Source organism: Gopherus evgoodei, chromosome 4, assembly GCF_007399415.2.
Source record: "Gopherus evgoodei ecotype Sinaloan lineage chromosome 4, rGopEvg1_v1.p, whole genome shotgun sequence".
Lineage (NCBI taxonomy): Eukaryota > Metazoa > Chordata > Testudines > Testudinidae > Gopherus > Gopherus evgoodei.
In genome coordinates, this window is record NC_044325.1 from 136,191,760 (window position 1) to 136,263,317 (window position 71,558).

The 71,558-nt window shown below is 46.5% G+C and overlaps 1 protein-coding gene and 2 long non-coding RNA genes across 6 annotated transcripts; 2 read left to right on the forward strand and 1 right to left on the reverse strand.

The window, feature by feature from the left end:
* Positions 1-22,905: 22,905 nt before the first annotated feature.
* LOC115650803 lies at positions 22,906-29,655 on the forward strand. Its single transcript, XR_004000218.1, has 2 exons — positions 22,906-23,118; positions 29,589-29,655. It is a non-coding gene; the product is annotated as an uncharacterized LOC115650803 (long non-coding RNA).
* Positions 29,656-32,071: 2,416 nt separating this feature from the next.
* On the forward strand, positions 32,072-51,469 carry LOC115650804. 4 transcript variants are annotated; one of them, XR_004000221.1, is made up of 6 exons: positions 32,072-32,126; positions 33,608-33,697; positions 34,357-34,491; positions 43,010-43,126; positions 43,777-44,049; positions 51,398-51,469. It is a non-coding gene; the product is annotated as an uncharacterized LOC115650804 (long non-coding RNA). The 4 variants fall into 4 exon arrangements; XR_004000219.1 differs by having other exon boundaries at positions 43,875-44,049; positions 51,398-51,412; XR_004000220.1 differs by lacking the exon at positions 51,398-51,469 and adding an exon at positions 47,941-47,955 and having other exon boundaries at positions 43,875-44,049.
* Positions 48,587-55,640, reverse strand: LOC115650802 (patatin-like phospholipase domain-containing protein 1). Its single transcript, XM_030561219.1, has 4 exons — positions 55,439-55,640; positions 51,417-51,649; positions 50,010-50,075; positions 48,587-49,063 (listed from the first exon to the last, which is right to left on the reverse strand). The coding sequence occupies exons 1-4, from the start codon at positions 55,638-55,640 to the stop codon at positions 48,767-48,769; spliced, it is 798 nt and encodes a 265-aa protein (XP_030417079.1). The 3' UTR covers positions 48,587-48,766.
* Between the last annotated feature and the right edge of the window lie 15,918 nt (positions 55,641-71,558).

A 71,558-nucleotide genomic window follows, 5' to 3' on the forward strand; every position in this document is an offset into this window, starting at 1 on the left:
GAACCCCTACTTTCAGAAAAGCTCAGTCCTAAGGCCTAAAATTGGCTGGACAGAAAGCCTATTGGAGAAGTTTAATGGAAAGATTTTTTTTAGATTAGGCCTTTTAGCAGGCACTGAGAACGCACAGCACCCTTCGATTTCTCTTACTATCTATGAATCGTGACAAGCTACAAGAGTGATTACAGGAAGCTGAAATATATGTAGGATAATACCTCTTTATGGATAAATCTCCTGTAAGATTAGTTTAGTGTAGTGAGTTCCTCAGGTCTGAGGTGAGATGTTTGCAAAGGACAGAGGACCCTTTGCCAAGGCAGTCTTTATCATTGTGTGTGTTCAAATGCTTATACTTCCATCTGAAAATCTCAAGCATGTTATGGATGTAACAAATCTCCCCTCCACCCCACAAGTTTACTGAAAGGGAAACTGCAGCTAAATGACTTGCTCAGGAAGTCAGCAGCTGAGCCAGCCACAGGACCCAGGAGTCCTGACTCTCTTGTCCTGTGCTTTAAATCAATGTCCAAAGACTGACACTGCTCCCTGAGATCTCCCTGACACCGTTTAGGAAGGTAGCAAGCTGGTCTGTGGTATCAAAAGGTTGAGACACTGCTCTGAACAATGAATCCTGTGATCAGGGAGTTGTTTTTTTTTCCAAAGGATCCTGGTGATTGACTTTAATGGGGGTATCTGTGAAGACCTTCTGTAGCATTTATCATCAAGATGGTAAGTGAAAATTCTGTATCTCTTTCTATATCTGAGCGCAGATAACTGAACTTCCAACTGAAGCCAGTGGAGAATTGATGAAATCAGGAAGTTGTCTCTTGGCTTGGCAAAGTGGATGTGAACATGGCAAGCAAATCGGACATGGTACTGCCAGAGTCTTGGCTCCTGGTCTGCTCCCCAACCTCTAATCCTTGCTCCTTTTGCTACATTAAGCTACAGGGACTTCCTGCAAAGGGGTCCACTCAAGTAACTGTAGTGTACTGACCTGAGAGTCCAGCAGAGCCGCAGCTAAACCTGAAGGGCGATGACTTTGAGGGTGGCTCCAGAATGGCTGAGATCCAGAGCTTATGGACTATTCTCCTTAGGATGCTGGGGGACAAGAGACTGTGGATATTTGTTGTGATGGTTTAAATAGAAAATTTCCACATGATACATCAATTTTTCAAGTTTTGTTTTTTATTAAAAGTCCAAAAAATGTCTAATTTTGGCAAACCAAAGATTAGAAATACCAGGTAGTTGAGGAGGTAATTTTTTTTATTTGGACTAATTTCTGTTGGTGAGAGACAAGCTTTTAAGCCCCTCTCTCTCTCTCTCCTCTCCCCCCCACAGAAGTTGGTCCAATAAAACATACTACCTCACCCATCTGGTCTCTCAGCTCCTGGTACTGACACAGCTACAACAACTCTGCATAAAACAAGTTCAGGTTTTTTTATCAATCTCTTGAGGAGATGCAGGGGGGAACATTTCGTGGCCAACTGCAGTCTTGACAATTCAGATGTAACGAAGACATGGATAGAACAAGGGTAAAAGTGTTTGAAGAAATCCATATTAGTGAGTCTGGATGGTGTGTATCCTATTGAGACCACTGTTCGTGCTGATCAAGGTTTCTTTGTGCTTCACCTTGTCGATCGAATCACCTGTTGCCCACATATTGTAAGCTCCTCAGGGGAGGGACTGTCTGTTAGTACAGTGTTGTGCACAATGGCCATTATGGTGATACCTGAGATCATCATCTTCATCCTCCCTAGGGAATACTTTCTGTGCTGACAGGGCAAGAGAGGCTGGTCTCATGGTTAAGGCTCATGGAGACTTCAATTTCCAGCTCTGCTGCAGACTCCTGTGTGACCTTGGGTACGTGACATGGGGCTAGACATGAAATGTACACAACAACCACTGCTGAGGCTAGATTCTCAAAAGACATCAGCACCAATAGGTGCGGAAGCCCTGGGTTTCCCAGCTCTGCAGCTGGCGGAAGCAGCATTTCCTGTAGAATCTGTCCTTTCGCCATCTAGTTAATATCAAATTGAATTACAAAAAGGATGTTGTGCTGCAGACAGCTATGTGTAGCAGATGTTTGAAAGCATGTCAGAGGAAGAAGGTACCACTACTCATGTTAAGTCAGGAGCTGTGAAATTAAGCACGTAACAAAGCAGTTATTTATTCTACAAACACACACAGTATAGAGTGCTACACTGTGAATCTGCATGAGGATTTTGATGCTTGTCTGCTTAAGATCAGCATTAGTCCAAAAGCTGAAACCATTTAAAAAAGCACCTGCTATTTAGTGGCTTGCAAAAGGAAGGTGTGTGTGTGTGTAATATCCCCCACAAATTGCACCAATGTGACTAAATTGATTGAGAAACCAATTTAATTAAATTAGGGCAAGCCACCAGGTGGGCACAGTGTCAGGTACTTTAAACTTGATTTGAATGGTCACACAATGGGATTGCCCTGATTTACCTAAATTGATTTAGAAACAAATTTAATTTTGGGCATCTTCCATGTACAGACCAGGCCTTACTACTAGCAATGTGGTGTTCTGCTGCTAGTAGCCTTCAAGAAAATATATTTGGCAGACTGAGGAAAATCTATTGGTTTGGGAACAGGCCGAATTCACCTAGTGCAAAGTTGAAGAGATGAATTGGGCCAACTTTTCACTATCGCTTGGAAGGTCTTTTGGCTAACAGTTCCTGATAGTGGTTTACGAGGAAAACTTGCTTTGCTTTGCACAAGTGTGATGAGGCAGGGCTGAAGTTCAATGCGCTTCAACCCTGACCACACCTAGGGGATAAGGAGGGAGCTGAGATTCTGTGGTCTGCTCAAGTGAAATAATGAGGTGCCAGTGTCAAGATCCTGGAAAAGTTCTCAAGGTCTGTTCCTCAGAGGCCTCTTCGGAATGCATTAGCTGGGTCTCAGTCCAGCTGCTAGTAGAAAGGGTGTCCACACTACACACCCACCAGCGGCGCTGACACTATTGCATACTCTTGTTGATCCTCACAGCAAAGAGGCCACGGAGAATGAGCTGGTATCTTTACCCCAGCGGCAATATCCCAAATCCAGGGGGGAGATCTATGAGCAGGGCCTTGTCTTGGAAACTAGCTGCTGCTGTACCTGTCCTATGGATAAATAGGAAACATCACTTAAACTAAACCAGAGCTAGAGACTTGTGCTCAGCTTAGGGGAGGAAGGAATAAATGTGGCTTTATGCCACCTTTTTGCCTCTGGGATTCTGGGCTGCTCCTGGGGTTGACGTGGCCTCCTGAATATATTTGAGCATTGTTGGGGGTGCTCTAATTTTATGGCAAATTCCTGAGGGCTTCTTAGGGGCTAGTCTAGAGCAACCTAGAATCCTTGGAGTGGGTTGTGCTCTGGCCCTACACGCTCCCTTGCCATATTCCCTGTGCTGGGGTTTGAGGGGACCAGCTTAGAGTCAACACAATGCCTGCAAAGGTGGAATTGTCCCCTCTGCTGCCTGAGAACGGTTCATGCCCCCTGTATGCCACCACCATAGTAGTGCATGGGGCAGGCATGGGGGGCATCCCCATGATTGTTTTTGGTTGGTTGGTTTTTTTATTTGGGGGATAGGGGTGGTAAAAGACCATGGAAACAGAAGTGCAGATGCTAGTCTAATCCCCAGGGGGGTGACTCTTGCATTCCTTCCATATCCAAGGTTCCCATTTAACTGGGAGTAGGGATTGCACCTGGTTCCTTACAGGTGTATAGTTAACTTTGCTTCCTAAAAACTAGGCCCTGCAGATTTTCCCTAGCAATAATTCAATAAAACAACTAGCCCCACAAGCCCACTAATCTAGTTCCAAGAAACTAAAGATTGGCAGTGAATTATTTTAGATCTCATTATGCATAACAGCTTCTGGTTTCTTTTTTTGACTCAAATGAAGAGAGACAGAGGCAGGAGTTAGTTACTCACTTGGCAGCAGGCCAGTTGGACTTGATTAGATCACCACAACCGAGTCTAACACTGGGAAAGCTAGAGAATTGAGCCACGTGCGCATATGTGTGTGTATGCTGTCAGCTCTCTTCTCCATCCCTCCTCCCATAGTGTCCGAGCACCTCCCTGACACGAACAGCGCTCAGATGGAGTGCGAACAGGCGTGGCTGATCGTGATGGGGTGGCACTAAGAAGACCAAAATGGCAGAGAGAATGAAGAGACTGACAGGTATCGCCTCAGTGGTCTGCATGCAACACACACGTCACTGCAGAACAGTGTCTCGGATCATGTGTAGCAGAATTGTGTCACTGGAAAATTAGAAGAGGGGCTCAGAATTGATCCCACAAAGGATACTTACATGGTGGTTCTGGCCCAGGGGACAGAGTCTGGTCTAATTTACATCACTGTTTATCTGGTGTAACTCTTCTGAGCTTAGAAACTGACCCTCCTCTCATTTAATGTCCGTCGATTGATTGGCCTATCGGGTCCTAGTGACCACTTTGGGAGACAGCAGGCCCAATCCTGCTCTCATACTGATGTAAATCAGAAGTAACTCCTTTTGAGTCAAAGGGCCAGATCCTGATCTCCCTTACCCTAGTGTACATTGGAAGCATGTCCATTGCATTCATTAGAATTACTCTGGATTTACAGAGGGCAAACTGAGATCAGGATTTGATCCCTGGGACATTATACCCAGGGATGATCAAACAGGATCAGGCCAACATGATCTGTCTCATTTAGCAAGGGCCATGCACAGAAATAAGCTGTAATAGACTGAAAGGGGGAGATGAAACTAACTTGGAAAAACATTTGATTACATTTTCATATTCCTAATAATTCTTGGAGACCTACTTCCTTCTAGATTAATATGTATCCCTAGAACCCCCTCTAACGAACACTAGCTACATCCCAGGAGCTAAACTTAATACTTTCTGTCAGCATCATGCAAGGAAATGAGCGAAACAGTACTCTGCGCTATTCCAGGCCTTTGACTGATAAACCCCGCTTCTCTTCCTGAGGATGTTGCTCTGTTAGCTAGAGTGTGTGGCACTGTCTAGAGAAATTAGAATAAAGGTCAAAGGCAGAATATTGAGGAGAGAGAAGGATCCAACAAATATAGGGGGGAAATACACCTGACTGTACAGGTTTATGCTGAAGCTATGGCACTATGTGCTGCATACGATGGCCTGCTGTGCATCTTTTGAAATAGACGAACCCTAGCAATCCCTGTACCTAGACTCCTTTGAGATTTTTAAGGTGTCTAAGGGCGTTAGACACCTGAATTAGTTCCAATAGGAGTTGGGCACCTCCTCCTTTAGTCTCTTTTGAAAATTCCAGCCCTAATCCTGTCTACTTATGGCATCTCTAATATGCCCCCCCACTGTACTGTCCAGATGCCAGGTACAAAATTAGGCTTATGGATGAAAATTGCCCCAGGAAAACTCTTTACCATCCCATGTTTTTGTTACTGTTTTGCCCACTGAACAAAATATGCTCTGAGGCATGCATCTCCTTCAGCAGGTGGGAGCTGCAATGCTTTGGTGCAGCAGAGCTGACCAGAGGGTGCTGTGAGACCATCAATAGTTATAGCCCTTAGGGGAACTCTCAACGGTGCACCCAACTTCCCCTCGGCATCCCTGGAAGTTTGATGGCTGGAAATGTCAACCCAAAATGTATTTGGACCCTTCAGTGGATGGGCACATCTATATATGTCTGTGGTGAGGTTCTTGTGTGATGTAGGCACACCCAGGGCCACCCAGAGGATTCAGAGGGCCTGGGGCAAAGCAGTTTTGGGGGCCTCTTCCATTAAAAAAAAGTTGCAATACTATAGAATACTATATTATCGTGTGGGGCCCGGGGCCTGGGGCAAATTGCCCTACTTGCCCCCCCACCTCGGGCAGCCCTGGGTGCACCCACCTCTAGGAGTTAGAGTAGACCAAGGTCATGCAACTTATTTCACACAGGCCACCAAGCAGTCATCAACTGATAATGGCTTTAGAGGGCAGATCCTCAGTTGATGTAAATCAGCATAGGTACATGGGAGCTATGCACCAATTGATCATCTGTCCCTCGATCACAAGTGATCTGAACTGCCTGGTGGAGGTGAAAGGCTCTTTTTTCATTGCTGGATTCCTGAAATGTTCAGTCCCCTTTTCTCCTGCCTCCGAAGTTCCCATCATTTTTCAGTGACAAGGTAAACCCATTCAGAACGAAAAGTCTGGTGCATCAGCAGTTTCCCCATCATTCAGATACATAAAAATCTCCCTCCCTCCATTGTCTCAGCAGGTTACAGGAGGTGTCTGTCAACTTACGCAGCCGCTCACTCCACTCCCAGAAAGAATCCCGAGGCTGCGGTTTTCAGTGTCTTAGCAGCTGCCACACGTGTGCATAACTACAGCCAAGAGGCATCAAGAGAACAAATGTCAGCCAGCAACGAGCCTTTCTGAGCTTAACCTTGAATCTTTCTAACCAAAGAACAAGGGGAAACAGAGATCGTATTGAATTAATCAGTGCTGAGAGTTATGTAGGAAGGCAGTGTGGCCAAACAAACATCAACTAGTTTTAGAGTCAGTCTGTTCTTTTTTTTTTCACTCCATGGTTCATTACTTATTTTTAAGGTTATAGTCATACAATTCTGAAAGGAAACCCATTACAAGCACCACCTGCTTAGATTCATTAAGTGTTTTGATTTAAGGACAGTGGTACTATTACGTTTCTGTGAACAAGTCTCAAAAGCAAAAATAATCAGATGGGGGGTAGCAGAATTATTCTTTTTAAACAGGACCACAAAAGTGAAATCAGACCCATTCTTCTTATGTAGACTCTTATTGGTCTGTGAGAGGCAGCGTGGTAGAATGGGGAAGGCATTTGGCCTGGGAATTGGGGAAACCTGCGCTCTCTTCCCACTTGAATCTCGAATGGCTTGTAACATTGAGCAAGTCACATTGCTGTTTCCTGCCTCAGTTTCCCCACCCACACTCTTTGATGTAGGCGCTGTCTCTCACTACACAAGCGCCTAGAGAAATGTGACCCTGATCTCAGCTGGAGCCATTAGGTGCTACTACCATACTCCTTATAATACAAGATTTTAAGCCCAGAAGACATCCCCGTGGTCAACCTGCTTGATCTGATGTAAAGCCCTGCCATAGACCTTCACCCAGTGATTCCTGCATTGAGCCCAATATCTTGTAGCTGAACAAGAGCATATCCTTTAGAAGGAGATCCAGTCCAATCACAGCTGGGAACTAGCAGGGGTCAGTGGTTGAGTGAAAGGGTTGAAGGGCGCTTTATTCCTTGGGTAGAAGCTCAAAGCTACCCAGGGTGGCAGCCTGACAGAAAGTTGCTGCTGTCACGTGCATCCATCACACAGCCTCAAGTCTCCTACCTTACTGGATGTCTATATAATTATCTCAGACCTAGATAAGGACGAGGTATATTGGGAGGGCAAGTTGGCTGCTGGATAGTACAGGGAAGCAGTTGCACATTTATGCACAATAGGGCCTGATCTAAATCCCATTAAAGTCAATGCAAAGGTTCCTGTTGACTTAAATGGGACCTGGATGGGGCTCATACTGAAGAGAGAACTACACTCCCAGTGTTCTAAATCTGGTACCTTTCAGCATCACTAACACCCCCACCACACTAGTGCATTTAGCTATAGGATGCTGTGTACTGTGCCTTTAAATCTCTAAAAGGACTCTTGTTAGAAGATAAGACTGGCAGCTATTTGGTGTTCACTGCAGACTGTTAAGCAGACAAATGCTGTACAGAGAAACATATGTACATCAAGATAAAAGGAGTGAGGAGGCAAGAAAAGAAAGGAAAAAAGAGGCCTGTCTTGGGTGATAATTATCCAGTTTAGTTTCCTCTTGCTACATGCTTATTTTAGTCAGGATGAAAGTCACCCCGTGCAGAGACCCAGCAGTTAAATCCCACTGGAGCCCTCAAAATCAGGACCGCCCAGAGGATTCAGGGGGTTTGGGGCAAAGGAATTTTGGGGGCCCCTTCCATTAAAAAAAAGTTGCAATACTATAGAATGCTATATTCTCGTGGGGCCCCCTGCAGGGCCTGGAACAAATTGCCCCACTTGCCCCCCCTCTGGGCAGCCCTGCTCAAAATAAGGTTTAAGTGGGACTAAAGCAGCCTGTAGGCCTAAGTATTATTATTATTATTTTATTATTATTGGTATTGCTGTAATACTTAGGCATAGTGTGAACCAGGACATCATTGTGCTAGGAGCTGTACAAATACAGAACAAAAAGATGGTTCCTGTCCCAAAGAGCTTCCCCTAGACCCTGTGCTGGCTCTGTGCACAGGAGATCCTTGTCCTAGGAGAATGGTCAGCATCTCTGTAGCTGATTTATAAAGAGATGTGTTTTGCACAGAGGTGCTATTTCTAGTCCAGCATTAACATGTGACTCACACATTTATTTTCACTGGTATGTTTGTGGCTATTTTAAGTAGTGTCTAAAGAATCCCAGTAACCATATAATAACTGGAATGAAATATGCCAGTATTTTTATTTTGCTTTACATCTAAGCTAAAAGATTCATTTTTAATTCCTTAAAAAAACTACCAATGCTCCCATCCTCCCCTCCATCCCTTCCCCCCCACCCCCAAAAAACCCTGCAAATTATTTTAAACATTTTGGCCCCAATCCTATAAACTGATCCACGTGGGCAAACCCCTACCTCAGCTGGGCTACATCTATGTCTGGTGTAAATTGTTGGATCACTTTATACTAGCCATGGATCTAGTCCATTAACTTCAGTGAGGTCAGCATGGACGTTGGGGCCTGCCATGAAGATCATGTTGCAGGATAGGACCCTGCAGCACCAACACAATTCTAACATATCTGCATCGACTATGAAAGCTAGATGAACAGTCATCACAAACCTGAGCCAGGATTTTTACGAACATATAATGGGAAAGAAATAAAGAACCAAAAGAAATAGATTATTGTAGATTTAAAAACTGGCTTTTCTCTTTGTCAGTGGATCAATAATCATAGAAGAGCAGTATCCCCCAAGGGTGTGTAAGGGTTGGGTGAATATGAGCCCTAACAGTTTGTAAGTGGCTTTGCTAGAGGGGCTGACAATGTAATATGTACACTGTCTATGGAACTACTGATGTGCAGTCCAACAGAGTCAATTCTATTCTCCTTCTCTCCAAGTGAGAGCCAGAGCCTGTGGTTCCTCGTCAATCTTTACTCAGACAAAACTCCAAGTGGATTTTCTACTTTGGCCATTTGAAACAATATTTTTATGCAGCCTGAGTGAAATTGGCCCTGTGCAGAGGGCCAGCACAAGGCCGATGTATAAGCAATTCACAGCTGATATTTGAGTCTGTGACAGCTTCTTGTTCCTAGGTGCATCCTTTAGTTCAAGTGGTAGGTGCTCACGGGTCTAGTGTTGAGGGTTCTGGGTTTGGAACCAACTAATCGCCCGAGCCGCGTTGGCTGCATACATACCACTTAACCCTTAAAACAAGCCTTAATTGAACATGTGCTTTATACTAATCTTCTGCATTAGCGTAAATTTCCCTCTCTGAGTGGTTTTTGGTATGTGTATGTGCACCGCTGTCCTCTACTGGATAGAGTAGGTCAAACCACTCATATGTTAATTTTTTTATCAATTTCACCTACTGCAACAAGCAGGTAGAGTGCATCCTGCAGACCAGTATTTCACTGCCTTTGATGGGCTTCAGATCAGGTTGGGAGGGTGCTCAGCACTTTTCAGGATCAGACCCACACAAGGCAGTTTTTCCTACCTTCGCGAGTGTTAGGCTAGTTTGTTTACCTGGGGGCAATTCCAGTGTTGGTCATGGAAGGGTTAAAAATACATTTGCTCTCAAGCCCTATTTATTCTTTTAAAAACGAAACACAGAAGCTTGAATTGTTCCAAGGAGACAGATTACTGTGGACCCCTGCTATTTCAGCTTGACCATCTGCACTGATCCAGGGATGACTGGCACAATCTCTCATCTGCCCTATTGCAGCTCTTTGCTTTGTGCTGTTGTCCGTGGACCCGACTGACACTCCCTGAACAGGGCTTATTCCCTTGCTTGGTTTAAGAAGTTTAAGATTAATACACAGAGCTTCGGGATTCCTCTTTGCCTACTCCCCGTCGTGTCAGCTTGGGAAAATTCTTTAGCTCACGGTCTGCCCTTTGCTGCCATATGGGGTTAAGATGTAAGCGTATTTCAGTCGGCCATCTGCTCATGCAGAATGGAGAAGGGGGTGGTGCAGTGATTTCCCTACACCTCCCCTAAGGGTGTACACGCCCCTGAATTTCCCCAACACCCTCCCCCCCCCACAGCCCCCGTTTCGTGAACTAGTTACATGCCAAACCTGGTGGCTGAACTTTGTGACTTTGTCCTTACCCACAACTATTTCACATTTGGGGACAATATATACCTTCAGGTCAGCAGCACTGCTATGGGTTCCCGCATGGCCCATAGTATGTCAACATTTTTATGGCTGACTTAGAACAACACTTCCTTAGCTCTCGTCCCCTAATGCCCATAGTCTACACTGATGACATCTGCATCATCTGGACCCATGGAAAAGAAGCCCTTGAGGAATTCTACCATGATTTCAACAATTTCCATCCCATCATCAACCTCAGCCTAGGCCAATCCACACAAGAGATCCACTTCCTGGACACTACAGTGCTAATAAGTGATGTTCACATAAACACCACCCTATACTGGAAACCCACTGACCGCTATACTTACCTGCATGCCTCCAGCTTCCATCCAGGACACACTACACGATCCATTGTCTACAGCCAAGCTCTAAGATACAACCGCATTTGCTCCAGTCCCTCAGACAGAAACAAACACCTACAAGATCTCTATGAAGTGTTCTTACAACTACAATACCCACCTGCTGAAGTGAAGAAACAGATTGACAGAGCCAGAGAGTACCCACAAGTCACCTACTACAAGACAGGCCCGACATAGAAAATAACAGAATGCCACTAAACCCCCCCAACTAAAACCTCTCCAGCGCACCCTCAAAGATCTACAACCTATCCTGAAAGATGATCCCTCACTCTCACAGATCTTGGGAGACAGACCTGTCCTTGCTTACAGACAGCCCCCCAACCTGAAGCAATACTCACAGCAACCACACACCACAGAAGAAAACACCTAACCCAGGAACTTATCCTTGCAACAAAGCCCAATGCCAGCTCTGTCCACATATCTATTCAAGTGACACCATCATAGGACCTAATACATCAGCCACCATCAGGGGCTTGTTCACCTGCACATCTACCAATGTGATATTTGCCAGCAATGCCCCTCTGCCATGTACATTGGCCAAACCGGACAGTCTCTACGCAAAAGAATAAATTGTCGCAAACCTGACATCAGGAATCATAACATTCAAACACCAGTAGGAGAACACTTCAATCTCTCTGTCCATTCAGTAACAGATTTAAAGGTGGCAATTTTGCAACAGAAAAGCTTCAAAAGCAAACTCCAGTGAGAAACTGCTGAACTTTAATTAATACGCAAACTAGATACAATCAACTTAGTTTAAATAGAGACTGGGAATGGCTGAGCCATTACACACATTGAATCTATTTCCACATGTTAAATATCCTCACACCTTCTTATCAAACTGTCTTAAATGGACTACTTGATGATCACTACAAAAGTTTTTTTTTCTCCTACTGACAATAGCTCATCTTAATTAATTAGCCTCTTAGAGTTGGTTGGGCAACTCCCACCTTTTCATGTTCTCTGTATGTATATATCTCTCCTCACTATAAGTTCCATTTTATGCATCCGATGAAGTGGGCCCATGAAAGCTTATGCTCAAATACATTTGTTAGTCTCTAAGGTGCCACAAGTACACCTGTCATTTTGCAGATACAGACTAACATGGCTGCTACTCTGAAACATGCCAGTTTAGTGACTGTTTGAATTTGAATTGAAATTGAAAACATTAATGCACACATTAAAAGCAATACAGTGTATGATAAAATACGTGTATCTGAAAGTATAATAGATTTGAAAAGTATGAACATAGACTAGCTTCCTTATACAGCTGTTGTTTTTATGACAATGTCAGTGCATTCATTTCAGTGATGTTGGCCAACCTAATAATTTCAAGTGATGATTTGTAAGCAAAGTCTAAATGAGCTCTCCCTGACAGCTAATGATGAGGTGGGGAGAAAGGCTTCAGGACCAGATTGTATTTACATTCACATCTAATCTACCTTGGTATCCAGCAAACAAAGCTGTGTTGCCCAAGTGATAAATTTTGGCTGGGGTTGGGTTACAAATCACTTGAATGCCAGGTATGGGGGTGGGAGAATGAAATGTTGTTGTTCTTATTGTATGAGTTAAGGGCAGTAGAACTGTACTTAGCCTGTCTTGATTGAGGGCATCAAAAGAGAGGGTGGGGACCTGTCCCTCTCCAGGGTTTAAAGACAGAGCTGATAGATAGTCTTTTGTTCTATTAAGTGACCACTGCAGCTGAAATCACTGATAATCAGGTTCAAATTGCTTAGTCCTGCTGTGGGGACAGTGTTCCTGTGGGTACAATGTTTTTGTGTAAAAGTCAGCCCAGACTGCACTAGCAGCGAGGTTCCCCCACTGAGAGCTCAGCTGAAATCACCGAGAGTGGTGGAACCTCAAGAGACCAACTCGCAGAGGTCACAGGGGCAGGTGGCAGCAGAAGGTGACCTGCGCAGGGCCATTGGCAACAGAGTGGTGGATTGTGAACGGTGGCACAACGAACAGCCATGGCAGAGCGAACAGTGAGCAACTGGAGGAACGAGCCACGTGCCTTCTTGCCTCCCACCTGGGAGGTGTACTCACGTGAAAGCACCTCCGATGGCTTAAATAAGGGGCACATTAAATAAACATTTGTTGGACTATATTTTAGTCACTTTGCTCCAGAATGCTAGATTTGTGACTGGGAATGGAAACTTATATAAATATGTTTCCTAGTAGACCAAGATTTTTCAAATGCATTATTTGCCAAGGTTGTTATCTCACATTGTTGCTATCTTGAGAGGTCATTATGTTGAGGAGTTTCTATACTCAACATTTTTATTATAATTAATTTTTACACAAGAATGGTCATACTGGGTCAGACTAATGGTCCATATAGCCCAGTATCCTATCTTCCGACAGTGGTCAACGCCAGGTGCCCCAGAGGGAATGAACAGAACAGGTAGTCATCACATGATCCATCTCCTGTTGCCCATTGCCAGCTTCTGGCAATCAGGCTAGGGACACTCAGAGCATGGTGTTGCATCCCTCCCCGTCCTGGCTAATAGCCTCTGATAGACCTATTCTCCAGGAATTTATCTAGTTCTTTTTTCAATCCTGTTATAGTTTTGGTCTTCACAGCATCCCCTGGCAAAGAATTCCGTGGGTTGACTTTATGTTGTGTGAAGAAGTACTTCCTTTCGTTTTTTTTAAATCTGCTGCCTATTAATTTCATTGGGTGACTGCTATTTCTTGTGTTATGTGAAGGATTAAATAACATTTCCTTATTCACTTTCTTCACACCAGTCAAGATTTTATAGACATCTATCATATCCCCCTTAGTCATCTCTTTTCTAAGCTGAAAATTCCCAGTCATTTTAATTTCTCCTCCTTTTTCATACCTCTGATCATTTTAGTTGCCCATCTCTGTACTTTTTCCATTTCCAATATATCTTTTGGGGGATGGGGTTACCAGATCTGCACACAGTATTCAAAGTGTACACATACTATGGATTTATATAGAGGCAATATGATATTTTCTGTGTTATTATCTATCTATCCCTTTCTTAAAAAAGCAAAGGTTTCAGAGTAGTAGCCTAGTTAGTCTGTATCCGCAAAAAGAACAGGAGTACTTGTAGCACCTTAGAGACTAACAGGTTTATTTGAGCATAAGCTTTCATGGGCTACATCCAATGAAGTGGGCTGGAGCCCCCCAAAGCTTATGCTCAAATAAATTTGTTAGTCTCTAAGATGCCACAAGTACTCCTGTTCTTTTTAAAAAGCAATCAGAATGTTGGAATCATTGACTGACTGCCGCTGCACATTGAGTGGATATTTTCAGAGAACTATCCACAATGACTCCAAGATCTCTTTCTGGAGTGGTAACAGCTAATTCAGACTCCTCATTTGTATATGTAGTTGAGATTGTTTTCCAATGTGCATACTTTGCATTTATCAACACTTAATTCATCTGCCATTTTTGTTGCTAGTCACCAAGTTTTGTGATCCCTTTGTAACACTTCGCAGTCTGTCTGGGACTTAACTATCTTGAATAGTTTTGTATCATCTGCAAATTTTGCCACCTCACTGTTACCCATTTTTCCAGATCATTTATGAGTATGTTGAACAGTAATTGTCCAGTACCGACCCCTCAGGGATACCACTATTATCTCTCTCCATTCTGAAAACTGATAATTTATTCCTACCCTTGTTTCCCATCTTTTAACTAGTACTGATCCATGAGAAGACTTACTCTTATCCCACGATGGCTTACTTTTCAAAAGTCAATTTAAATTAAATACATTTTTAAAATATATATGTTTTTAGAATCTAGACCTGTTGTATGTTTGGTGTAACTTGCATTATCCTTATGTTAAATTTGCATTATCCTAACAAACATTTACTTTATTCATATCTTTTTTTATATATCTCATTGGTCCTGACATTACTGTCAGTTGTATGTGCATTAGTCAGTAAGAGTCTTCAAACATGTAATTAACATCCTAAACCACTAAATTTCCCCATCCCTTTCCTTCATCGGTTTGCTGCAAGGGTGGGCATTGATCCAGAGTGAAGGATGGAGAAAGGTACAACAAGAGCTCTTCCCTGCCCTTCACCATTAGGCAGAAAGTAAAAGCATGCTAGCTCAAGACATTCCTTTCCAGAGCTAGTAAGAAAGTCCCCAAACACAGGATCCTTCGTCAGTCCTACTGTTGCAAAAAAAGCAAACGTGATTCTGGGATGCATTAACAGGTGTGTTGTAAACAAGATACGAGAAGTCATTCTTTCCGCTTTCTCTGCACTGGTTAGGCCTCAACTGGAGTATTGTGTCCAGTTCTGGGCACCGCATTTCAAGAAAGATGTGGAGAATTGGAGAGGGTCCAGAGTAAGAGCAACAAGAATGATTAAAGGTCTTGAGAACATGACTATGAAGGAAGGCTGAAGGAATTGGGTTTGTTTAGTTTGGAAAAGAGAAGATTGAGAGGGGACATGATAGCAGTTTTCAGGTATCTAAAAGGGATACCTTTTAGTATCCCTCCTCCTGGTATCTAAAAGGGATACCAGGAGGAGGGCAGAAAACTTGTTCCACCTTAGCCTCCAATGATAGAACAAGAAGCAATGGGCTTAAACTGCAGGAAGGGAGATTTAGGTTGGCATTAGGAAAAGGTTCCTAACTGTCAGGGTAGTATAAACACTGGAATAGATTGCCTAGGGAAGTTGTGGAATCTCCATCTCTGGAGATATTTAAGAGTAGGTTAGATAAATGTCTATTAGGATGGTCTAGACAGTATTTGGTCCTGCCATGAGGGCAAGGGACTGGACTCGATGATCTCTCGAGGTCCCTTCCAGTCCCTAGAGTCTATGAGGTCTCCCTAATGATTCAGATCTAGAAGATTTGTTAAGGTCCTATTTCATACAAGACACTGTTTGGATCATCTCTCGCTTCATAGTGCTTGCTTTTCTGCACGCCCCTATGTAGAAGAAGTCACCTGCTGAAGATAGAAATGGGTCCAGTTATTCAGTCCTGCCCTGGTCTTGGAAAGAGGGGAGAAGGAGGGATGTTACCATGTATCGTAGTGGATAGACTAAACACATGACTGTTCCTGTATAAGTGTGTGTTTCACCTGCTGAAGATAGAAATGGGTCCAGTTATTCAGTCCTGCCCTGGTCTTGGAAAGAGGGGAGAAGGAGGGATGTTACCATGTATCATAGTGGATAGACTAAACACATGACTGTTCCTGTATAAGTGTGTTTCTGATCATATACCTGCATGGATCAATTTTTTTTAATCCTTATTGCTATTCTGTACAGTGCATGTATGCCAGTTCTCTTGGTAACTCCTGAACTACATTTCTGTGCGATAGAGAACCAAAATGTCCTTGAGAATTTTCCATCTGAAAGCCGTGTCAGAGTCAGAAAGCTGCACGTTGTGTTTCCACAGCTGTTTTCTGCCCTCTTGTGAAGATCCGCAGCAATCCACATGTCTGGGTACATCAGCGTTCACGGCAGCAATAAAAAGCCTTTCCAGCTGCTCTTCATGTTTTAAGCTAGGAGCAATTCTGTAGCAGAGTCTTTCATAGAGTCAGTTAGGAAGGAGTTGGATGAAAAATGTCTCCTAAAACATTCCAATGTGTTTACACAGGCCAAAAATTTCAAACTTGGGTCCTGACCCATCAGTCATATCAGCTAGCATGTGCCCCTATGGATTTGCAGTGAAACAAGTGGAGTGCCCCACCTAGACAAGAATCCATCCTAACAGATCCACAGGCTCAGTACTAGGGTGCCTACAGCCAGTCACCTACATCCATTTTTGGGACTTAAAGACAAGTGGATCACTCCAGCTGCCGTGTTCTGTGCACTCCCCTGAAGCTCTGATATTGGCCACTATCATACAGGATGGTAGGTTAGATGGACCATTGTCTGACCCAGTGTGGTCGTTCTTATGAAATAAAGGGCTTAATTTTTAGATGTTGAGCACCTGCAGCTCTCATCAATTCCAGGAACCCAAACCAGATGACTCGTAATGTTTTCAAGCTTAATAATTCTTACCTCACATTAAAGGCCTGATCCAAAGCCTGCTGAAATCAATGGCAGTCTGAGAGCAATTTTCATCCAAAGGTTCCTAAGGCTCTTTCTTAATTATGGTGCAGATTTTCAAAAGCACAAAAAGGCAATGAGACACTCAACTCCTGGGGAAATGTGCCTGCCGACCTGTCACCTGGAAAATCTCCCCATATGTTTTATACATCAAAGTAACAAATAAATAAAGTGCTATTCCAATTAACAGGTGCCCACCCTGCACCCGGGTGATAATGAGATGGATATTATCCAACTGTAACAAATGACAGAGCACTCACCCTATCAGAGGCACCTTGGACCCACATCCTGCAGTCTGATCTATATAGGTTTCATAGATTCTTAGGTTTTAAAGTCTAGAAGGGACCATTATGATCATCTAGTGAGACCTGCAAAACACAAGCCAGACAACCCCACCCCATAACTTGTGCATTGAGCCCAGAACTTCTGTTTTGAACTAGAACATATCTTGTTTGTGCAGGAGCATTAGGGTGACCAGATGTCCCGATTTTATAGGGACAGTCCAGATTTTGGGGTCTTTTCTTATATAGGTTCCTATTACCCCCCCCCCACCATCCCAATTTTTCACATTTGCTGTCTGGTATCCTAGGGAGCATATCTGGCCAAGCCAGGCAGAGCTCCAATGGAGCGTCCACATCCCAGACTGGGAGATGAGGGCCTGAGGAACTAAATACAGTTGGACAGGTTCAGGCCTCTAAGATCTTCTGCTGAAACACTGGTGTAGGAGCCCAGCACAGAAGTGCATATAAATGTGGTTGCAGGAGTGCAAAGCAATTGGAGACTCTCTTCTACCAGCAGACACTTACTCCACGAGTCAGTGAAATCTGCTGAACCATCCACTAGCCCTATCTCATGGTGTTTCAATTGATTACATTTTAATTGTATAGCACCCGAAGTGTCTGCAGGCCCAGGGGGTGGGGGAAGTTGCGGGAATAGGTTTGGGCCACTCCATCATAACATTTCATACCATTTTTCTAATAACCTGGGCTGTGAAACACCTGCAGTATCTTGTTTAGTGAGGGCCTGATTCTGTACCATTGACATCAGTGGAGCTTTATTCTTTTTATTTACTTATGGTAGCACCTAAAGGCCCCAGCCAAGATCAAAGCCCAGTTGTGCTAGGTGCTGTACATTCACATATGGAAAGATGGTCTCTGCCCTGAAGAGCTCATGATCTAAATAGATAAGACAGACAAAGTGTAGGACAAATGAAAAATTATTGTGCCCATTTTAAATTGAGACCCAGATACGAAGTTGCCCACCCAAGATCTCACAAGAAATCTGTGGCAGAGTTCGGAAATGAATCCAGATTTCTTGAGGCCCAGTCCAGTGCTTTAACTACTTAATCATCATTTGTTTCCTAGGGAAGGAGCTTTGCCGCTGACTTAATGGGACCTGGATCAGGGCTCAAATGCACACCAGGCTGCGCCCTCTTCAGTCTCACCAGCACGGTTTTATTCCTGGGAAATCTATTTTCAGAAGCACTGGGCTGCATGACTTTCTCACAGATGCTTCTTGACATTTGTCTGCAATAAACACAAATCGCTCTTGCACCGCTGGGCTACCAGCCTGAGCCTGCATCTCCTCAGAGCTCTAGCAGCAAGAAAAACACCCTTAAAAACTAGTAACAAGCACATCACCTAAACTAGTGTAACTCTGGGCTCTTGCATGCAAAATTGCTAGGCTCTTCAGTACAGAAGAGCCAGTGCATTGCTTGGGCTCTTTTCCCTTCTTTCATTTTTCACTGTGTTTGGTGCCACTGTTTTTAATGCGGCTGCTGATGTAAGGGAGGGATTCCAAGATCTGAGCCTGATCTACATTTAAGAATAGTCCAGACTGAGCCAACGGTTGTCCACAATCCATGCAGTTGGATTAACAATATAGAGGAAGGGGGGCTTGTAGCAAAAAGGTGGCAACTGTCTACTACTTTGTACCGTACCTAGCATAATGGGGCCCTGATCCTGGCTGGTCCCTAGGCACTACTGTAATAAAAATGATTATTAATAATAGTTGAGGTTCACTCCTTCAATGTTTGTATTACAGAAGCACCTGAAGGCTCCAATTGTGATTAGTATCCCATTGTGCTAGGCTCTGTACATACATGGTAAGAGACAGCCCCTGCTCCAAAGATCTTACAGTCTAAATATACAAGACAGAAAAGTTGGAAGGGAAATGACTTACCCAAGATAAAATACACAGGCAGGAAGAGAACTGCGTCTCCTGATTCCCAATGCATTGTGCTACCAACTAGGCAACACTGTCTCTCAGACATACTCGTGACTACACTAACCTGTCAATACTGGACAAGCTGTGCCAATGCTGAGTGGAGACAAGTCCTTGGGCTACTGGCTCCTCAAGGCAGAGAAAGGGCCGTGCGTTGGTAAACTCTCCTGTACACAGGGACATCCCTAGGGGGTACAGGGCCTGGGACAAATCAGCCTCCCCACTAGTCTCCTTGCCATCTGTCTGGCTTGCCCACACAGCTGCCACTCACCTCCTCACACAACCCATCCTCTTGCCGCTCTCCTTCTCATCGTCCGCTGCCTGCCTTCCACTCACCTCCCCACTAGTATCCTTGCCATCTGTATGGCGCTCCCCCCGTCCACCACTCTCCTCCTCACCCCCACCCACCTGCCACTTGCCTCCCGTTCATCTCCTCACCCCACTCGCCCACCCACCTCCTGCATCACCTCCCGCCCGCTGCCTCACCTGAATATCAAGACAAATGGCGTCTTGATCGTACATCAGTCGGGACGCAGGACAAAGGGCTAAATATCAAAACAGCCTCAATTTTACTGAAGCACATGGCCCCCCCAAAGCGCAGGGCCCAGGGTGGTTGCCCCAATTCACCATACCCAAGGGATGGCTCTGCCTGTACATTGACAGTGCTATGGCATATCAACAGTTTTAATTATCGTTATTTGTTAGCATCTCAGGGGAGGGGGGGGATAGTTGGATGTATCTCTGCTCTTGATATGTTTTGAAATTATTAGCCATCTATCTAGGCACTTCTATGGCCCCCCATCAGCGCAGTATCTGAGCATCTCCCGTCATTAATGTATTTACCCTCACAATGCTTCTATGATAGAAAAAAGGATTAGAATCCCCATTTTACATAAGGGGAAAATGAGGCACAGGGGGGATGGCATGTTGCAAAGCCTTGTGCAGATGTTAACCCATTAATCCACACAAATCCCATGTGTCGCATATATTATCTCCATTTTACCGATGGGGAAACTGAGGCACAGACCGGGGCTGGATCGTGCCCCAGGTCATCCAGAAAAACACTGGCAGAGTCAGAGATGAGACCTTCCAGATCCAAGCACAATCCCGGTTGCTCTCTAAGAATAATGCTTCTGTGCTGAAAACATACTGAAATCACACAGTGCACAGTATTACATTATCTTCCTACTTCGTGTTCATTTTATGATGGGTCTTGAAGCCTTTACTATTGTATCTAGTCTGCCTCAGCCATATTTCATGTTTTTATAGACCGTTACTGACTGCGTCAATTATTCAGCAAATCCCACAAGTGCTACATTAAGGCAACTTTTGTATTGCAATGTTGATGCAATATTAAGTGTTTGGTAAGTTAGCCTCGTCTGTGGTATGCTCCAAAGCACACTGGGTGATACACCTTTCACGGAGAGAGATCACAGCCATTAGGGATGCAAAAGGCCTATAAGGTCCCATCTGGTCCATCCCTCACAGCCTGAGAAGTGAAGTCCTGGAACGGCCTTCCAGAGGAGCAGTGGAAGCAAAAACCTAACTGGCTTCAAGACTGAGCTTGTGCAGGTAACAGAGCTTGATAAGTTTATGAGGGGATAGTATGATGGGACTACGCACAATGGCATGGGCCATCAGCGACTGCCAGTAGCAAAAATCCCCAGCTGCTGGAGATGGGACATTAGATGGGGCGGGTTCTGCATTACTACAGAGAATTCTTTCCCACGTATCTGCCTAGTGGGTCTTGCCCACATGCTCAGGATCTACTGACAATAGTTGGGGTTGGGAAGGAATTCTTCTCCAGATCAGATTGACTGAGACCCTGGGGGGGGTCGCCTGCCTCTGCAGCATGGGGGCCCAGTCACTAGCAGGTTTAAACTAGTGTAAACAGTGAATTCTCTGTAACTTGAAGTCTTTAAACCATGATTTGAGGACTTCAGTAACTCACCAGGGTTATAGATCTATTACAGGAGGGTGAGGTTCTATGGCCTGCAATGTGCAGGAGGTCAGAGGAGAGAACACGATGGTCCCTGCTGAACTTAAAATCTTTGAGTCTGAGTTCCTTAAATGGATTCAGTGCTTTATCCTCCCTAGGTTTTAAGTGGCCCTCAGAAAGAGACTTTGCACTGTTTACATAGTATGTAATTCAGAGTTATCTCTCCTCCCGCACCTCACACAAATAAAGGAGGGCAAAGACCATCATATCATCAATAGATACGATAACACTGGAATATTTTTCATAGTACTCTTCTCCTTCTTCACACAGCTTTCCATCTCCCCTCTTTAACTGCTGCTGCCCTTCCATGGAACTGCTACTGATTCCTAGAGCCTCTTCCAAGAGATTACAATACTGTAATTCAGCACTCAGAACCAAGCTATTCGCCAGATGGCACCATTCAGCACTGCTCAGTTATCAGACAACCAGGTCTGCTGTTTGTTGCCTGATGGAATCTTTTATCTGGCAAATAATACAGGAGGAATGTCCAAGTGTCCTCTCCCTGGGAAGATCTTAACTCATTTGACAGTGTGGCATTTAAAGGTTGGATGGCAAATCTTGCACTCTGTGATTACAATAGAATTAGATATGAGGTAAATGCACAGTGTTCTTGAGGCCATATCATCTGAGGATGTGTTCTTACTCCCTCTCCTGTGCTGCATCAGGCTGGGTTAATACTGGAAGGAAACCTTTTGATGAACACATGCAGGAAATCGTGGAGTGATTCAAGTAAGACAGTCTTCCTCTGAGTTAGTATCAACTGCCCAAACATTGTGCTAAGAAGTGCTGTGGTGGTCATGGCTGGTCCTGATTACTTGTGATCATTAATGATGGTTCTCATAGAGCTGGAAGGGACCCTGAAGGGTCATCAAAATCCAGCCCCTACCTTCACTAGCAGGACCAAGTACTGGTTTTGCCCCAGATCCCTAAGTGGTCCCATCAAGGACTGAACTTCACAATCCTGGGCTTAGCAGGACAATGCTCAAACCACTGAGCTACCTCTCCCCTCACAAGACTATTCCTGCTGGAGTCCGTTCAAATTCTGTCTTGGATGATACATTCTGAAATCCCTCAGCAGCTGCAGCTTACTCTGAAAACTACTGAGCATGTCACTGTAGCATTGTTAAGCTATGTTGTGTTTCACCCCACCAGCAGCGTACTTCAGTAAGGACTAAAAGTGAGCTGCATTTAGAGGTCACAAAGTTTTTGGGTTACTTTGGAAGGTAAGAAGCCGTCATACTTGAGCTTGGGGTAATTGCTCCTGGGAAGAAAAACGTCTTCCTTCTCTCCAAGTCGGATTCTGTAGGGTGTTTGGGGGTGCTTAGTGTCAGAGTTGTCTTGTTTTAGGGGCTCATCCCTGCAAGACTGGATCTTCTCTCAGGATAAAGCAAGAATGTTACATAGGCTGGTCTCAGTCACTTTTTAGGACGAGGCTTTCAAAGTGTTGTTTATCTGCAACACAGATAGCTCATGTTAGACAGTCTGTATAGAGGTGTAATGCCCTGTGGGTATATTATGATGGAGATTCAATTAGCCCTCAGTGAGCCCTGAACATTCAGTAGTCCTATCTACACGTCAGCCTCTAGGCAGAATGCTGTGGTGGCTGGGCTAGAGCTCTTAGATGGTCCATAGCTTGGTATAATGACAATGGGCTGATAGAGTGGAGCGTAGAGGGGTAGTTGCCAGGAATGGGCGGCCTCCACGGTCCAGAGACAGTATTCAGGTAGAATACTAGCCTCGCTGGCCCCGCCCATGTGCTAGAGAGAGGGGCGGGGCTCCTGCTCTTCTTTCCCCCTTTCCAACATGGGGGCAAGGCCCCATTGCCCGGTGCTCTGTACGCATGAGCAAGCCAGAGCCAATGGGGGGCGGGACTAATGAAATATGAATTATGTATCTTTTTTCACGTTTATTTAGATGATAGTTTGATGGAGTACGGTAGCGGCGTGTGGCGCGCAGACAAAGAAATCTCCGAGGGAGCGAAAGAGATGTGACCTTTGACCCCACGCCCTTTGACCGTCCCGCCTGTGTGCAGAGGCCGCGCGGCCCGGCGGCCAATCGTCACCTCCTTCTCGGAGCGCGGGCAGAGCGTGCACATCGTTTCGGGTCTGTGACGGACTTAAAGTGAGTGCGGGCCGCTCCGAGCCCCCCCTCCCCCCACTGAGAGCTCCGGACTCCCCCCGCCAGTGACTGCCCCCCCGAGAGCCCTGCCCAGTGACCGGCCCCTTCCCCCCACTGAGAGCCTCAGACCCCCGCCAGTGACTGCTCCCCCCGAGAGCCCTGCCCCAGTGACCGGCCCCTTCCCCCCACTGAGAGCCTCGGACCCCCCCGCAGTGACTGTCCGGCCCCCAGTGACCGGCCCCTTCCCCCCACTGAGAGCCTCAGACCCCCCGCCAGTGACTGCCCCCCCCGAGAGCCCTGCCCCAGTGACCGGCCCCTTCCCCCCACTGAGAGCCTCGGACCCCCCCGCCAGTGACTGCTCCCCCGAGAGCCCTGCCCCAGTGACCGGCCCCTTCCCCCCACTGAGAGCCCGGACCCCCCGCCAGTGACTGCTCCCCCGAGAGCCCTGCCCCAGTGACCGGCCCCTTCCCCCCACTGAGAGCCTCAGACCCCCCCCGCCAGTGACTGCCCCCCCCGAGACCTGCCCCCAGTGACCGGCCCCTTCCCCCCACTGAGAGCCCCGGACCCCCCGCCAGTGACTGCTCCCCCCGAGAGCCCTGCCCCAGTGACCGGCCCCTTCCCCCCACTGAGAGCCTCGGACCCCCCCGCCAGTGATTGTCCTGCCCCCAGTGACCGGCCCCTTCCCCCACTGAGAGCCTCAGACCCCCCCCGCCAGTGACTGCCCCCCCCCGAGAGCCCTGCCCCCAGTGACGGCCCCTTCCCCCACTGAGAGCCCCGGACCCCCGCCAGTGACTGCCCCCCCTGAGAGCCCTGCCCCCAGTGACCGGCCCCTTCCCCCCACTGAGAGCCTCGGACCCCCCCCCGCCAATGACTGCGCCCCCCCGAGAGCCCTGCCCAGTGACCGGCCCCTTCCCCCCACTGAGAGCCTCGGACCCCCCGCCAGTGACTGTCCCCCCCGAGAGCCCTGCCCCAGTGACCGGCCCCTTCCCCCCACTGAGAGCCCCAGACCCCCCCGCCAGTGACTGCCCTGCCCCCAGTGACCGGCCCCTTCCCCCCACTGAGAGCCCCGGACCCCCCCCCCGAGAGCCCTGCCCCCACTGACCGGCCCCTTCCCCCCACTGAGAGCCCCAGACCCCCCCGCCCGTGACTGCTCCCCCCGAGAGCCCTGCCCCCAGTGACCGGCCCCTTCCCCCCACTGAGAGCCCCGGACCCCCCCGCCAGTGACTGCCCCCCCCCGAGAGCCCTGACCCAGTGACCGGCCCCTTCCCCCCACTGAGAGCACCGGACCCCCCCGCCCGTGACTGCCCCCCCGAGAGCCCTGCCCGCAGTGACCGGCCCCTTCCCCCCCCCCCGAGAGCCCTGGACTCCCCCCGCCAGTGACTGACCCCCCCCCGAGAGCCCTGACCCCAGTGACCGGCCCTTCCCCCCACTGAGAGCTTCGGACCCCCCCCGCCCGTGACTGCCCCCCCCGAGAGCCCTGACCCAGTGACCGGCCCCTTCCCCCCACTGAGAGCCCCGGATCCCCCCCGCCAGTGACTGCCCCCCCGAGAGCCCTGCCTCCAGTGACCGGCCCCTTCCCCCCACTGAGAGCCCCGGACCCCCCCCAGCCAGTGACTGCCCCCCCCGAGAGCCCTGACCCAGTGACCGGCCCCTTCCCCCCACTGAGAGCCCCGGACCCCCCCACCAGTGACTGCCCCCCAAGAGCCCTGCCCCAGTGACCGGTCCTTCCCCCCACTAAGAGCCTCAGACCCCCCACCAGTGACTGCTCCCCCCCTCGAGAGCCCTGCCCCCAGTGACCGGTCCCTTCCCCCCACTGAGAGCTCTGGATACCCCCTCCAGTGACTGCCCCCCCCGAGAGCCCTGCCCCCAGTGACCGGCCCCTTCCCCCCACTGAGAGCCCCGGATCCCCCCGCCAGTGACTGCCCCCCCGAGAGCCCTGCCTCCAGTGACTGGCCCCTCCCCCCCACTGAGAGCCCCGGACCCCCCCCAGCCAGTGACTGCCCCCCCCGAGAGCCCTGACCCAGTGACCGGCCCCTTCCCCCCACTGAGAGCCCCGGACCCCCCCGCCAGTGACTGCTCCCCCCGAGAGCCCTGCCCCCAGTGACCGGCCCCTTCCCTCCACTGAGAGCCCCGGACCCCCCCGCCAGTGACTGCCCTGCCCCAGTGACCGGCCCCTTCCCCCACTGAGAGCCCGGACCCCCCCCCGAGAGCCCTGCCCCCAGTGACCGGCCCCTTCCCCCACTGAGAGCCCCAGACCCCCCCGCCCGTGACTGCTCCCCCCCGAGAGCCCTGCCCCCAGTGACCGGCCCTTCCCCCCACTGAGAGCCCCGGACTCCCCCGCCAGTGACTGCCCCCCCCCGAGAGCCCTGACCCAGTGACCGGCCCCTTCCCCCCACTGAGAGCACCGGACCCCCCCCGCCCGTGACTGCCCCCCCCGAGAGCCCTGCCCCCAGTGACCGGCCCCTTCCCCCCCCCCCCCGAGAGCCCCGGACTCCCCCCGCCAGTGACTGACCCCCCCCCGAGAGCCCTGACCCAGTGACCGGCCCCTTCCCCCCACTGAGAGCCCCGGACCCCCCCCAGCCAGTGACTGCCCCCCCGAGAGCCCTGACCCAGTGACCGGCCCCTTCCCCCCACTGAGAGCCCGGACCCCCCGCCAGTGACTGCTCCCCCCCGAGAGCCCTGCCCCCAGTGACCGGTCCCTTCCCCCCACTAAGAGCCTCAGACCCCCCGCCAGTGACTGCTCCCCCCCGAGAGCCCTGCCCCCAGTGACCGGTCCCTTCCCCCCACTGAGAGCTCTGGATACCCCCTCCAGTGACTGCCCCCCCCGAGAGCCCTGCCCCCAGTGACCGGCCCCTTCCCCCCACTGAGAGCCTCAAACCCCCCGCCAGTGACTGCCCCCCCCGAGAGCCCTGCCCCAGTGTCCGGCCCCTTCCCCCCACTGAGAGCCTCGGACCCCCCCCGCCAGTGACTGCCCCCCCCGAGAGCCCTGCCCCCAGTGACCGGCCCCTTCCCCCCACTGAGAGCTTCGGACCCCCCCGCCAGTGACTGCTCCCCCCCCCCCGAGAGCCCTGCCCCAGTGACCGGCCCCTTCCCCCCACTGAGAGCCTCGGACCCCCCCGCCAGTGACTGCCCCCCCGAGAGCCCTGCCCCCAGTGACCGGCCCCTTCCCTCCACTGAGAGCCTCGGACCCCCCCCCCCCGCCAATGACTGCGCCCCCCCGAGAGCCCTGCCCCAGTGACCGGCCCCTTCCCCCCACTGAGAGCCTCGGACCCCCCGCCAGTGACTGCTCCCCCCCGAGAGCCCTGCCCCCAGTGACCGGCCCTTTCCCCCCACTGAGAGCCTCGGACCCCCCCCGCCAGTGACTGCCCCCCCCCGAGAGCCCTGCCCCCAGTGACTGGCCCCTTCCCCCCACTGAGAGCCCTGGACCCCCCCCCCCCGCCAGTGACTGCTCCCCCCGAGAGCCCTGCCCCCAGTGACCGGCTCCTTCCCCCCACTAAGAGCCTCGGACCACCCCGCCAGTGACCGCCCCCCCCCCCCCGAGAGCCCTGCCCCAGTGACTGGTCCCTTCCCCCCACTGAGAGCCCCGGACCCCCCCCCCTGCCAGTGACTGTCCCCCCCGAGAGCCCTGCCCCAGTGACGGGTCCCTTCCCCCCACTGAGAGCCCCGGACCCCCCCCCACCGGTGACTGCCCCCCCCCCAGAGCCCTGCCCCAGTGACCGGTCCCTTCCCCCCCGAGAGCCCCGGACCCCCCCCCCCACCAGTGACTGGGGCCACCCCCTACTAAGAGCCCTGCCCCCTCCCCACACTAAGAGCTCCAGGACATCCCCTATGACTGTACCCCTCCCCCCACTGAGAGCTCTGGGGATCTCCTGCCCCTCAAATGACTGGGGCCTGCCCCAATGAGCGGCCTTAGTGGTGGATCTCTTGAGTGCTTGGTCACTGACCTAAGCTTGCATGTAGTTCTATAATACAGGGGGTCTGGAGGGAGTAGGGTCAGCCTTTAACTTTTGCTTCCTGCTTCACCATTATGCTTATACAGTTTTCTCTGGGCAGGCCTGGAGTGGCACTTGAATCATTGGGTTCTACTGGCACCTTTTGGAAATCAGCATGTTTTGTAGTGAAGGTGAAAATACTGTTCTTCTCAATATTTATATTGAGAGTTTTTATCACAGTGTAGGAATTAAGTGAGCAGCTAGATCAGGGATCAGCAACCTTTCAGAAGTTGTGTGCCGAGTCTTCATTTATTCACTCTAATTTAAGGTTTCGCATGCCAGTAATATATTTTAAAGTTTTTAAGTGTCTTTCTATACGACTAATATATAACTAAACTATTGTTGTGTGTAAAGTAAATAAGGTTTTTAAAATTTTAAAGAACTTCATTTAAAATTAAATTAAAATGCAGAGCCCCCTGGACCGGTGGCCAGGACCCAAGCAGTATGAGTACCACTGAAAATCAGCTCACATGCTTGAGCTTGATGTTCAGCTTAATAGAAAAATACACTTTTCTGTCACAGTGCAGCATGCATACTTTCCCGTAACGCTAACTTTTTTGCAATTAGTTCAGGCAGAATTAGTGTGCCACTGCAGGCTTTTAGTGCAGAAAAAGTTTACAACTCCATGAGAAAACAGGTTGATTTCCAAACTGCACTATTGCTTTAAATGCAGTTCTAGCCCATCAATTTGTAGTGTTCCTGACTCTTCAGGGAGCAGCTGCAAAATGTCTGTTTCAGAATTAGAATTATGGCTCCTAGTCAAAACTGCAGTGGGAGGCAGACATGAAAACAAATGTGTAGGTGGTCTATTGAGAGAAAATGATTAAGCACCGACAATTGTGTTGGTGCTGTTTAAGACACGTGTAAACTCTTGAATGCTGTTTCTCAATGACCGGTCCCTCAGATCTCCCTGACATTGTTTAGGAAGGCAGCAAGTCACTCCCTGGTGTCAAAAAGGTTGAGAAACATTGGTCTAAAAAACTAAATGTACTGATTTGTTTACTCATTATGGAAGATGTGGAAAGGGCTAATTTCCAGAAACACCGATTAGATGCTGGGTAATGATTTACCCTTCTTATATTTAGGGTGTCAGCGATCTTCTGTTTTCCAGGGGGAGCAATTAAAGTATTGCTTTCCAGCCCCTAAAATGGCTTGTTTGGCATCAACTTTAGGCCTTAGTTCAAGGCAGGTTTACCCAATTCTGTATGACACTGAACTCCTCCCTGGCCTCTCTTTCTCTCACACGCACCCCTGTCCCCCAAAGTAATAAATGCTGAAAAGTTGACCTACCCTAACATTAACACTTGTTGGGATGTAGGAGAAGTCCCGTATTCTTCTGAATTATGTAGATCCTAGGCCTTATTTTGATCATGAGAAGTAATTTCAACCCTACTATTTTTGTGATTTTGAGCTTTCCTAAAAAGGGTTTGCTCTCCATCATCATCATCAATTTAGATGGCCCTGTCCCCATAGCTAGATTGGTGACGTAGTTGAAGCTCTTTTGTTTTGGAGCTGAGAGAGAAATTGCTTCCATGCTAAAATCTTGTCTTCACTTAACCTGGCAGAGCTATGTCAGTTTGGGGTGTGATTTATTTTATTTTTTTAACCAACATAGCTATGTCAACAAGCTCTGTAGTGTAGATGCAGTTTTGCCAGTATAGAAACATCTGCACTACATACTGATGTCGGCACAGCTGTGTTGGTCGGGGGTGTGATCCTTGACTGACATACTTCTGCTCGCTGACGTCTGTAATGTATACTTACAAAACTGCGCTTTTACCATAGCAGTTCGAAGTGCAGCTTTGCCGGGATGGCCATGTCCACATTAGGAGCGCTTGGCCAGTACAGTATATGAGTATTCCATACCTGTAAAGCACCCCAGTGTAGATGGTAGCCCAACTCTGCTTATACTGGTACCTTGTATGCTACTTCTCTGAACCAGCGTATGGCCTGGTGTACATAGTTCAGATTAAAATCCACTGAGCTGCATAGTTCATTCCCCCCCCCCCCAATCTCTGTACATAGTGTCAACCTAGTTACCACCTCTCAGGGAAGCAGATTACTTACAGAGATGGGAGAATCCCTCCCATTCTCGTAGGTAGTGTCTATGCTGAAGTGCTACAGTGGCACATTAAGTTATACAGGCCCTAAGTTATACTTAGTATAAAAGTGCTTACAAACTGCATTCCACACTAGAAGGTTTTTGCTGGTGTAACTATGCCGGGAAAGCCCTCCTAGTATAAAACTTTGCCTGCTAAAGTTTGTGAGCACCAAGGAGGTGTCTGTAGCTGTTGCCCTTTCCTCCAGCAGTTTGTTCCCTCTGGATTTGTAGTTCAGTGATAGTCATTAAATGCTTAGATGAGATTGTTTATATTCTGTTCTATGTACCATAGGTTCTTATAGCCTGACATTGAGCTCTTTAAGGCAACACTTCATATCCAAGACATTAACTTGAATTCTTTCCTGTGGCGTCTGTTTCAGAATGAGTTACGGGCCCGCGTAACCTGCTTGCTGTCCTGGGTGGCAACAACAACCCTACAGCCAAGAACATCAAGAAGATCCTCACAGCGTTGGTATCGATGCAGATGACGAACGTGTCAACAAGTGGTTTCTTTGCATTAGTCTCTCTCTTACCTTTTGAAAGTTGTTACAGGAACACACTTCTGAGAGATATTGAAGCAGTCATCTTACCTCCTAGTACCATACAGAATATAATGCCCTTGTAGTTAATAAACGGCTGTTAAACTTCTTCTTGGTCTGTATACGCTTTGGAAAAGCCTAAAAGTTCTTACAACTTGTCCAGTTGGAGTTCACTGGTGTTTAGTGCAAACAAGAGACCTCCGGAGTCATTGAGTCCAGACCCCCACAGCTCCCGCTTTTGCAGTGATGGAGGTGGTGGTTCAAATCTCAGAGGAATCTTGGCCAGAGGAATAAAATTGTGGCACTTGAGTGCAAAGTGCTGCTGTAGAAGGAGCAAAGTTTAGGCCCTATCTTCCCAGACTGCTGGAGACAGAGAGTCTGTGGAGATGTATCCGTGACTTCTGAATGCTTGTAGGCATGTGGACTTAGCCAAGGCAAAGATACTCATTGTTTCAGATATCAGCAGGAGACTATGCACTATGAAATTTTTGAGACTGGTGGATTGGAAGGAAATCCAGAAGAATCTCTGACAACTGTTTTTTTTCTTCCCAATGTACTTTTGTCACTATATATAATCTCTGTCAGTAACTGAGTACATAAACCCATCTGCAAATGTTCTCTCCTATGAGTTTCATCTTTTGCCTGCTCTAAAAGCTTTAATATTGATTGTCAACTACTGATTCATAGTATGAACTGTATTATTAGTTACTGCTGGGAAAACACTGTACTGAAATACTAGTCCTGATTTTCTTCAGTAATTGACTGTCCTATTGATACCTACCCCTGAAGGGAGGAAGAGTGGGGAGGGCGTATGGGTAAAGAGAGAAACACACACACTTTATATATAAAACGTCTGTTCATAGATGAAGGTCTGTATGTGATGTAACCTTTCTTAGCTGTACTGTGTGGGTATGGCAACTGGAAAACAACAGCCTGTGTCAGAGCAAGGTGGCAGCAGGTTTGTCATGTGGCCCTTAATCATGTTGAAGCAAGGCACATTAACACCTTATGTGAAAAACATGAACAACTCAAAGCAAGTATAAAGCAGTCTGCAATCATCCGGGACAATCTTGTCTGTTCCAAGTGTAACCGTGTTTGCGATTCTTGCATTGATCTGACCTCACATTTACGTGTTCACCTGTAGTATTTGCTGAGTCCTTATACGTCGACATCAGCATGAGACTCCATCCATGAATATGGGTGATATGGGCTGTTCAGTTAATTTATTATTTATGGTGCCTAGAGGCTCCAGCTGAAATTGAGGCCTCATTGCAATAGGTGCTATACCAGGTAGGTGCTGCTCTGAGAAAGGTGGAGTAGATGGACAAAAAATAGGAGGGAACAACCTTGTTCAAGGTTACAGAATAGTTCAGTGGCAGAGCCGGATAGAACCCAGGGTCTCGTAACTCATAGTCCAGTGTCCTACCTCCCCAAACTGTTGTGTTCCCAAATAGCTTTAAGCAATTCTGTGCTATGAGAAATTTTAAACAAAGAAATAATTTAACTTTTAAGACTTCGGATCAGCTTTTTTAGTGTTAAAATGTTAAAAGCCTTGACGAGTTAAGTGATGCCTGATATTCCACCATAAGATGAAAGCATGTTGAACAAATGAGTATGCAGTGGCTTGTTACTAAACTTAGTTATTACTACTAAAGTTTTTGAACATGTAGTTTATAGTTTCTATTTAAAGAAAGTGTTATACTAGAAGTCTACTGGTTTTTTTTGCAAGCTGATTTTCAGCAGCACTCACACTGCCTGGGTCCTGGCCCCCCATCCGAGGGCTCTGCATTTTAATTTAATTTTAAATGAAGCTTCTTAAACATTTTAGAAACCTTATTTACTTTACATACAACAATAGTTTAGTTATATATTATAGACTTATAGAAAGAGACCTAAAAACGTTAATGTATTACTGGCACGTGAAACCTTAAATTAGAGTGAATAAATGAAGACTCGGCACAGCAATTCTGAAACGTTGCCGACCCCTGCGCTAACCTTATTCTATACTGCAAGGTTTGGGTTGCAGATACTGCAGGGTAATGGTTTTTATCCTGACAAGTGGTCTGTTCAGAACTTACTTAAATTTTATGCTAATATTGCTGTTAGTAGTTGATCTTGTAAACTTTCTCCAAAAACCTATTTTTAGTCTCTAAGCTACTCTTTGTCCCTTTAACTCCTTAATGCTCTGTTTAATTGTGCTGTTATGCTTCCTTTTGTGGTAATGTGTACATTGGGGAATTGCCAGTGTCAAGAAACTACTAAACATGTTGAACACCCAAAATTCCAGGATGATCTTTGAACCCTCTTTCTTTTTCTCTCTCATAATAAAGGTCATCAGTGAACTGGGTGGCAAAGATGTTGATGATGTTGTCAATTCAGGTAAAAACTTATCAGATTTTAAGAACACAGTTGTTGCAAGACAGAAGTAGACTGATCGATCCATTTGCATTCTGTGGATTTATCTAAAAGAGAAATGTTGGGTTTCATATTTACTTTACTGGAGCAAACACCAGCTAAAGTATTGATTTGCAGAGAAGTGTCTCCAGGCAGGTTGTCTGTTACAAACTTATTAAAATACAGTAGGTGTTTGTCCCAACAGCTGCTTTTTATTTTATACAGGTGTATAGATTCTTGCACTAAATCAGAAGAAGAGCTTTCTATACAAAGGCTTAAAATCAGCTCTGACTCCCTTTATTTGAAGTGGAAATTGGATATTTCTTTATTTTATCCCTTCAAATGGAAAAACACTTCCCTTGTGACTATGGGAAACCACAAGAATGTAACTAGAGCATGTTTGATGTAATCAGCCTAATTTTGAATCACTGTGCACTTCTGTTAAATTACAGATCTGCAATGGAGTATCAGATTTATATATCTACCCCAATAGAATACAGTAGCAATCTTCAGTAATTTTTCCTGCTATTATGAAAACAAAGTTGCCATCAAGATCTGTACTAAATTGAGCAGAGATTTAGATTCAGGAAATCCTGTGATACTGCTTCTATAGCAAGTCACTTAATCTTTCTGAATGTGTTATCCCCATCTCAGAGAGTGGGGAAGCGATAGGAGGCTTAATTAATCAGTGTTTGTAAAGTCTGAAGACAAGTTTTAAGTGCTGAGTGTTAACTTCATTATATTCCTTTCAGATTTGGTTCTGTGCTGCATTATAAAGACCATTGATTTTACTGTCAAGTGATGACTTTCAGAAAGATTAAAATTCATGTCTTCATTGCCTGCGGATATTTTATTCCTGTGCAGTTTGACTTGTAAAATTCAGAGCCACACTCTAAATTCAGAAACTGTGGCCTTGAGCATTGGAATAAATTTAATCGCAGAGCTGAAGACCCAGTTTCATTTTGGTGAACCAGTTTTCAGCCCAATTCTCATTCTGCACACCAAATAATTTCCCAGCACAAATCTGACACTTCCGAGATTAGTGTTCACTTATAAGTAACTTCCATCCCATGTGAGCAAAAGTGATTTGAAATAACTGAACTTCAAAATGGCCATTTTGTACCATGCGACTTGTTTATTGCATAATACATCTATTGCAGCTGCTTGTGAATGTTCTGTCTGGGCAGCATGTATCTGTGTGTACATTTCAAAGTGGTTGCATCCACATGTCTACTAAACACGTGAGACAAAGGTTAAAAATCATTTCATTTGTCTCAAGTGCTTTCCCATACAGTGCTGTCTTGCTATAAGCATGCACTTGTGCCCAGTATCTGAAATGTTGTCCTTACATGGGATATCCTAAGATGAAAGAGGTGACCTAGGTACAACACATTCTGCTTAATGTTGAGGGTTCTTAGAATGAGGCCGTGTGTGTGTGTTTTATTTACAAGTCTCTCGTGTCATAGGCCTCTCCAAGTTAGCCTGTGTTCCAGCAGGCACTGCTCTTGCTCCAGCTGCTGCTGCATCTCCGGCTGCTGGTGAAGGCGCACCTGCAGGTAGGTCTTGTTTTTGAGGGAGGGGAGTTCCTGGGTCTCTTATTATCAATAAACGGAAAATCCATGAAGAATCTGACCTGAAGCATGAGCCTTCATAGCATTCCTAATTGTAGGAGCTGCTGCTGTTGGTTTAAATGTAGAACTGCTCTTTAATTTTTTTATTTTTATTTTTTTTTTAAATGTACACAGTGCAAACTTTTAAACCAAGATTAGATTGGGAAACATTTTACAGGAGTGACTGTTCATTTTAGCATAACACTTTGGTGACTGAGGATTGTATTTTCAAAAGATACATGGGTGAGAGGCTCAGATATCCCATTAAATATCAGTTCAATTTTTGCACCTATGTCATTTGGCACTTTTGAAAGTCTCCCCCAGTTTGCACAAAATAAACCTTAAAAATGAGGGCCTGCCTGCCCAAAATTTCTTTTCCTGGGGCATAGATTTTATTGCCTTAAAGCGTAAGTTTTATTGCCTGCAAGTGACGGGAAGGGAAAGGATTGTTTAAATTCATACATACTACATTTGTCTCAGTGTACGTGCACACAGTATTCCTTAGTCAAACACTAAATTAACATACACAAGGGTGATCCAGGCTTCTGTCTCAGCTGGAGCTACTGGACTTTCAAATATTAATTTACACTTTCTTTGACTTGCAGAAGAGAAAAAAGAGGAAGAGAAGAAGGAAGAATCTGAGGAGTCTGATGAGGACATGGGATTTGGGCTCTTTGATTAATCACCTTGTTCTGGAAAAACAATAAAAATAGCAAAACCCAAAACTATTTTACGCACAGGTTTGATTTACCTACTGAAGATAGACATCTTAGAAGGTACTCCCTTAGGCTCCTCTGAAAATTCCAGCATCCCTTCTTTATGGAAAGACAAGGAGCCCAGGCCCCTGGGATCTAATCCCAGCTTTCATACTGATTTATCAACCTCAGTGAAATCTACTAATGAGGTTTTCAGAAATGTGTTTATTGCATTGCAATATTTTTAGTTACCAAGAGCATATAGTAGTATGGGAAAGAAATGGTTTCAGATCCTTGCATATACATGCTCTCTAAAATTAAATAGGTCTGTACGGGCCTGTTGGACAGCTGAAAACCAAATAAGCTCTCTGATCTTGCTGCTTTCACTGCTGTGGGACCTTGGTTATGAAACGTAACTGCTCTCTCTGCCTCACTTTCCCCATCTGTAAAATGGGAATAGTACTTCACAGGTGTGGTAGGGGTAATATTTATAAAGCACTTTAATATCTTTGGGTGAAAGGCACTATAGAAATGCAAACTTTTGCATTCAGAACCTGGACATGCTCCAACTCTCTGCACCAGACAAGGGTGTTGGAATGCTAGAAGTAACAAATGGGACTTAGTACCTGCAACTTCCACAACTGGGTGCCAGTATGCTTTGCTTTACTCAGTACATTCATGCATGCAATTCAGGACTGGGGCACTACTAAGCACCGTGTATACTTATATATAAATATTCATGTATTGCTTCCTGGCTTTATAAAATAGACTGGTTTGATCATAGAAACATAGCCAATCTATTCTGCTATATAACCATCCATTTTCCCACGTTCTACAGCTTCCCTATCCTGTAGGATCGCACAACTCCTTTTATTGCACTTAAAAAATGCAGTCAACTTTGTAAAACAATTTGATCCATGAAAGAACTAAAAATCTAACTCTTCTATTCTGCTTTTCATCTGCTTCTCAAAGCAGATAAGTCACCATTTTACAGCTGGGGAAACTCAGGTATATGGAAGTGAAGTGACTTGCCCGTGGTCACACAGCAGGTCAATGGCAGATCTGGAAATGGAACTTGGGTCTCTAATTAGTCCACTGTTCTAGCCACTAGGCCACGCTGCCTCCCTAGTAACAGCAGCAGTGGTAGAACAGGGGAAAGTACAACTGATTGCTCAGCAGAAAGTAGGATTCTGTTCCTTAAAATGTATCATGTTTTCCATCACCTCCGATTTGAAACTCAGTGTTTCTGGTGTCAATACATTATTCGTTGTCCTGATGTCTGTATAGGTAACTGTGAAACCCTTCCTAATGTAGAGGATCAATGAAGGTCAGAGCAGTGTACCTACTCTTCTTTGACTCTGTTTAGAAAGCTAGCTTCCATTTCCCTTCGCTTTTGCTCTTGTTAACCTATGCCCTTGTACTTTAAAATAGGGTTAATGGGTGAGTCTTGCATTGACTGATAAAGCAGCGACTAGTCTAAAGTGCCTTCTTCGTAACAGGATTTTAAGCTGTAATGTGTATTATAGTGTTGAACGTCATGTAAACATTTGTAATTCCCTCTCCGGGACAACTCAAATGAGAGAGAGTTTCTTGATAGTTGGGAGCTTTTCTAAATATCCCTTCTCTGTTGTAATTATTCCTTGCAGGCTGCCTTGTGCATCCACCCTATATTTAATAACCAAGACAACTCCCAACCTTTCATTTCACCCTCCATGCTTCTCCACTGTGGCTACGCATGGAACATCCTTCCTTTTTTCCATGTGCCAAATAACCTTGTTTTCTTCCATGTCCTAAAATTTCTCTTTCAGCTAGTTTGCCTCTCGCCGCAAATCGTTTGCTCTTGTGCCTCACCTGACCTTGCACTTGGGTGGACCAGACTGAGTTGTTGTAAGCAAGACATGAGAAGTGATTCTTTCCCTCGGTGCTGATTAGGCCTCAGCTGGAATGCGATGACGCCCAGAACTGGACACATTTCAGGAAAGATCTGGACAAATTGGAGAGAGTCCAGAGAAGAGCAACAAAAGTGATTAAAGGTCTAGAAAACAATCTATGAGAGAAGGTGGAGAAAAAAAGGGGGGTTATTGAATCTGGAGAAGAGAAGACTGAGGGGGAGACATGATAACGATTTTCAAGTACATAAAAGGTTACAAAGTGGAGGGTGAAAAATTGTTCTTCTTAACCTCTGAGAATAGGACAGGAAGCAATGGGCTTAAATTGCAGCAAGGGAGGTTAGGTTGCACTAAAAGAAAATTTCCTGTGAGGGTAGTTAAGTACTGGAACAAATTGCCTGGGGAGTTTGTGGAATCTGTGTCATTGGAGGTTTTTAAGAACAGATTAGACAAACCTGTCAGGAATGGTCTATTTATTATTTAGGCCTGCATTGAGTGTAGGGGAGTGGACTAGATCAGTGGTTCTCAGCCTGTCATCTTTGGACCATGTCTAAGATTTTCAGATGGATTCGCACCTCCACTTGACATTTTTAGGGGTCCGTAAATGAACAAAGGTTGAGAACCACTGGACTAGATGACCTGTTGAGGTCCCTTCCAGTCCTATGATGCTATGACTGGTGATTCTGAGACGTCTTTATTCACATTTTAAAATGGAGGCTTTTGTTGAATGAGAGTGCAATTAATGTAAAGTACCGCATGGTGGGTGTGTAGGGTTATGGAATAAACACATTAGTGGGTTTCAGAGTGGTAGCTGTGTTAGTCTGTATCAGCAAAAACAAGGAGGAGTCCTAGTGGCGCCTTACAGACAAATTTATTTGGGCATAAGCTTTTGTGGGCTAGAACTCACTTCATCAGATGCATGGAGTGGAAAATACAGCGGCAGGTATAAATACACAGCACATGAAAAGATGGGAGTTGCCTTACCAATTGGGGGGGTCAATGCTAATGAGCCAATTCAATTAAGGTGGAAGTGAGCTGTTCTCAACAGTTGACAAGAAGGGGTGAGTACTAGTGAGGCCAATGTAATCAAGATGGCTCAATTCGAACAGTTGACAAAGATGTGAGTATCAGCAGGGGGAAATTAGTTTTTGTAATGACCCGTCCACTCCCAGTCTTTATTCGGGCCTAATTTGATGGTGTCCAGTTTGCAAATTAATTCCAAGTTCTGCGGTTTCTTGTTGGAGTCGGTTTTTGAAGTTTTTTTGTTGAAGAATTGCCACTTTTAAGTCTGTTATTGAGTGTCCAGGGAGACTGAAGTGTTCTGCTGGTTTTTGAACGTTCTAATTCTTGATGTCCGATTTGTGTCAATTTATTCTTTTGTGTAGAGACTGTCCATTTTGTCCAATTTACATGGCAGAGAGGCATTGCTGGCACATATCACATTGGTAGATGTGCAGGTGAACAAGCCCCTAATGGTGTGGCTGATGTGGTTAGGTCCTACGATGGTGTCCCTTGAATAGATATGTGGACAGAGTTGGCAATAGGGTCTGTTGCAGGGAATGGTTCCTGGGTTAGTGTTTTTGTTGTGTGGTGTGTAGTTATTGGTGAGTATTTGCTTCAGGTTGGGGGGCTGTCTGCAAGCGAGGACTGGCCTGTCTCCCAAGGTCTGTGAGAGTGAGGGATCGTTCTTCAGGGTAGATTGCAGATTGTTGATGTGCTAGAGAGGTTTTAATTGGGGGCTATGGGTGACAGCTAGTGGTGTTTTTTTTAAAAATAATAAAACCAGTGAAATAAATCATGTTGATATGTGCCGTTGTTAACTTTAACATTGTCATGAATTGAACAGGTTAATTTGAAACAGCAATTTTTTTTTTCCAGTTTGCAGACTCAGGAAGGCAATTCAGCGTGGTCTTGCAGTCAGTTTAATATTTTTAAGGTGGTATTCTCAGCCATGACAATTGACGACAACTTTTCCTTTTCAAACAAAAATTCTGTGCCGTGGTTCTGTGGCCAGTGACTTTAATATACCAGGATCCACGCAACTGTTGAATCTGGCAGTAACAAGACAAATAACCCCATTCCTGTCACCTTTGTTACATCCCTTTCCTTGTGTATGCTTTGTCTAATGTTAGTAACATCTTTAGGCAGAGACTTTATTTCTCTCTGATTTCATTTGCTATACTGTAACACTGGAGTAACTCCTTTGAACTCAATACAGTCTAGGGTAACTGAGAGCAGAAAGTGGTCCCTAATCTTTTCCAGACCCGTGGGGAATGTTTTGTACATTATTGGTATTACACCAATAATGAAGGATGTCAATAAGCCAAGTTGCATGGTAAATTTTGGCACAATGTCCTACTCACAAATCTTTATAGTCAGGGAGCAAATAATTAAATGCAAGAATTAGCACTTAAATCCCTCTAATCCACAAAGCGATCCCTCTCTGCGTGTAAAGGCTATGCAAAAAAAGAAAAAACAATTGCATGTGTGTCATTTTTGTTCTGCTTTTCAGTGCCCTCCAAATAGCAGCTCCTGTCTGCAGGACTGTGTGGATTATAAATACACACACATAAATATGAAAAGTGGGGGGGAATTCACCTCAATGGCAGATTTTCTTTGTCATGCAGACCCAATAATATAAATTACATGGTATTTAATGCTGATATTCAAAAGGATGCATCTGCTTGGGACGTCTCTCCAAGTGGCTCTGTAGGAAGATAGGTTCCTGGAGGATTATGGTAGCTAAAAATGGACAAAGTCCTATTCAATCCTCAAGTTAATTACCATAAGCAAAGGCAGGATCTAGTCAAAAGAATCTTTAAAATAACCATTTCTTCCAAGTGTAGTCAAGATGTTTGAGGTCGGGTCTGAAGCTGCAACATCTATGCCTCTATCACTTCTCAGAAGTTTCACACTTGATGTCATGGCTTTATTTTTGATTAATCACTGTTCTGGTGTAACTTAACCACCTAGATCTTGTCCTAGTACAAGATGAACCATTCTGGATTTCAGTGGCTTTAAACCACACACACCCCGGTGAGTTTTCAGACCTGGGTGCCTGAAGTGCCACATCTAAATAGAGTGGCCTGTGCCTTAGTTTCCCTATCTGTAGAATGGGATTAACAACATTTAGAGTGAAATCCTGGTACTATTGAAGTAAATGACAGAACTCCCATTGATTTCAGTAGGGCTAGGATTTCATCTTCAGTGTGCTTACCTCCTATGTACGTCATAGAGTTAAAATCCATTCATGTTTGTGAGGCACTCAGGTGCTATGGAAGTTCGTTAATATTTGGGATAAGTACCAGGGTGAATTAAATACTTTTTTTTAAAAAGGGGGGAGAGAGGGATTTCTGTGGGGAGCAAGTCTGACTACTAAGGACCCAATTGAAAGCCCATTGAAATCAGTGGGAGTCTTTCTACTGACTGATCCTTTTTGTATTAGGACTCTAGAGACCTGCCACAGCAAAAAAACAAAAAAAAACACCACCCACTTTCACCTGCTGTCTTTAGCTGTGATGATGGGACCTTTAAGCATACGGTTTGCAAGTATTGCAACTGTTCGCTTATAACCTCAAGGAGCATGTTGGAAACAAGGCAATTCAGAGCGCTAAAAATAATGCTACTTCTAATTCACATCTGTCACTTCATAGGCAGTCTGCCAGGTAAGCAAATCATAGTAACAGTAGCTCTAACCTGTGAGCAGTCGCTCCGGTGCCTTCTGAACAACGTTCAAGTGCCTGCACAGCCCTCCTGAAAAGGGTAGTGTCGTAACTCAGCCAGAGCCTGGGCTGCTATTGAGGGACTGGCATAAGATAAAGATGCAACTGGCAAAGCCCCTGACCCCATCAAACATTTGACCAGGCCTTATCAATGAAAAGCCCAAAAGTGATGCCAGGATCATTCGAGCTGCCTTTGCTACATTCCCTGACATGGAAAAGGAGAAGCTCACCACTTATGCCCAGCTTCATCGCTGGTGTAACTCCATTAGTATCAGCCAGGGGTGAATATAGCCCAACATGTCATTTCTTGGATTTTCAGGCCGGAGGTGGGTTTGTTGAGAATTGGCATTAAATGGCTCTTTTGTCATCCTACTTTGCTGTCGGAATTTGCTTCCTTGTGGTAGATCCTGGACGTTCTGGCTCCATCGAAGCTGTAGAAGCAATGCATTTGGGGCTACCAGTTATGAAATATTTGTTCCCTGACTTGGTTAATGCTTGGTTTCTTACTGTAATGTAGCCAGGACCAACTGTATTTTAATCATGTACCTGAACAAAAGTTACCACTTTGGACACAACAGGGCTATAACAGGGTCATAGTTAAAACACACTTGGGCCCAGATCCTCCAAGGAATTTAGGCACTGTAATTTCAATGGCAGTTAGGTACCCCTAAATACCTTTCAAGATCTGGGTTTTAGGTCCTATCTAAAATGGAGCAGGATTTTTACCAGATTGTCCAGGACAGATGAGTGCCTTCATGTAGGAATTCAGGTGCCTGATCCATGCCTAGGGTTATTTTAAAACTAAATTGGGCAAAGCAGTAGCAAATCACCCAGTAGTGAACAATTCTGCACTGCCTTCTCGGGGGACTGGGTGACGTTCCAATAAGAGTGGGAGGCTAGGGCAGGGGCATGAATCTGTAGTGATGCAGGTGCACTGGTTGTAAAGCTTCCTGTTGCCGGGACTCAGAGAACATGTCACTGTCCCACCCTACTGCAGGGTCTGGAAGAACAGTTCTGTCCCTCCACAAAAAGACCTCGGTCTTGGGCTTAGTGGAGGGAAAGGGAGCAATAATTAACCTTGTTGTGGGGCTGAATCCAAAGTCCATCTATAAGAGGTACTTTTGTGGGCCCCGTTATCATGGTATCTAAGTGCCTTAATCTTTAATGTATTTCTTCTTGCAGCACCCTCATGTGGCAGGACAGTGTTGTTATCCTCATTTTACAGATGGGGAATGGAGGCCCAGAGATACTACGGGTCTGCTTTTTAACAGTATATCAGAGCCTAAATACACAGGTCAGCGTCCAGGTACCTAACTCCAATGTGAGTTAGGGTCAGATTATTAAAGATATTTAAAAGCCCTTCAGGAACCTAAGTGACTCACCCAGGGTCATGCAGGGAGTTTATAACAGAGCAGGGGTCTCTTAAATCCGGCTAGTGCCCTACCCACTGGACCGTCATGACTCTTGAAGTCAACAGGGAGTCTTCCCCTTGACTTCAGTGGGCTCTGGATCAGGTCCTTAAGCATGTGTTTATTGCAGAGGAGAAGAGACTGTTTCCTGCCAAAATGTCCTGGATGTCTCTCTTGGGGGGGGGTAACTGCTGACTGACACATACCTGAGAGGGAAGCTACCTCTGTAACAAAGGCAGTAGGTGCTGAGGGAGGTTTGTTCCCAGGGGTATCAGGATGCTGACATTGTCTTAGAAACGAACAGTAAGTGCTGTGTTCATGGAGACCTTCTGCTTAATCCCAGCACTGTCCTGCCTCCCAAGGGTTTGTGCAGATAGGAATGTTTAACAGATCGTGAGGCGCTCCGATGTGTGATGGTAATGGGGAGCGTACAAATACTATTAGGTAGATCTAGGCCAGAATTATGCCTCTGCCAGTGGCTGGCTTCAGAGGAAGGTACAAGAAACCCAACCGTAGGCAGATTTGGGATAATCTGCCTCCTAATCTATAATAGCTAGAGATTGGTCTAAACCCTGTAGCATGAGGTCCCATGCTTTTTTCATAATATTTACTATGATAACTCTGGCTAGTCTCTTTTTAACTTTTAAATGCCCAGTCCTTTTTGGAACATTGCTAAATTCCCAGCCTCGGTGACATAATGTGGCAAGGAGTTCCTCAGTCTAAATTCATCTTGTGTGGGGGAAAAAAATATTTCCTTTGAATGGTTTTTAATGTGTGGCCCTTTGTCACCATTTCCAGCAGATGAGAACAGGGCCCTAAATAGGCAACAAGAGCAACAACTGCTATTGCACTATGGCAAAGGTAAAGGCTTTGGCTTTCCTTTGGTGCCTTTGGTTTTCACTAGCCCTGTTTCATCAACTCTGAAATCTCTGTGGGAAATGCAGAGGAGGCTTGCAAAGATTGCGAGGAGAATGTCAGGACAGAGGAAGAATGTCACACAGATGGTTGGATAGCCTTAGAGTGACCAGATGAGATGATGAAAATATCGGGACACATGGGGGGGTGGGATAGCGGGGTCCGCCAGCAGAGGAGGAGGCAGGGAAAAAGCCAAGTGCTGCCAGCAGGGCAGGAGAGGGGCGGGAGCCAAATGCTGCCGACAGAGTGAAATTTAGGACAAATTGCTTCCCAACACAAGATCGGACGGGACAACCACCCAAATATCAGGAAGGTCCTGATTTTATCAGGACATCTGGTCACCCTAGATAGCCTCAAAGCCTGGTAACTATGCTGTGCCTGGGATCTATGACCAAAACTGGGATCTCTAGATTCAAACTGCTCTATCAGTTCAGCTGCATAATGGAAATTCTAACTACTGGGGGAGAGGGTGGCCGTGCTATTTGGAGACAGGCATGTTTGGGCTGAGCCTGATATCCAGACACCTATTGATTTTTAGGGGTTCCTTTAGCTGAATTTGCTCTACAGACCATTAGCCATTTTTTTAAGGCTTGTGTTTGTCCATTCATGTTTGTTTCACATCTATCAGCTTTCAGTCGAAGTGTCAGTTGCCCAGAAGGGACCTGGATTACTGGGCTTAGCTGCTGAGATCACCTCCTGTGTCAGACACGCTGCCTGAGAACACAGTGCTTTCTCTCGATTAGAGGTAAGAGCAGCTTGAATGAGAGTTTCAGCTGGGGTTTATCGCCTTTTCACACCTCCAGTGGTCATTAGAGGAGGAGGGAGTGTGTTGGAGTAGGGACAGCAGGTTAGTAACATCAAAAATCCAGGGCTCTCTTCCTGATTCTGACACCGAATGATTTTGGGACAGTCCTTTAACTGCTCTCTGCCTCAGTTTCCCTACATGTCATATTAGGATAATAAGACTGGCCCTCGGTAGATACCTCTATGGGCCCTGTCACTATAGCATCTGAATTATACTTGTCCACCTTTGTGCTTTGATGTTCTGGGTTGGAAGACGCCATGGAAGTGTATAGAGTTATTAGTGTCTATTACCTTAAACATCCCACAATAGGTGTTGTCAGAGCAGTGTCCTGGCTAAATTCCTAAATTAGGTAATTATATTCTGCCTACAGGTATTAAACACGCCTCCTTATAGCTTGAACTGAATGCAATATTCTTCCTCTCTTATGGTGCTGTGTAACATTGTTGTGCTCAGTTTAAAAACTACTGCATTTCACTTCAGAGATAGCTGCATATCAGTGGCGCATGTGTTTGTAGCAATATTTTTTAAAGAGCAGTTCTAATCTGACTCTGTAAGAGTCTCATCAGCTCTTTCCTCTCTGTACATTTCAGATTCTTACTTGCTCACTTTAGAACCCAGCATTTGGCCCATACTGTTTTTGTTACTGATGATTTTGCACAAGCCATAAAAGAAACAACTTGACTTTCAGATCTCAGGATGTGTGCACATCTTTGGCCGTGAAGGGAAAAAAGCTGCCATCATATGACTGGTACCACACCAAAAACCGCTAAGGCTCGATAAACATGGAACACTAAGGTGTCACTTTCCAGAGTGAAACCAAACTTGGAATCTGAAGGCTAGTGAGAGGAACAACTACACTGAAGGTAAGAGCTGAAGGAAACACAAGTCACAGTCAGAGATTATAAACTCTTTGGCGCACAGACCATCTGTTTGTTTTAAAGTTGAGCACGTGCTTTGCTGAACCGGAGCCCAGTACCGGACTTTACAAACAGATGGTTTTGCAGCTCCTATTGATTTGGTCTTCTACAGGGTCTTTCCCATTAACTGAGCAGTGATTCATCAACAAAGGACTTAACTTTAAGACCAAGAGAAAGTCCTTCGTTCTTCCTAGGCAAAACTCCCGAGTGACTTCAGTGGAAGGTTTGCTTAAGTAAAGACCACAGGATTTGACTCAGATTAACAGACACATTTGTTTCACACTCACTCATTTCTTAAGATTTGTGGCTTCTCCTCTTCCCCTGATGCGGCTGGGTTAATCAAGGTGCAGCAGCAGAAGGGCTGTTTGTTTAAGCTTTTTGCAGTATATTTCATTGTGTAACTCTTACACCTTTGCCTTCTGTATAATACCCCTTATAAGGGCTGTCTGGTGGGCAGAGATCAGCAGCTGCAGATCATGCAGTTCAGTACAGATTGTTTCAGAAGACGCACACTGTGCTCGCTCTTGGAGACTTTACTTTTGTTCTTTCTTGCTTAGTTGTTCCCTTAAATCTAAAATAAAAGCTCTTCCTGGCTGAAAGTACCTATTTGCACATTGTATATGGGAAATGCAACAGATGTAATCAGCTCTGATATATCGGAGGAAAGAGAAATCTTTATTATTATTTTATATTACAGCACCATAGCTATGCATAAAACAAACAAAAAACACAGCCTCTACCCCAGGTCCTTACAATCAGAGAGGAGTAGGGCACCTAACCTCATTCCAAAGGCCACCCCAGGGGTCCTTTGCTGGACTCTGAACCCCATCCCAGGAGTTGCACAAATAGTTGAATAAAACTCAGCGTGACACAGTGAGAAGGGAGGGCAGGCAAAGTGGGGTAGGAATGGGAGGGAGATGTACACAGGCTAGTAGATTACCTGGTATCACAATTCACACTGTGTTAATCCCATTTCTTTACATACATATTATATATCTATTATTTATTATTATATTATTTGTACATGTAAAGCCTGATTTCCAGAGCACCCATGATCTCAGCTGAAGTCAATGGCAGCTGTGGGTTCTGCGCAAGGAAACGGTGTCTTCACTTGGTCCATCCCTTTTGAAGGCTTTCAATAAGAAGTCGCCCTGGTTTAGATTTTCCAGAACAGCCCTCGTCAGGAGTTACCTAGAGAAAATAAAGAGAGACGATCCCTTCCCAGTGGCGATAATATTTTGGACCACCATATGGTCAAGAAAATAGCAAACGCCACTTTGATTCCTCCATGTTGCCCCTACCACCGCCCTGTAAATGCCGCTATTTATCCACCTGCATGGTTCATTTCTGACCCATCTTTCCCGATTCTGCTACAAATTTAGAAAAGAAGTTTAGGAACCAGATTTCATTCTTCACATACGCACTTGGGGTGGCTGGGTGGTGTTAGTGGCCTGTGAGATACAGGAGGTCAGGCCCTTCTGGCCTTGAGCTCTGTGACTTCATATGTACTCCAGTAGTCAACTGGACAGCACAACAGTCTGCCCTGGTCCTCATTCCAGGCCTGATCCAGAGCCCATTAAGTCAATGGAAAGACTCCCATTGACTTCAGTGGGCTTTGATCAGGCCCTTGCAGAGCGTAGTTATGCAGCTGCTGTCAGAATGGCCTCCTGGGAAGTTGGATTATTGGTTGTCTTCCTGTACTGAGCAAACATTTCTCCCCTGGCACAGATCCCTGGAGCTCTAATAAACAAAGGCCATTTCTTCAGTTACAAGCATACAGCGGACATTGTACCAATATAGCTGTGCTGCTGTAAAAGCGCTTGTGTGGCTGCATTATGCTGACGGGAGAGAGCTCTCCTGTCGATATGGAAAACCAGCTGAAGAGCGGCGGTAGCTATGTCAGCGGGAGAGCGGCTCCTGCCGACATAGCACTTATGCCAGCAAAACATATGTTGCTCACGGGGTGTTGTGGTTTTTTTTCCCCACCCCTGAGTGGCAAAACTTTTGCCAATGTAAGTACTAGTGTAGACACGGCCTACATTGAATTCTTTTTCTTTCTAATTTGGATTCTTTGGGGACGGGGGTTTACAAAGTGACAATAAAAGGCTAGAAGAAGTTTATAGGAAGAATTATTTAACATCTCTACTGTAGGGCATTCTAATTCAAGGACCCCTTGTCCGAATCAATTCAAATTTTGCAAAACGAAAGTTGTACTTTGGCACTGGATCTAACCAATCGATAAGGTAGCTGCTAGGACTTTTCTTGGGGAATATATTTGGGGAGGGCAAAATAGGACGTCAAAGAGAAACCCAGTTTAATTTTTAACCCTGGATTAGCAACTCCCACTGATTGATTTAGCTTATTAGAACTTATTCTTACACACCCATTCGGAGATAGATGCAAGCTAAGTGATTTAGCCAAGGTGTCACAGCGAATCAGTGGCTGAACTGGGAGCAGAACCCAGGTGTCCTAACTACTTGTCAACTAAGGGACACACGAGTCAGATTCTCAGCTGAGGTAAATCAGAATAACTCTAACTGGAGTCGTTGGCACTATGCCGATTTACACCAGCTGAGAAGCGGTTCCATGCTCTCCTCCCTTAGGCTGTGTCTTCCTTAGGTAAAAAAAGTGTGTTCTTCCGTCAAATTAGCTGAACACCCCTGAGGAAGACAAGGCAGTGCATAGTTTTCACACAAGTGAACTGGTCGAGCCTTGTCTTCACTCTGCTGCTAACTCAAATGAAGAGCATCCCCTTCTTTCCTGATGAAGAGAGGGCCTTTGTGGCTAATGCTGTTGTGAAAAGAGCTAAAATCCTCATACAGGTCGTTCTCACCTGTCAGTGAGAGGAAGTGACGGGTCCATGTGAAGTTTGCATGGCACAAGATGCTGTGATGTGATCTCAGCAGCTGAGCCCAAGGATCCAGGTGTCTCCTGGCTCTTCGAGGCAGGCAGAGCTACCGCTAAAAGCCAATGGAGGTGAAACAAACAAATGCAATCCTTAAATATCAAGTGGTCAATAAAGGCAAAGGCAAATTCAATTAAGATGAAACTCACATATCTGCTCCCCCTTATTATTATGGGGTCAGTGCCAGGGGCAGAGGGATAAAGCTGCAGACCAGCCACTGACCATAGAATCATCCTCAACTCCCTCCCCGCCCCCATTCAGTGTCCAGATTGGAGTGCATGCTGCTCTCGGAAAGACCCCTCTGGGGCTGCTTCTGGGCATGGCTCCCAATGCACATCTATGATGCTACATAAGTAATGAATAATCACCATATAAGACTGTGGGGGAGGGATAGCTCAGTGGTTTGAGCACTGGCCTGCTAAACTCAGGGTTGTGAGCTCAGCTTTTGAGGGGGCCATTTAGGGAACTGGGCTAAAAAATCTGTATGGGGATTGGTCCTGTTTGAGCAGGGGGTTGGACTAGATGACCTCCTGAGGTCCCTTCCAACCCTGATATTCTGTGATAACCACCTCTGCCTCTCAGCCCTGAGGGAGTGAGAGAGATCTCAGAGATACTGGCCTAAGTCAGCCCATGGGGCAACAGGGAAGAGCAGTATATTTGATGATGTTTCATACAGAACCAGCTCAGCAAGGTGCACCAATAACAGTCACTTTAGTGAATATGGCCTTAACTCCCTCCCATAGGCACTGACTTATTTTTCCTCGCAAGTGCCCCACAACTCTCTCTGCTCCAAGGCCCCACCCTCACCCTGCCTCTTCTCGCCATCTCCCTCCCTGAGGCCCTTGCTGCTCTCTGTCCTCCCCCAAGCCCCTCCCCAAGCCACCAATCAGCTATGGTTGGTGGGTGCTAAGCTCCCACTATTTTTTTTCCAGCCCTGAGCACCCACAGAGTTGACACCTATGCTCCCTCCCCTTCCTGATGTTCTCCTCACCACGTTCCTGATGGGTTTGCAAAGGAGGTACTCCATGTCCTTTCACTTCCTGCAGCATGCCGTAGAGATCTCAGTGTAATGTTACTCAGCTAGTGAAAACCAAGGGAAGAGAAGAAATACAGATCCTCTACCTTTGTCACAGTGCACAGGCGTCTGCTGCGGTATTTTCTTGTCCGTTCCATTTACTGTCCAGTTCTCCCCTATTGATAGTTGCAAGAGTTACATGTTCACAAATAATCACATGAATTTGGGTGATGTGTAATGACCTGGGATTGTGCAAAAAATCCCAGTGATGCTTTGTGGGATGGAGCAAACTAGGAATTCCTAATTCACATAGGCCTGCCAATCTTTGTAACACTTACTGTGCCTCTGTAAGAAGAAAATGGCATCATGATATCCTTTTAAATAAAACTCATGTAGAACCTGCAGGGGAAACCATTCAGCATTATAAAGGATAGTCATTCCAATTGCAAAAAAAGTACTCCTGTAGGCAGTAATCACAATGTTGCCAACTCTTGCCATTTCATTGTGCATCTTGCAATATTTGGTGTTTTTCTCGTGGAGTCATGTGATTATTTTTTTTTTTTTTACTTTTATTTATTTATTTATTTATTTTTGGTGAGCATCTCAGCTTTCATTAAAAAACATTGCTGTGGAAAAAAGCCTGAAAATTCGAATTCTAAAGGCTGAAACATCAGAAGGCAAATAGAACCTACCCAGAATTTTTTTCTAAGGCAGTTTTTTTTTAAGGCAATTTTTAAGCAATCTCATGATTCATGATTTATGATCCTCACATGCTTGGAGTTGGCAATACTGAAATGATCTGGCACTGTGCAGTCCCTGAGGTTACTCACCGAAAGACTGGGTGGGAAAATACTATAACTAAACCTGCACAAGTTCTCAACTGAGAGCTGGAAGGTGCTTCGGAAGAAGCCAATGCAGTTGAAATAGGCAGGGCAGTCCCTCGGGCAGATGTCGACCTCTCCTGTGTAAGGGGATACCGTGATCGTGGTTTCCGAGTCCGAGCCAGGCTGCACGTTAGTCATACCTCCATCAATGTAGCGCTGGGAAAACATGCAGTTTGAATCAGATAATGGTTCATCTTTGGTGTGGATCACAGCATGCTTATCTCATGTGCACGCCTTAACATGAGAGCCAAATCCCATTAGGAAGTTCAGATCACAGCTTAGGCATGTAAAATGGGAACTTTTGGGCCCGGTTCTCATTTACATTAAGGCCGCTTAACGCTGGAGTGCAAATCACATTGATGCCCATTTTAAGGCCTTTTTACATTGTCTTAGTGCAAATGAGAATCAAGCCCTTGTGTAGCTAATGCCATTAAATGAAGGGGAGTCTCGTGGCTAAGGCAGCGGATTGAGAGTAAAGAGATCTAGGAAGTAAATCAGCACAGGTCCATTGCGTGTACTAGAGCTATTCCAATTCACAGCAGGTGAGAACATGGTCCCTAGATTCTAGGTGCCATTGTGTAGCTCTGGGTCCAGGACAGGCCCTTATATGCATACTGCAAATGAATGTAAACTTGTGCCAGCCGGGCCCATGGTGGTGCTATTGGCTCAAGCAAACACTTGCAACCTGGACGGATCCATATGCCCAGAGCTTAACTCAACTCGCTGGTTTCATTTGCGCTTTCACCTCCGCAGCTCCTAGCCAACTGGAAACTTACATCAAAACTCAAGGGGTGTGAAGTCCCATGGACTTATAGAATATCAGGGTTGGAAGGGAACTTAGGAGGTCATCTAGTCCAACCGCCTGCTCAAAGCAGGACCAATCCCCAGACAGATTTTTGTCCTAGATCCCTAAATGGCCCCCTCGAGGATTGAACTCACAACCCTTTTGAAATTAACAAATATGCTTTTTGGACTAATAAGCCGCTAGGACCCCAGGCAGTAAGAGCTGCACACCACAGCTGCATGCCTGAGATCCATGTCAGCCCACTGTGTGGTGGAATCAGAACATTTTCCGCCTGGAGCATTGGCAAAGAGCACTCACCATGCCTTGGAAGGAGGGAGGGTTGAATCCACAATAGATAGGAAGGAAGCAGCTACAGATCACTGCCTATGGGGAGAAGGGCAGATGGTTACAGGTGAGTAGAGATAAATATTTTAGAGGTGCATCATCAACCAGGAAATAATGTTTCCCTCTGAAAATGCTGCCCCATTGTTACAAGTAACACCTCAAACTGACACGATGGAGCGAGTGTAGAGGGGAAAAAACCTGGTTGTCTTTATTTCAGTGTGTTGATGCTGTGCCATTGCCAGCAGTTTGTGCACAGGCTCTTTGGCTGCTCTGCTGTTGGTTAGTTGCACTTCCCATCTGAGGTAGGGCAACGGACCAGGTGAAGTGGGTGCTATTCTCATCTCTGCCATAGACTTGTTATGGGACCTTGTGCAAGTCACTTCCCCTCCCTGTACTTCACTTTTTCCATCTGTAAACCGGGCATACAGTCAGTGCTGCCCACTCGTCTAAGGCCAACACATTGTCGCAACCGATTCACATGAGGGCTGAATTCCAAGAGCCTGTTAAAGGTTTGTAAAAGCGGCAGAGTGTCCTGTGGCACCTTATAGACTAACAGACGTTTTGGAGCATGAGCTTTTGTGGGTGAATACCTCCAAAACATCTGTTAGTCTATAAGGTGCCACAGGACCCTTTGCTGCTTTTACAGATCCAGACTAACACGGCTACCCTCTGATACTTGTTAAAGGTTTGATTCCCATTGTGCTGCCTGAGGGAGAATTCCAGAGAAACAGATGGTGAATCCAGCCGGACAGCTCTGTAAATTGCTAGGTCGGAGCAGAACTGGCATTTTCACTCATGGGCACAGATCATGCAACAGGCAGAGTCAGTCACTATGGGTTAATTTGTATGTGGCTGCGGCCTCCATATCCAAATGGCTTCTGGATAAATAAGCCAACAAGAGTTAGAGCTGATGGAATGTTTTGCTTATGACTTGATGCTCAGCTAGGGGTGGAGTCTCTGTGGAATTGGAGCAGGCTGGAGTTCTCCTATCCCAGCCTGAACTGCATGTTCAGTGGGGGAGGTTTAGGTTGGATATTATGAAAAACTTTTTCACTAGGAGGGTGGTGAAGCACTGGGATGGGTTACCTAGGGAAGTGGTGGAATCTCCTTCCTTAGAGGTTTTTAAGGTCCAGCTTGACAAAGCCCTGGCTGGGATGATTTAGTTGGGGATTAGTCCTGCTTTGGGCAGGGGGGTGGACTAGATGACCTCCTGAGGTCCCTTCCAACCCTGATACTCTATGATTCTATGCACCTGCAGTTTGAGTTAAGCTCAACAGGATTCCTCTCTCCCTAATAAACTCAGTTGTTATTTTCCTAGCTCATCATCAGTTTAATTACTTCCCCCTCTTTTAAATATATAGGAAACAAAGCCACCATTACCTGTATGAGCTCCTCCTTTGATCTGTATTCTGAAATGACGACATTCTGTAAGTCCAACAAGCGCGTGAGGGAAATGCAAAGCTTCCCCGAAGCCAGCTGGTGTGAGTTCTCCGACAGTGTTTGACTCAGCCGCTTCTCTATGATCCGAAGCATACGGTAACCTGGACAAAGGGTGAAACTACTTGCTTTCTTGGCTTCTTCCATAGCTTCATGAAAAAATTCTTCTATCAGACCTGGGAGGGAGTAACCGATCTCGATCACCAGTGCATATAGACAGAAAGGGACAAATTCTCTCACGTCCCAATTGCAGATGCTATACAGTGATGAGTGTGGTATGAGAACCTATAGAATAGAATATTGTAAAATCTGGAGACAAGAATGTTGTTGTTACTTGTCTTGTGGTAGCAGCTAGAATTTTCAGTCAGAGGTTCCATAGTGCTAGGTGTTGTGCATGCAAGTAATGGATTCATTGTAGCCTATCGTGATGTATAAATAATTAGCAATATAAAGCGATCTCACCTAGCACTGGATTGTATGGGAAAACTGTTTCCAAGAAGAATCTCAAAGCATATCTTCTCCACGGTTGCAAAAGAAAGAGCTGTGAATCTGGGCTTTCCCAGTGATTCCTGCAGGGGGAGTTAGGTGGTGTGGTGTGATAAATATCAGGAGTTGAGGAGAAAACAAAAATCAAACAATCTGGCAGGAGGGAAACAAACTTTTCTCCCCTTCAGTTGCTATTTAGCTGACAGCTGCATTTTCACAAGAAAGCATTAAGGACATAAGCACAACCTCCCACGGAGTCCTCGGAAGATGCTCTGGAACTACTCCCCACAAAGCCAGTCAGGACATTGGGGAGCGTCCTCTCCCTTGGAGCAGACTGTCTTCAGGGTAAGAAGCTCACACGGCTTCACCTTCCTGGGTCTGACCTTGGAGCATTCAGCATCCTCTGCCCCTCCGTGCGCTTCCCACAGTGAGTCCGCCCAGGCGAGGTCCTGGGGAAGCCAGAGGGTCCTGCATTCACCCCCACTTCACAGTCAGACGTGACTCTTAGCCAGCCAGTAAAATAGAGGTTTATTAGATGATAGGAACACACCCTAAAACAGAGCTTGTAGGTCCAGAGAACGGGACCCCTCAGCCAGGTCCATTCTGGGGCCCAGCGAGCCAGACAACCCCGTCTACTCTCACTTCCCATCCCTAGCCAGCTCCCAACTGAAACCCCCTCCAGCCCCTCCTTCTCTGCTGAGTTCCTTTCCCGGGCCTGGAGGTCACCTGAACTCTCTGTTCTCCCACACCTTTAGCATCACCTTGCAGGGGGGAAGGGCCCGGGCCATTAGTTGCCAGGAGACAGAGTGTTGGCCAGAAACTGAGGCACCCACACAGTATTCAGAGGAAACACCAAGAACAGTCCCACCTTGTCACACGGCCATACTGAGTCAGACCAAAGGTCTATCTAGCCCAGTATCCTGTCTTCTGACAGTGACCAATGCCAGGTGCTCCAGAGGCAATGAACAGAACAGGGAATCATCAAGTGATCTATCCCTTGTCATCCATTCCCAGCTTCTGGCAAACATGAGATTGAGCGACCAGATCTGATCCAAAGCATCCTGAAGTGAATGGAAAGACTTCAGAGGGCTTTAGCTCAGCCGTAAATTGGCAACAATCTCAATGTTGTAGATTTCACCTCAGGAGCAGAATCTAAATATTGCATCATAGACGAAGACATTTGTAACTGACGACGCTTGCACATGTTGCTACTAGGCTGTATCTAATACTCCCCAGTGTGCTTCAGCCACACACAACATCACGAGACAGGTCCCTGGATTTGGTCCAACCTTACATCTCACCACCTAAACCTCCTTTCAAAACCATGTTGGTTTGCGGAAGGGCAAGCCCCCCCCCCCCCCACTCATCTCTAAAAGAAAGGAATTGATGAGTTAAGAGAAACATCTTCACCCTAACACCTGACAACATGCAGAGCGCGCAGACTCAGCGCCTCCTCCAAACCCAGAGAGATGCTCCGTCCCCTCGACCATCCAGCTTGTGCTACCATGCCAGTACCTTAACTCTGACTCCTCAACAACATTAGCAGGTTGGCACAGGTACACCAGGGAAGTGTGTTTGTGGCCCGTTGGCAGGGAGACCTGGTCTGATGAGCTCCAGGATGCTTGTCAAACCAGTTCTGTGGGGGGAAAAGGATGTAAGATCCCTGGGCCAAGGGAGTATGCATGAGGGATGCAGCAATCTGCCGGTTATGGCCCACCCAATCCTCATTTATCCCTCTACTATCTTCTGACACATTGTCCCTTGATCCAGACCTCCTCCAGTCTTCTATTCAGGACTCCTGTCCCCCATTGCCTGTGTCAGAGCTCAGGGCAATTGCACTTGTATTCCCCTCTGTGGTCCACCAACGGCACCCACTTTGTGCTCCCAGCAACTCAGCCATCACCTCTTGTGGGTAGAGCCCTGTATCTCTCTCCCTCTTGACTGGGGGTTTTCCATGCTGCACAGTTCCCTGCCCTGTGATATCCCCAGCAAGCCAGACTGCCAAAACAGCCCAGCATCTGTGCTTTGCTATCTCTTTGAAGGCTAGGAACAGCTGTAACTGGCAGCGGTGACAAGTGACTACACAGCCCTTTGTAAGCAAGCACATTTATTCTTAACATGCAAGCATTCCTGAGGAAATCTATGAAAACAATAAAAGAACCTACACTCATGCTAACAAACTTGCCAGAGATCCCCCCTCACTCTGTGAGTCAGTCCTTCAAACCACACCAGGGTTTTTTCCTGTGGTTACAAATTCATAGCCTTAGCTTGAACTAGCACCCCCATGAATAGTTCAGTCTTTTCTTTATATAGTGATGGCCTTTGATACTGAGACTCCAGGAGCAGGTGATCATCAGAAAATGGTCCCCTCCTCAAAGTGTAGGCTGGGGTTTTTGCATATGCAGAAGTGGGAAATTTGCATTCACCTCCACCTAGAGATTCCCCAGGGAAACCACTTGACCCTCTTTGCTCCCAAAGTCCACTCTTGCCTGGCACATTGTTTGGTATCATACTTTGAAGTTCATAACACTTCCCAATGTTCACATCCTATCTCTGCTCTGGAGGTAAAACAGGCAAAAGAGATGGAGAAGCGCCTACTTTGGGACTCCCGTTGGGACTTAGATATGAGTTTGGCACCAAGCTGCTCAGTTATGTCAGGACTGAGGGGGCCATGTGCACGCCCAGCTGCAGAAACTTAGGGGTCAGAGGTCTTTGGGTGGCAGCTTAGCAGCGATTTTGTGAATGCCCATGATGCCTAAATTTTGGACTGAGGCACATGCATCTCTCTTGTGAGTAGTCCTAAGTCACTTGCCCAAGGGCGTACAGGAATCTGTGACAGAACAGGGAATTAAACCCAGGTTTCCTCAGTCCTAAAATAATGTCCTAACCACTGGACTAGCCTTCCTCTCATATATACAAGTCGCTACCCTCAGGCATGGCAGAGGGACCCGATAACAATCTTCAAATATGCTAAGGGCTGTTATAAAGAGGACCAGGATCGCTTGTTCTCCACGTCCTGAAGATAGGATAAGAAGTAATGGGCTTCATCTGCAGCATCGGAGATTTAGGTTAGACGTGATGGAAAACTTTCTAACTATAAAGGAAGTTAAGCTCTAGAATGGGCTTTCAAGGGAGGTTGTGGAAGCCCCGTCATTGGTGGTTTTTAAGAACAGGTTGGACAAACCCGTCAGGGCTGGTCTAAGTTTCCTTGGTCCTGTCTCAACGCAGGGGGATGGACTAGATCAGAGTTTCTCAATCTTTTTGATACCAGGGACTGTCTTCCTAAATGGTGACAGGGAGATCTCAGGGATCGGCACTGGTCCATGGAGCAGTCATGGGGAAACACTGGAGTAGCTGACCTCTTGAGGTCCTTTCCAGCCTTCCATTTCTCTGATTCTCTGCCCATTGAAATACCCCTAGAAGAAGCCGTGTTTAAAAATACACACATATGGAATGAAGTAAATCGACACCTTCCTTACCTATGTCAACATCACATGCCACTGCTGCAGCTACAACTGACCCACACGATGCTCCGTAGACCTTGGATGTTGATCTCATTATTTCAGGTGCCAATTCCCATAAAGCCTGCACCACTCCTACTTGGTAGTTTACAAGAAACCCACTACCTGAAAAAGAAAGAGAGATTGGGCCTCCAGGGCCCTTTGGATCTTCTTCAGCCATTGCCAACCACACTGGGAGCTCAAACCTGCAGTTTGCAAAAGAGTTTGTGGGGTGCCGAGCAGCACTTAGCAGATTGTGCTTCTAGTCAGTGACAGAACAGCTGTCTTTTGCTGATGAGCAGTCAGCACTGAGGTGTAGGCAGGGTTGGGTGGAGTCAGAAGACGCTTGGGCTTGTTATCTGATGCCATTCATCAACTCATAGCAGTGGGATTGCTCCATACCACTTCGCACTCGGTAATTATGAAGGTTGCTTTCTTCATTGGTAATCAGAGTACAAGCGCAACACAAAACCTTATGAAAAAGAAACATTCATATTTTTTGTGCAAACATTAATGACCCTGGTGACAAACTTCAAATGCATTTGAACCGAACTGGCACAGTTTTACCATATAGTAACAGTTTCCTTATCCACTACATGGGCATCATATACATTAGTGGAAACTTTATACAGATGACTAGGGAGGAGTGTAAAAATATTGCTTCAGCATGCAGGGGTGTAATCAAGAAGGCCAAAGCACAACTGGAGTTGTAGCTAGCCAGGCATGCAAAGGGTAACAAGAAGGGTTTCTACAGGTATGTTAGCAACAAGAAGGTCAGGGAAAGTGTGGGACCCTTAATGAATGGGGGAGGCAACCTAGTGACAGATGATGTGGAAAAAGATAAAGTACTCAATGCTTTTTTTGCCTTGGCCTTCACAGACAAGGTCAGCTCCCACTGCTGCATTGGGCAGCACAGTATGGAGAGGAGGTGAGCAGCCCTCGGTGGTGAAATAACAGGTTAAGGACTATTTAGAAAAGCTGGACATGCATAAGTCCATGGGTCCAGATCTAATGCATCTGAGGGTGCTGAGGAAGTTGGCTGATGTGATTGCAGAGCCATTGGCCATTATCTTTAAAAACTTGTGGCAATCGGGGGAGATCCTGGAAGATTGGAAATAGGCAAATAAAGTGCCCATCTTTTAAAAAGAGAAGAAGAATCTGGGGAACTACAAACCGGTCATCCTCACCTCAGTCCCTGGAAAAATCATGAAGCCGATCCTCAAGGAAACCATTTTGAAGCACTTGGAGGAGAGAAAGATGATCAGGAACAGTCAACATGGATTCACCAAGGGAAAGTCATGCCTGACCAACTTGATTACCTTCAGTGAGGAGATAACTGGCTCTGTGGATATGGGGAAAGTGGTTGACTTTAGCAAATCTTTTGATATGGTCTCCCCAGTGGCATAGCCAGGTTTTTGGCTTAGGGGGAGCACAAAACATAAAAAAGGCACCCCCTCCTTGGCTCTCCCTCTGGCCATGCCCACTTTTTCCTCCCTCTGGCCACGCCCCCAGATCGGATACTCCCCCCTGCCCCGCTCACCTTCCCTCCTGCGCTTCCGCACGGTGTGCCGCCCCGCAGCTCCTCCGGCCATGCGACCAGCAGGTGCCACTTCCACGCCTGCCAGCCTGAGCAGAAGCAGCTGCTTCCACTGAATCCCACCAGCTACACTACTGGGTCTCCCACAGTATTCTTGCCAGTAAGTTAAAGTATGGATTGGATTAATGGATTATAAAGTGGACAGAAAACTGGCTAGATTGTCAGGCTCAACAGGTAGTGATCAACGGCTCGATGTCTAGTTGGCAGTCATTATCAAGTGGAGTGCCCCAGGAGTCAGTCCTGGGGCTGGTTTTCTTCAACATCTTTATTAATGATGGATGGATTGCACCCTCAGCAAGTTCATGGATGACAGTAAGCTGGCGGTAGAGGTAGATACGCTGGAGGGTAGGGATAGGGTCCAAAGTGATCTAGACAAATTAGAGGATTGGGCCAAAAGAAATATGATGAGGTTCAACAAGGACAAATGCAGAGTCCTACGCTTAGGATGGAAGAATCCCATGCACTGCTACAGGCTGGGGACTGACTAGCTAAGCAGCAGTTCTGCAGAAAAGGACCTGGGGATTACAGTGGATGAAAAAGTGGATATGAGTCAGCAGTGTGCCCTCATTGCCAAGGGTGCTAATGTCATATTGGGCTGCATTAGTAGGAGCATTGCCAGCAGATCGAGGGAAGTGATTATTCCCCTCTATTCGGCACTGGTGAGGCCACATCTGGAGTACTGCCTCCAGTTTTGGGTCCCCCGCTACAGAAAAGATGTGAACAAATTGGAGAGTGTCCAGCAGAGGGCAACGAAAATGATTAGGGGGCTGGAGCACATGGTTTACAAGGAGAGGCTGAGAGAATGACTTGTTTCATCTGCATAAAAGAAGAGTGAGGGGGGCCTTGATAGCAGCCTTTAACTCCCTGAAGAGGGGTTCCAAAGAGGATGGAACTAGACTGTTCTCAGTGCTGGCAGATGACAGAACAAGGAGCAACGGTCTCAAGTTGCAGTGGGGGAGGTCTAGGTTGGATATTAGGAAACACTATTTCACTTGGAGGGTGGTGAAGCACTGGAATGGGTTCCCCAGCGAGATGGTGGAATCTTCATCCTTAAAGGTTTTTAAGGCCCAGCTTGACAAAGCCCTGGCTGGGATGATTGAGTTGGGGTTGGTCCTGCTTTGATCAGCACCTAGTGGGAGTTAGGCACCTAGGGAGGTTTGAAAATCCAACTAGAAGGTCAGTGGCAGAGTTGGGAATAGGGCCCAGGCTGGCAGCCATTCATAGATCAGCCCTAGAGTCTGGCAAACTTAAACCACGGTTTCCCCAGCTTTCACTGGTGTAACCTCCTGGTTGGTGGATTGGTCCCTCCACATACATCCCTGGTGTCTCATTGCTCCATGGCCTGGCATAGTTGCTACCATATCTATTCTTTCTCTCTCTCTCATGTTTTCTGCCTCTATTCCTTTCCTTTCCCTTCTCCTCTATGTCCTTTTGCTTGCCAGTAGACCACGTGCTGCCCAGCAAGCAGAGGGAAGTGTCTGCCCATGAGTGGCCTCAGTGGTTAAGCCATGTGCATTCCTGGGACTGACCAGGGTGCCACATGAGAAGAGAAAATAAACTTGGGCTGCTGAGCCCTGGATAGGAGCATTAGGGTCTGCTGCAGGAGCAGGGAAGGCAGATGAATGGGGACTGGGTACATCCTGTGTGGAGCAGCATTCTCCACTCACTGCTCCTCTCCTGCGCCTGGCTCTTCCTGAACTAGTCTGTCAACTACTCCGCCCCTGGTTGGGAAATACTGGTCTATGTTGCTGAAGGCCCAGCCTGCCTATTGAGCAGGATGTAGCTAGTTCCAACAGGACTGAACAAAGAGGACTCATGAAGGCAACTCCCTCTTCAACACAGGCTCGGAAGAATTCCTTTCCAGGCCAACTCAATAGCTAAGTGACTCTCATGTTTCGGTGGGACATGATTTCTCTGGTTTCATGGCTAAGTCGAGTCTGTCACTTCTCAGGTCTCATTCCAGTCAGACGCATAGTTTTAACAGAAACTATGTGCCTCAGTTTCCCTATCTGGATAAAGGGGGGATAATGACAAGGAGCTTCTTTGTAAAAGGGCTTTGAGATCTAGGGATGAAAAGAGCTAGGCATTATTGATGTGGATGAAAGCCCCATCCTTTGAGATAGTGAAGCCAGACAGCATGTAGCCATAGAAAAGGTAGCTGTGAGAAGCAGCCCTACACTCTGAGCACTGCTGTAACTTCCTCACCTGGACCATTTCCTGCTGCATAAATATACCAGCAGACAGAGGATGGCATAACCACAGGCTAAATCTCCCCATTCTGTGTGATTTCATTGTCTATATTAAGTACTTTATGAAGCTGGACTCCCCTGCTCGTTCTTCGATGGCTGTAGGGACACATAAAAGGTCAGAGAGACCTGTCAGGTCACTACCCCCAATCCCCCACCCCCCACGGGCAGGTCAGTACCACACTGAGCCCATCGTGCTCCTGAGCAGGTCAGAGCACAGTCCCTGTGTAAAGCAGGTTAAGGACCGTCCTATGCACATTCCACTGCTGGGGCATGGCAGAACCCTATGGGCGGGGCAGCTCAGGGATGTGCCAAACCTATCCTCCTGCTGGGAGAGGCAGGCTTTGGCCCCCATCCATCACTCTCCCATCCCCTCAGGGACTGGGTGGGAGAGTTGGGGTGCTGAAGAATGGCCCAAGGGAATGGGGGACTTATAGGGAGGGGGAGTAGATGCCTCATTGTCCTATCTCCCAGTTGCCCGGTGCTGCAAATGCATACACCTGTGAGTAATTTTACATACATGCCTAGGTCCTCTGGCATCTAGAGCACTGCTCACCGGAGTCATTTACTCGAGTGCAGGACTGGATCCCAAATAAAACTAGCCTGTAACCTAAGAACCTGCTCCTGCCCCCATTGACGTTAATGGCTGAAATGCCCTTTTAAATTCACTTTGCACAGGCCTGGCTTTACAATCAAATCTAAATTACATGTCAGCTACCAGTGCAGTGCCCCAAGACACTAGCTGGGGAAGGCCACATGATCAATGAAATTAGTCATGTATAAACTGTTCCTCTGAAGAGTAATGATGAATTGTTGACAGCATTCCAGTTCCCCTGTAGAAAGCTGATGAGATCACCCTTCCATGTACGTTAAGCTGACCTGGAGATTATAAGGTGGCAGGGTTGATTCTCATTTTGCTTTACACCAATGTGAACCAGGAGTAAATCCACTAAACTCAATGTAGTTGCACCAGTGCCGATCAGATCAGACCCAGCCTCTCATTCTGGACAGGACTGTTCCTGCTCCTTTGAAACAAGTTGGTGATTTTATTATTCATTTGATCACTGGGGCAGGGGGCTGGGGAGATATCACAGCTTTGCCTAGCATATGACAATGCTTTCATGGCAACTGCAAATTCTGTATAATAGTGCTGAGACATCTTTTATTACCAGAGATTCTGCCTACAGCTCTGCTTTTTCCCTTCTCTCTCATTTCAAATTCAAGGCCCTTAACTTACTAATTAAACATCCGTTTTCTATAGCTTGTGATTAAGTTGTATCATATCTGCCTAAAGAGGGTGACATGGAGCCAAACTAAAAGATGGATGTTGTATTTCTCTTCCATCCAAATGACTTTGTTTCTTGGACTTAGATCAAATCAAATGGAGGAAAATCGAACCAGCTGTTGAATCAATGGGAAGATACTGTAGTAAAATCTCTGCCTTAAAAGAAGTACCCAGCTGGGATCTGTCTGCCTTTATTTGGGGGCTGAACATGCTCCTGTGCATTATGATAGAATTAGTCCAGAGTCCTTTCTAATCTGAAAGGCTCCACAAATGTCATTTCATGTGTATAGATGTCTATTATATCCCTCTTCCTCTGTTCTGTATAAACCAACATCTAGAATTTCTCTTGATGGATGAATGCCAACTACATAGTAGTACTTGTAGTAACAGATTAAAGTTACCTTTTCACAGGTGACATTTGGATTCAGCCATTTCAGAAAATGGTTTCTTTGTCTGAATTTGTGAGGTTTTTCAGCTTTATTCCTATTCCTTGTTTGCCTTTCCCACCTATTGGCTTTTGTCTGTGGCTGCAGCTCCCAAGGGGGAGACAAAAAAAAGACAAGAGCAGGCTTGCTCTCAGTCACTGAGATTTCATCACAGGGTCTTGGGCATGACAAACTCCCTGGGAAACTTGCCCTTTCTCTGAGTAAAAGGTCAGAATCAGACACAGGAGCGTTTCTGCCTTTAACAACTGTAGAGCCACTAACTAATGGGAACAGGATTTGGCTCATAGTGAGTTGGGTGGCAAAGAATCTTAGTGGTTAGAGCAATGGACTGAGAGTCAGAAGATCTGGATTTTTTTTTATGATTCTGCCACCAGGTCTCTATTCGCCAGATGCCTGCATTTTCAGTAACAGAGTATTTGTAAAAATTTCAATCTCTTTTCAGAAAAAAGGTGCTACATCATTTATAAAATATAATTAGCGCCTTCTGTGGGTGTGCGTGTGAACTGTATGCTGACCTGTACCAGAGTGGCAAGTTCTAGAGCTCTGTATAAAGGTGCAGAGCCCTTTTCCTAACTCACCCTAATGGTGCAAATTGATCCCACCTTACAATCTAGGGGTGGAATCCTGGCTCGATTGAAGTGTCAATTGCTAAACTGCAACGAAGAGTCCTGTGGCACCTTATAGACTAACAGATGTATTGGAGCATAAGCTTTTGTGGGTGAATACAAACTTCGTCAGACGCATGCTAAACTGACTTCAGTGGGACCAGGATTTCACCCTAGGTACATGAGTTGTGGTGTGTTTCTCAGCAGAGGCAATTAGGGTCAGGCCCAAAGACGATGAACAGTCAAGCTCAGCCCGAGGCTTCATCTGAGGTTTATGTTGCCTTGTTGAAGTTTACATAAGTAGTAAAGGCAAAACCCTAAGACCGGATCCTATCCAGTGTTCAGTGACTGTGCCCGCAGTGCGTAGGCCAGGGGTCGGCAACCTTTCAGAAGTGGTGTGCCGAGTCTTCATTTATTCACTCTAATTTAAGGTTTTGCGTGCCAGTAACACATTTTAATGTTTTTAGAAGGTCTCTTTCTATAATTCAATAATATATAACTAAACTATTGTTGTATGTAAAGTAAATAAGGTTTTTAAAATGTTTAATAAGCGTCATTTAAGATTCAATTAAAATGCAGAGCCTGCTGGACCGGTGGCCAGGACCCAGACAGTGTGAGTGCCAGCAAAAACCAGCTCTCGTGCCGCGTTTGGCACGCGTGCCATAGGTTGCCTATCCCTGGCATAGGGTGTACAAACTGCTCTGTGGGGGTGCTTTGAAAGAAATACTGTCTGTAGTGAGTTTCCTTTTGTCAGACCTTGGCAGTTATGAGACTCCATAGATACTGATGGGCATCTACGTAGCGCCTTGAACTCAGTTTGTAGCTTTGTTTGGGCAGATTGTTCAGTTCCGGTGCTCCTTGGGGCTCATAGGCTGGGCTGCCAGATAGCTGAGAATAATCAGACAGTGTCAAAAATGCCATGCTTGCTTCTCTAAGAAAAGCAGCAGCTGTGGTAAGACGTTGAATTGCTTTAAATTGCCGCTGGAGAGGTGGTGGATTGGGATGGAGCTATTGATCTGTTGGAGGAAAAGGCAGTGTGGGGTCTATCAGAGGCGAATGATCCTCAGGCAGGGAGGTACACTGTATTTCTATTATTAATTATCACTTACATAGGGGCAGCTGTTTAGAGAAGGCTTTGCAAACAAGTAGGAAGACAAAGTCTGTGCATCCAAGATCTTAACAGCTGTGGTCCTGATCTTGCACACGGGTATTCACATGAGCCATCCTTACACAGCTCAGAGGTTCCATCTGATGGAGATGTGTGGCCACTACAGCTGGTGAGCGCATGGGAGGAGGGAGAAATCATGAAAAGTCCTGTGTGGTTTTAATCCAAAAAAAAAATTCCTGTATCAACATTGTGCAGTTTCTGTGATGTTTAGGGACTGAAGGCAGCTTACAAAAACTGAAGGGACATTATCCATTTCTCGGAGCATGAGCCACATCTGCAGAATTGTCAAAAACATCCTTGAAACTCACTGATCTCTGCTCACCTTTTCTAAGGTAACTGGCCATCATGGAAAATTAAAACAGGGGTGATCTGCAGCTGCTCTTCCCATTGCAGGTCTTCAGAAGTGTTGGACCAAATTAGGATCCAGCCTGCAATCTGAACCTAACTCTTCTATGGATTCAGCAAGGTACTTAAACATCTGTCTACATCATGTGAGTAGCTCCATTGTATCCTCAGGCTCCATCACTAGATTTGACCAGTCAGACATTCTGATCCTTGTGGCTCCATTTTCCACAGCAAGATGTCTCTGGCAGGGCTTCCCAGCCGCTGATACATCCCGGATGTGGTTGTTAAGGTAATTGCAAGGAAAACAGGCTACACCTCCCATGACAGTAAAAGACAAGCAGAAGACAAAATCTTCTGAGACGTTCCACCGGCTCACTTTGCCAGGGAGAGGAAGTATCGTGCAGGGGCACTGGAGACCTGCTCTGCTCTGTGGCAGCCCTGTTCTCTTCTCTGCCACAGCTTCCCTGTGGGACCTTAGGCAGGTCACTTAGCAATCCAGTCAGTGGGATTTAGGCTCCAAAGTGCCTAAACCACTTTTGAAAATGAGACCTAGGCATTGCACCATTGAGTGTCTTTAAAAACCAGGGCCCTCATTTCTCTGTGCTTCTGTATGATGGAGACAATATCAGTGTCCTACCACACAGGGGGGCTTTGAGGACAAGCACATGAAAAGATTGTGAGATGTTTAGCTGTTACCATGATGGGAGTGTGGGTTATAAATACAATCAGTGGGTGCCAGTATGTTGGCAGCTCCTTTCCACACTTCACTAGGATGGTGCTTGCACTGGATTGTCCCGAAGGAATAAACTCTTTCTGTTCTGAATGCGTTTTGCATCCTGTGCATCCTGTTTCAATGAGCGGTACCAGCCCTAGCGCTGCCCACAGCCGTGTCCATTCTGAGCACACAGTGTCCTGGGAGCCTTCCCGCTTCTGCTCTCCACATTCTGGGCATCCATTGAGCCCGTGCTGATCAGGAGCACCTCCAAACCGCTCTACATGGTGCTCATTGCTCTGCAGGTTTGAGCTTCTGGAGTAAATGGGGATGGCTGATTTGGATCCAAGGGACCCTCACTTCCCAATCTGTCATGGATTTCTGCTGGATTGTCAGCTAGGAGTGATGTGGAGTCTATGGGGACTGGCACCTGAAATACCGAGCTAGGTATCTCTCCGGTCTGGAATATCATGTGGGTCACTTGCAGCTGCAGCAGTGGTATGTAACATTGATAAGGAGTAGAATGCTTTTACTGATTCTCTATATAACGAATACTTGCCTCTTGTATTGCTAACTCTAGAACATAATCTATTCGTAATTATTGCAATATAATTGTACTTCTAAAGAAGGTTTACATGGAAATGTCTGAAAGTACTGGCTTATAATATGCCTTTGAAAAAAGGTCAGCTCTCACAATTAAGGTCAGATTTTCAGAAGAGTCCAGCACCCAATGTGCTGGTCTCTTTGAAAATCTGGCCCATAATTCCAATTTGTAGTGAGATATACTTCTCTAGCGCCTCCTTGGGGAGAGGGTGGGTGCTACTCTTGTCTCAGCGTCCAGAGCACTGCCCTCCAGCTGTGGTGTTCAGGGTGTGTGTGCTTGTGTGTGTGTTTGTGTTTCCCCAGTCAGCCGCTGAACTGCCACTCTGCCCTAAGCATGGATCTTCCCTTTTAAGGGCCCACCCGCCTCCAGGCTTGGCATAGGTTCTGGTCCTATTCCAGGTTCCTTCAGTTAATTTACCACTGAACTCTTCATCCAATGCACAGGTCTTTACATTTCTTACAGAGAAGCCTGCACTCTCCCTTCCACTTCTCACTTGGAAGCAAATGCAGGGGATTTGGGGCTCATCCCTCTGAACTGGCAGCAATGGGAAAGGAAGGCTGGAGATGCCCAATAATGACATTCTAATGTCTCATGGGTCTTTGTAAAACACACGTGCTATTTCTCAGTACATCAGTAAAGCCTGCCTTCACCAAACATTTTGTTCCTGCTGCCCGGATGGTACATCCTCCCCTGCTACTGACCATTGTAAGTACATCCAGGTGACCATACCTGCTGTGCTGACCTATTTCAGGTACATCCCAGGTGCACTTGTCTCTGCTGCACTCCCATCATACTTTGCCTCAGCACCTGCTGTGGGATCAGCACTCTCAGCTCCATTTAAATACCCCAAACTCCTCCTCCCAGTGGGGTGCTAAGAGATCACAGCAGCATGACATGCATTTTAACGATCTTTGGTGTGATATTTTGACAACAGATTACACAAAGGGAAACTTACACATGGGAAAGTCTTAACTCAATAACTTTAGAGATGCTGCAGCAACAAACTCAGAATAGCTTAAATGTCAAATGGATTCAAGATCTAGGTATATTCCAGTATTGATGAGTGGGAAAACATTCCCTGCTCAATGACTTTGTGATGTTGTCTTCTGCAACTTGTTAAAGAAAAACAGCTATTAAATTAGGCTGAGATCATCAAAGGCACCCAATTCCCATTGCAGGTCAATGGGATTTGGGCGCCTAACTCCCTTAGACTGTGTTGAGAATCCCAGCCTTAAAACATCGTATCATCATTTCAACACCGGTTCAGAAAAGCATCTCTACTGAAGACAGTTCTTAAGTGTGTGCTTCAGTCCCATGGCAATCCAGGGGAAAGTATGTGGTTTAGTGGTTCCCCTGAATTGGAGCCTTTGTCTAGTTATAAAAATCTGAAAGTCCCCCATGGACTGGCCCCGAGGGGGCTGGGTGCAAAGGGATTGGTGCTGAAGAGAGGCATGGAAGGGTTTGGGTGTGATTAATGGATATCTGACTAGGCAGAGGCAGAAGCAAGTGGGGAAAATTTGCAGCTGGATTGTACCCAGCTCAGTCCAGCAATGTGGGAGGACAGAATACAAAGAGCCCTCGGAGGAGGGGCAAGCCATTTCTTTCACACTCAGGGCCAGATCCTCAGCTGGAGTAGATCAACATAGCTCCATTTCCTTCAATGCCGGTTTCAATGGGGCATTCACTTTCCAAAAGCTTTAGGATCTTTTTTTTTAAATCAGTTTTCACCAGCCCTCCTCCAGTCTAAAATTGTGACAAGTCATAGAAATATTGGATTGAGTTTATTCCAGATGCAGCTTTACAGCCATGAATGGAATTACAGTAGGGCCCATTGTGGTCACAATCCAGGAGTCCACGGTAGGGCAGTAAAATGTGATATGCCTTGTAACTGCAGCAGTGACACACACACACACACCCCTCCATCATTACACGCATCACAACCTAAAGCCAGTGCTTCGGTACACACGGGACATGTGAGGGATAGTTCTGAGAAACCTACAGTATCACACGTGGGGAAAGCATCTTGTTTCTCAGGTGGGAAAACGCAGTATCTTCTGTTGATGTGGGACCCATTGAATGAATATGGGAAAGAAACACGAAAACCGGACTACTTGACTATCAAATTGTGTGTGTGCAGTGAAATGAAATGTCATTTCAAAAAGAGTTTGCTTCTCCAGTTAAACTCACAAGCCCTGTTGGATTAAAGGGAACAGGTGCTAGCTACCTGCAGAACTCTCTCTTTATCATAGGACCCGGGTGGCTCTGAGGGACTATTGGGGGTGTTAAATAGAAGCACCAATCTAGGAATTGTGATTTCAAATCCAGTCCAAGTCTGAAGTTAAAACAAACAAAAAAAGAGATGAATTGCTCCAATGTGCCTCTAGCAAAGAGGGGTTTTATTTGGGGGAAATGTAATCTGAATACAGCAGAATAGTCGAAAGATGCTGAAACTATTGTTGGAAAGAAAATAAACTACATAAGCAAAGGCTCCCTGGGAGGGGAGGATGGTTATTAGAGTCAGAGGGTTAGACGGGGTCGCAAGGGTCACCTAATCTAACCCCCTGCTAAAATGCAGGTTTTGTTGTGTGTAAACCATCCATGGCAGATGGCTATCCAGCCTCCTTTTGAAAACCTCCAGTGAAGGAGCTTACACAACCTCCAGAGGCAGCCTGCTCCATTGTCTTGCTGTTCTTACAGTTAGGAAGTTTGTCGTGAGATTAGGGGTAGAAGTGTAGATGGGAAGAGGGGGAGGGGGCTGAGGGGTGAGGGGATGGGGACTAGAGGATGAGGGAGGGGAAGGGTATGAGACTGGGAAGGGGGACATGGGTGTGAATGACAAGGGGAATGGGGTAGAGTAGAGGGTGAGGTAGGGACATCTGTCAGCCCTACATTGCCCTCTCATGTGCATGCCACGATCTGGAGGCCCCTGCCCATCTCTAGTGATATGACCCTTCTCCTTGCTCTCCTCATGTGAGCAAGGTTCTGGGGGGTTGCTTTTCTGGGATGGGGGGTCTGAGCCCTTCCCCTACCTCCTATGGAATTTGGAGGTGCATGCCCCCACCAGTGGTGTCTGAGCCCCACTCCCTGCCACCTGTGTGTATGCCAGGATCTCGGAGGGCAATGCAGGGGCTGACAGGTGTTCCCAAAAGTATTGGCATGTCCAATATTTCAGGAATGCCTCAGTGGCCACCAGTGGTGGAGCTGGGCAGAACATCGGGGGGCACTTTGGAGGTGTGATGGGCTGAGTGGAGCTGGAACATGACTGGGGAAGCCTGGCTGAAGCAGGGGCCAGAGTCCCAGCTGGGGGTGGGAAGTGGGAGGCAGGGCCTGGCTCAGTGTGCAATTCAGGCTACAGAACCAAAGTAGTGTGTGATCCTCGGGTAAGCTGCTATCTGTATTATGTGCACACAACAGCACAGGGCAGGAGACAGCAAGAGGCAACTTCTTACATGTTAATGGCTTCTACGGTGCCGGCTAAAGGCTTAATGGGAAAGGGAGGGGAGAGGGAGCTGGAAATGTTGGCGATAAGGGGCTACATGTTGCAAGGAATAGTGGGGCAGGGAGTAGGGAAGGAGAGAGACACACCACACCGGTCTTCTCTCACATGCTTAAAGTTACTGTAACCACCATGTGCTAACACTGCCAGGCTGGGGGACATAGAGCAGGGATAAGATTTCTCTCACTGGCCCTGTGAGCAATTGCACATTGCCAACATTTCAAATCACATAGCAACCGTGCGGCTTAGTGGAACAACCACTGGACTGGGACTATTGTTAGCTCTGCCACTGGCCTGCTGCATGACCTTGGGCAAGTCACTTCACTGCTCTGTGCCTCAGTTTCCCATCTGTAAAAGGGAGATAATGGTGTAAAGTTCTTTGAGATGTACTGATGAAAAGCACTATATAAAAGCTAGGTTTTGGGGTTATTACCTAGCTTCAGTTGCATATCAGCTGCAAATCTAGGTGAGAACTACAACTGCCTAAATGATCAGTAACTCCTCCCAATGAACATTTCTCTTTCTGTTTGAAAGCTAGGAAATTAAATGGCAAAAAAAATGGTTAAATTAAGGTTGACCAGTGATATCTTGCCCTTCCAGATCATTGAGGTCAGCAAAACTCAAAGTTCTGAAAGCCAAGAAATACAGAATTAAGATAAATTCTCACACCAGCTTAATTCTGCCCTCTTTGAGCACCCACAATGCTCACAACACACAGACTCCCACTCTGCCATTTCACGAAGTGGACAGGTGCTAGCTGCACATTTCTGTACTCTGAAACACTGAGCCTGCTTCCCCACCATAATACCACGATTGTGAAATGTAACCACCACTTCTTACTCTTTTACAACCCCTTCACATAGGGTACCACCCAAACATGGGCATTCCTCTACCCATCTTTAAATCCAGACTGCTCTCATATCCTATTTCCCTGCTGACAATACCAATGGCAAGAAGACCCCCAGAGCCCTGACACAGTCTACACAATTCTGTGTGGTAATGAGGCAGACTGGAACCTCAAGGTACACGCACACCTCTTGCTTCCACATGGGGGGACTCAAATCCAGAGCTCCTCATATCACAATCACAGCTCTTCCAAGCTACTCCAGCCTATTTCTCCATCATTCAGTACAACTATGTTCAGCACAGTGAATGCAGCTGGAGTGATTGCAGATAATTCCCAGTGCCTATTGCCAACGCTGCGGGGCAGAGTTAAGGTTGTGTGGGCATTCACCTTAACTCTGCATTTCCTGGTTTTTGGACGTTTGAGTTTTGCTGAAGTCAATGTTGTGGAAAGGCATGAGCAATCACAGGGCAGCGTTAACTCTATGTCAATGACGTTTTTTGCCATTTAATAATTATAAAGATGCATTGATTTCCATCTCACCAGAACAAATCTCTCCTTGGAATATGGTGCACTAGGATAGGCTGAGTGTGACAACCTTTTCTTGAATATTTCTCATAGAAGGGATAAGCTCTTGGCAGCATTAGAAATCAAGCTTGCCCCTTCTGCGTTCAAGAACATGTCCTCAGAGAGGCAATAGTGACTGTGTGAACTGAGTCCCGATTTCAGCCGTCACTGCTTAAGCCATTCAATCAGCAGCACAGTTGCAGAGTCACTCGAGCGTTAATACTGCAGCATGCCCAGTGATGACAGTCACCTAAAGAAAGCAAATGGACATTTATTACATATGATCCACTTCCGAAGAAAAGCTGTGCATATAACCACATGCCTCCTAAAATGAGAGCTGGGCGGGAAATGGTTTTCCTATCCTGTGAGAATTTTTGAGAGTTTCAAACATCTCCCATTCCCCCCAGGACAGAAAGTCAAATTTCATAAACAGACCCCCGCCCCCACCCCAACCCCTCCCCAAAAAAATTCAGTTTAGGTTGATCAAAACATTTTATTTTGATACTGCCCTTTTAAAAAAAAAATTAAATGAAACTCATATTTCAAATGAAAAGTTATTTTGAACCAAAAATCGAATCATTTTATTCCAAAAATATTGAAATGGGACAATTCTCTCCCCCCCCCCGCAATTATTTTTTCTAAAGGAACAATTTGTCAAAACTGATGCATTCCTGCTGGAAGTTTCGGTTTTGATGAATCAACATTTTCAGTGAAAAATTCCCAACCTAACACATTGTTATGAGAGTGATGGGCTAAACCTTTCTCCTGCTCTGCTTAAAATGATGTGTTCCCTGGGGACCAGGAGAGATGGCACATAATGACTCAGTACAACTTCTTCAATATCATCATGGCCCTGCTGAAATCAGTGAGAAAACTCTCATAGATTTCTATAGGCTTTGGATCAGGCTTTTTTCTAGCTGAAAAAAAGAGCCCTCCATGAAGCTAGATTCCAGGCTGGACAAAGCTCTGATGAGGATATCACACAGAACCATCAGGCATAGGCTGAGGGAAGGCATTACAGTAAAGATGGGCTAGTTATCCAAGTGGTCTAAGTTCTGTGAAGTGACGTTGGGCAGGGCCGCCCAGAGTGGGGGGCAAGTGGGGCAATTTGTCCCAGGCCCCGGGTTTTACGGGCCCCCACAACAAGAATATAGTATTCTACAGTATTACAACTTTTTTTAATGGAAGGGGCCCCTGAAATTGTTTTGCCCCAGGCACCCTGAATCCTCTGGGCAGCCCTGATGTTGGGGGAGCTCACTGAAGGAAGCTAAAGTCTGTCTTCTCCCCACTTAGTATGTCTCTACAGAGTTGCTGAACCCCAAACTTTTCAAACCTTAAAATTAGCCTCCTAAGTAGCCTGATTTTTCTCAGGGTTGGAGCACTCTCAAAAGTCAGTGAGAGCTGCAGGGCCTCAATATCTTGGAAAATGGGGCCACTTTTCCTTTAGAACTTCCTTCTAGGCACGCAGGTTGTACATTGTAGCTGAAGTGCTTTGACGGTTCCATGGCCAATGACTCTCCTGCAGGGCTGACTCTTCTCCCCATGAAACTCCATGGGGGAGATTGTCAAAGGCACCAATGGTCGTAAGGCACCTAACTCACCCTGACTCAGGGCCGGTGCAACCCTTTAGGCGGGCTAGGCAGTTGCCTAGGGCACCAAGATTTGGGGGCGCGAAAAAGCAGCGCCCCCCAATTTTTTTTTAAGTGGTTGAGCGGCCCGTTGTTGCTGGGATGGAGAGGGAGTCTGAGCTGCCGGCAGCAGCAACAGCGGGCAGCCCAGGGTGTCCCCTGGGTCAGCGCGCCGCCACGGCAGCCAGCAGCCCAGGGTGTCCCCTGAGTCAGCGCACCGCCGCAGCAGCCAGCAGCCCAGGGGGTCCCCTAGGTCAGTGCACCGTTGCAGCAGCTGGCAGCCCAGGGTGTCCCCTGGCCCAGGGGAACCCCTGGGCTGCCAGCTGCGGCGGCGGCACACTGACCCAGGGGCCCTGGGTCAGCGAGCCACCGCAGCATCCGGCAGCCCAGGGTGTCCCCTAAGTCAGTGCACCATCGCGGCAGCCTGCAGCCCAGGGTGTCCTCTGGGTAAGCGCGCTGCCACCGGCAGCCCAAGGGTTCCCCTGGGTCAGCGCATCGCCGCCAGAAGCCGGCAGCCCAGAGGTTCCCCTGGGTAAGCGCGCTGCCACCGGCAGCC

Bases quoted from the DNA above. Each gene is read 5' to 3' on its own strand.
- LOC115650802 (XM_030561219.1), bottom strand. From the start codon at position 55,640: ATGGCTGAAGAAGATCCAAAGGGCCCTGGAGGCCCAATCTCTCTTTCT. The intron at 51,650-55,438 runs GTAAGGAAGGTG...ACTCCCTCCCAG, and splicing joins GGCATGTGATGTTGACATAG to GTCTGATAGAAGAATTTTTT. The intron at 50,076-51,416 runs GTAATGGTGGCT...TTCTCCCCATAG, and splicing joins CAAAGGAGGAGCTCATACAG to GCAGTGATCTGTAGCTGCTT.